Here is a 72089-nt window from a genome sequence, read left to right as displayed (position 1 = left end):
TATGAAATTACTTTCTTCAGGCTGAAGTACTTAACTTGAAAGGATATTTGCAACCGACTTTCTTTCACAATGATCCAGTAAGCTAAAAGGTGTTTTCTTTTTAATATTTTTTGGGCACATACTCGTGGATAGACAGATTGAACCTAATATCTCTTACAGACCCAACAAATATAGGATTCAAAAACTTAGATATGCTAAATGTTGACCTAACAAAAAACTTCAAATATTTCACCCACATACCTCCCAATCCTGATCCACCTCACTTTGCAATGCCAATGATTTGGGTCACTTAAGCAGTGGTGAGGCCACATACAATTGAAATATTATTGAACACTGTGTAAGTTTCATTATAAGTTTATGATTTTAAGTTTTTACCTGTTGAATCAGGAAACAGATTCATAAGTTAAATTAAAGGTTACTAATTAACATGTAGGAAATTCTTAGAGACTGGATATGTTAAGTTCAACACAAAAATAATCAATTGACATGTAGCCAAAAAGAAAATTAATAAGTTATGACAAATAAAAAATTAAAAATAAAAGGAACTAAAGATTGTTAGATGAATCTATTATATTACTTGTTAGACTTGTTAGATTGTTACTATCACAGCAACTATAAAGCTTTGGAATTTCTTTTTTTTTTTTTTTCTAATGGTGCTTAGCATACCTGATGTGAAGATCAAACTAGTAAAGAGAAGGGCATTTGCACAACCAAACTGCAGAAGAACCATTAAGAAAATAGAAGCATGTAATGCAAATACTTCTCTAATGTTATGCCTTCCAAATACAAATGCAGAACAGAACAGAATATTATTTAAGAAAGTCTATACCTTATTGTGTGTACCCCCATCACTTGCTTCAGTAAATGCATCCTTGAACTCCCATTCATCATCATCATCATCATCATCATCTTCATCACCGACCTCCCCATAACTTCCACTTACAACCATAGCATCCAAATTTGAGTTAAATCCACTAAAACTAGAATTTGAAGTTTTTGAGGTGGATCCAAATTCACCATAATCAAAACCCCGACCACTAAAACTCAAACGCGATGCAGTTATATCGGAACTCAAACCGCCTGTGTTCGAACCAATCAATGAATCGTCACTCTTGATCCGCTCACTGCGTTCACTTAAGTTTGTTACATCAACACTCGTATTTGAACTAAACCCAGTTTGATCCGAAAGCAATTTAGAACTTGATTCAACTGCTTGGTATTTCGATCCCGACCCAGTTAAGTTCCAATCAAAATTACGCACTGTACCAAAATCATTCCTCACGGGCAATAAACCCGAATTCGAACCCAACTCACTGATACCTAAATCGGAGCTCCGATTAACATACTCACTAGCATGCAAAGGGGGTTTTCCAGATTGAAACTGTGGATTCTGATTGTATAAATTAGCAATTATATCGTTTAAACCAATACTCGAATCAGTATTCGATCCATTGCTCAATTTCTTAGTTTCTTCATTAACAACTTGAGTTTCGATATGAACAGATTTGTCTTCCTCGTCAGGTTTCTCCTCATCCTCATCCTCTCCAAATAACGAAAGCGGCAAAGCGCCTCGGGGTTTCACCCACTGAGCAGTCTTAGGCAAATCGGTTTGGGTGATCGCCGGTTCACTCAACGGAGTTGATTGGACCGGCTGCTGAGATCCAGGGTTGGAGAAGACGCCAAGCGGATGGAATGGTGTGGTTTGAGAGGGTCCATTGGAGTGATCCGATCCTCGCGAGAAATCGACAAAATCACCCCATTCATCGTCGTCTTCAATGGTGGGTTGTGGGTCATGAATTGGGATATTGGGAAGGAAAGATGCGAAAGTGAAATCTCCGAAAGTGTCATCGTCGTCTTCGGCCATTATGGAATGATGACCGCGAAAGAGCGTTCAGATTGTGTCGTCCTCCCTCTCTCCGCCGTACCGTTCAGATTTAAACCGCCTTTCGTCATGACGAGGAGGGCAACTTTTTGAATTTTGATCAGGATGGGATTGGAATTACAATTACTCACGATGTGTCTATTCAAGCAATACAACTTTTTCCACGTCAAATCTGAGGTGTGCCTCGTTAATTTTTCATTACAAAATACTATGGAAAAAGTGTTAAATTGAATAGTGCAATTGGATTCTATAAGTGAAAAAAGTTTAATTTAGGTCTCCTAAACCGGTAAAATTATTCAATTAAGTCTAAATTGACTTGTTTATCGGGTTACTAGGACTATGTGGTCTAATGGTACTCGGGTTGGACTTCCATTTGGAAGATTATGAGTTTGAGCCTCAGTGGAGGCGTTAGCCTTCAAAAAAAAAAAGACTTGTTTATCGGGTTAAATACATACGGTGTTGACACGTGTCCTTATTTTATTTTTTTTATTGAACATATTATTTATTATAAATTAATTAAAATAATAATAATAATTAAAAAGAATTTAAAAAAAAAAAAAAAAACAGTCGTGGCCGGACGGAAGACGGCCATGCTTCTAGATCTGGACGAGGGCTACGGCCTTCGTCGCCGCCCTCGTTCCTGACGGAGGGGACTATGGCTGTCTTCCTTAGACGGTCGTGGCTGGACGCCCATGGCGGTTCTAGCCTTCGTCGCCGCCCTCGTTCCCGACGGAGGGGACTGTGGCTGTCTTCCTTAGACGGTCGTGGCTGGACGCCCATGGCTGTTCGGTGTGGACAGTCAGTGACTGTTTTTTTTTTAAATAATTTTTATTATTATTATTGTTGTTGTTATTATTATTATTATTATTATTATTATTATTATTATTTTAATTAATTTATAATAGATAATATTTTTAATAAAAAAATAAAATAAAATAAAATAAGGACACATGTCAACACCGTATGCATTTAACCTAATAAACAAGTCATTTTGGACTTAATTGAACAATTTTACCTGTTTAGAAGACCTGAATAGAGCTTTTTTCACTTAAAGGACCCAATTGCGCTATCCACTCGACTTAGGGGGACAATTTGAAACTTTTTCCAAAATACTACATGTACTCTCCTCCACTACTCCCAACTTTTACTCTCACACTTAAAATATTGATGTAGACACTTTTACAGAGGCCTACATGAAGAAAATAACATATCAGAGCCCGCCACATCAGAAAGTAAATTTGAAGAAATAAGATTTGAGAGTACATGTAGTAGAACTCTTTTTCATTTTGTGATTGAGAATCAAAGATAAATACTCCATAGAATGTTTGGGATATCATTATCTATAATACTTTCTCACTTTGAAAAGTGGATCTCACTTTCATACCATCACATTTGTAAATACTTCACTATTTTCTCTATACCTTGTAATACTCTCTGATTTTTAAAAGTGATGACCCTTTCATATTATATTATTATATTATAATTATAAATATAATAATAAAATAAAAAATAAAAATTTAAAAAATAAAAGCCAAAAAATTGCCATGTGTGGTCGCCTTTTACAAGCTTGCAAGTCGCATTAGTTTACAAAATGAAACAATAAATAAATAAATAAATGCACATTATCGTGAAAGAGGCCAAATTACCAGCTAAAAATAGCTGGAAATAACAATTTACCCTCTAATTTAAAAAATACTAAAGATTTTAATTTTTTCCACTTGCAGTTGCATTATGTATGTATATATATATATATATATGTATGTGTGTTGGATCAAATGAGAACAATTTCTTAGGAGAAAACTAAGAACTAATATTAATCGTTGATCATTTATACTCTGGTGGTTAATATTTATGCACAGATTTCACGCCAATTTTGGGAAGTAAGGATACTTTTGTATTTTTACAAATTTGTTTCCTAACCGCCATCTGATTCGAGCTCATTTTGCATTTGGAGACTTTATTATTTCTCTTCTTTAATTTTCTTTTTTTTTTTTTTTAATTTTTATTCCTAAATTCTATGTGAATCGCAAGTTTCATTCCTAAATTCTATGCGAATTGCAAGTATTTTTCCTAAATTTTTGTGAATCGCTAGTTTTCTTCTTAAATTCTACATGATTCTGTGATTTCATTGTGATTGCTTTGTCGGACTTTGTATTTTGCGATTGCATTGGGCGATTATTGCAATCAATGCGATTGTATTGTGATTTTGGATTGATTACCTATGATCATTGCTATCACTGCTATTGCGTTTTGATTTTCGGAGTCGTTAGCTGCGATTTTGATTTGGACAATGGGTCAAGGTATGTTTCCGAGCTTAGTCTTGATTTTCATGTGGTTTATGGTTTTCATGTTTTGTTTGTGTTTATAGAATATATGTTTTATGTATATATATTAAATGTGCTTATTGTATTATTTTTCAATGGATAAATTTATTTTTCATTGCAATATTATACTATGTAGTATGCATTTTTTTTTTTTTTTTTGTAATAATTGTTCATTCTGTTGAAGTAAATAAGGTGGTTTTCCTATAGAGTTTTTGTTGTATTGTGATTTGTGGTTTTCAAATTATATTATGTAGTATGCATTTTGCTTGTCTTATTTGCGCATATTCTTGAAGGTAATTGTGCAATTTTATTCTTGTAATTGTGCATCCATTGCCGATTAACAGTTTACTTTTCCTTATATTTTGTAAGTGTAAAATGTTACACATTTAAAACCCACTTAAGTTGGCTTAAATTAGTTGTCAAAATGGTCCAGTGTCTGTGTCAGGTTGAGTCTGGATCAGCGCCTACTCCAGTCCAGTGTCAGCGCCAGGATGCAGTCCAGGATCAGCTCCAGGAAGTAATCCAGAAGAAGTGAAACTCATTCAAACATTTATTTTGGTCAAGACCCTACTTCCATGGCTTTTTAATTCAGGAGATGCAGCTTAATTTGAGGAATTGAAGACTGCATTTTTTCAGACCAAAGAGGTTTCATATCATCACTATAAAATGCTACTTTGTTAAGCATTAAAGTTGAAGATTCAAGGATTAAAATTATACATATCATTCCTCAAATCCTCCACTGGTTTTTCTATCAATATATTCGTGTGTTGAAGGTTTCTCAACTGGTTTAAGTTGTGATGAAGATAGCCTGCAGGTCAAGCCCATGGTGATGCTGGAGTAGTCACTGGATCGGAGTAGTGTAGCTTATGCTTTAGTGTGTAATGTACTCCCCCTTGTACTCCTTGTTGATCATCGAGTGGATTGGGCTTACGTGAGTGGCCTCGCAGACGTAGGAGTGAGGCTCCGAACTGCGTGAACATTTCCTGGTGCACGGTTCCATTTATTGCTTTTACTTTTAATTTCTTTATTCTGTCTGGAGTAGATCCTGGAGCTAGTCCAACTTAATAATTGAATTAAAATTTAGTAGAAACCTTTAGGTTATATCTCGCATTCAAGATCCACGAGCCTTTTTCATATTTGTTGAATTTATTTTCCAGTGTGGCATTGTACTCCTTTGGTGTTACCAGGTGATTATGATAAGGATGACACTTACCGTCTAGATATATCTCCTATTATGACACATTATTATGTGCCACATTGTGATGATTCACTTAAACTTGTTGTGGGTAAGAGTTTTGTTGATCTGGAATCTGGTGTAGCATTTTATAAAAATTATGCTTCTCACGTTGGTTTTGATATTTGACATAGTACTGTGAAAAAGAGTAAACATTGTGTGATAGTTTGGAAATATGTTGTTTGTAATCGGGAGGGCTCTAAGCATGTTATTCTTCAAAAAGATTATTTAGGAATAGATGAGGAAATGTTTGTGCAGTGTACTGCCCCTAAGAAAAGGAGGGTCTCAAATAGGGTGGGTTGTAAAGCTCGCATCATTTTTAGATATTTTGAATTTGGTTGTTATGTGATCAAAGCATTTGAGAAACGTCACACCCATCTAATGGCATCAATATATCTCGGCAGTTTATGAAAGTGAATAGGAATATTGATGTTTCTCATTAGATGTTTGTTGCTAATTATGCTAGAGCAAATACTGGACTGGAGAAATCTTATAGGTTGTATAAGGAGATTGTGGGTTCGTATTCAAACATTGATGCAACTAGTGTGGATTTCAAAAACAATAAAAGGGGTCTCAAGGTTTATGTTTTGGGTGTTGATGCTCAGATGGTTGTGGATACTCTCTTCAAAAAAAAAAAAAAAAAAAAAGGAGATCTTTTCAGCATTTTTTTATTATGATGTGGATGAACGTGATCAATCGAGCATGTTATTCTAGGCTAACCATATTTCTAAGAAGATTTTTGAAGTCTTTGGTGATGTTGTGTCATTTGATGCAACTTATCAAACAAACCGGTAAATGTATTTAATCTCAGTATTCTATTTATGTTTTACTGTATATCTTCTTACATGTCTAAATATGCATATTTAGTTTGGCGTATTTGCATTATTAGTTGTGTGTTTTTGCATTATATCTAATTCGAAAGGGTTATGTGTTTAGTTCTGTTTTAGCACGCACCTTTTGTAACAACTCAAAATTTTATTCCTCCTATAAAGGGAATAACTCATTTTCGGGAATGCTATTCGCAGGAATGAAAAGACAAAACAAACAATGGAATAGGTCTATTTCCGGAAATGGCATTTTATTCCCGACTTATTTCATGAACCAAACACGTTGTAATAGTAACCGCCTATAGTGATGTGGTAGAAGCTAAAATAGTATTTGGTAACAACCACTGGACTTTGATGCTAATATCAATAATGTCAATGACCTCAACGGATCTGAGATTGCCTTTCAAATTTCAGAGAAAGCAATGTCCATTAATAAAAGTCAAGGACATATATATGTTATCTCATGTAGGGTTTCTCTTGAAAAAAAAAAAGTGTTTGTATATGGTCAATGCATACATTTTTGCTTCCAGAGTTAGCAACCCGAACGGTTTAAAGATTTTGATTTGCAATGAAAGTGAAATCTTCAATAATCTGTAATTAAGTTTTTACATGCCTTACTTTACATAGCATTTTTGGTTTCATTGATTTTTAATTAACAACTTCTTCTTTTAGTATCAAATATTCTTTTATTTTTACATGTAAACTTCCATAATCAAATATCATTTATGAGTATCCTTCATTCTACCTACCGAAACCTTTTGTGGCAAAAATGACCATTTTTAAATACGACTAAAAATGTTGCGTACAAAAAAGCCTTTAACAATTTGTAATAAAACTTCAAAGTTTATCGTTTCAAAATTATTAGGTTTGCTGTTTGCATACTTTATATTTTTTTCACTTATTATATTATATTGTACATTCTATATACTATATACTATATTATTATTATTATAATAATAATAATAATAATAATAATAATAATAATAATAATAATAATAATAATAATAATAACAACAACAATTTATTTTTAAATAATAATAATAATAATAATAATAATAATAATAATAATAATAATAATAGAATGGAAAAATACAAAAGTATCTATAATTCACTTATAATGTTAGGAGTAAAAAAGGAAAAATGAAAAATGATCCCTAATTCACTTAACTATACAATTATTAAAAACAAAATCTTTTTTGTGTTTTCGTGACCAAACGCATCTACCCAAATAATTAGTAATTAATAATTAATTAATTAATAATAATAAAAAAATTTAAACATACAAAAGGATCTATAACTTATAATGTTAGAAATAAAAAAGAAAAAATAAAAAATGATCCCTAATTCACTTAATCTATACTATTATTAAAAACAAAATCGTCCTTTGTATTTTTCCCGCCCAAACTCTTTCACCCAAACAATTAATAATTAATAATTAATTAATTAAAGAATCTATACTATTATTAAAAACAAAATCCTCCTTTGTGTTTTTCTGTCCTAACTCTTCCACCCAAACAATTAATAATTAAATAATAATAATAATAATAATAATAATAATAATAATAATAATAATAATAATAATAATAATAAAATTGAAAAATACAAAAAAAGGATCTATAATTTACTTATAATGTTAGGAGTAGAAAAGGAAAAATGGAAAATGATTCTTAATATTACTGCATCTAATATTTTAAATGACTAATTGACTAAAAATAAATCTGATATTACTAATTAACTGAAAATATAAAATGATCACTAATTGACTGATATTCTACCATTATATATTTTTACCTGAGTCACCCATCCTGGTGGACTGAAGGTGTTAGCTCTAGACGAAGATGAACAAGATTGTGTTGCTACTACCAATGTTGTCTACAACAAGGTTTCAATAGGTGATATTATATTTTTTAAAATTGCAATAGGTGATATTATATTTTTTTTTTAAATTGCAAAATTGCTATATGTCTAGACAAAAATATACTTTTCATACAAATGAATTAGGATATCAATTCATTCTTATAACTAAGGGGGTGTATTCAATCATGACTTTTGTGGAGTTTTAAAGACTTTTAAAATGATAGATTTTAATAAACTTTGATTGACTTTCATAGAGTCGTTCAAAACTTTTTAAAACTTTATAAGACTCTATAAAAGTCTATATAAAAAACATTCATAGACTTTTATCAACTTTTTATTTTAAAAAGTCTACAAAAGTCATTGAAATTCTAAATTGAATATATCATTACAAACTTTCAATGATTTTGATTCTTATCATTTACAATTTTCTTACAAAACATTTATAATATATCATAAAATTCTTCTTATTATATAGTTCTTCACCCACATCAACATTCTCAACATTATTATTTTTATCCATAGTATGCTGAGACTTATATGCTAATTACTTATATATATATTCTCAACATCATTACTGTTTGCAACTCCAAATTGTTGTTACGAACAGTAATTCGCTATTTGTAGTAACCTGTTGTTAAAATATATATATATATATATATATATATATTAATTACGAATATAAACATAAAAATAATAAAAATCAAAATATATAAGTATTTATATGAATATTATGAAACATATACTAAAATTTGACGATGAAAAATTTGCTTTGTTCATGTATTTAGGGAGAATTAGAGAAAGTTAGTGATACAAAATTCATAGAAAAAAATAAAAACCAATATAAACAAGCAATAATGAAGTAAAAATAATATTATTTCGAATTTTTAGATGAATATTCTAAAGTTTATGAGAGAGAGAAAAATTGGTAGAGTTAATTAGGTATGAGAAAAATATAGGATAATGAAGAAAAAAATAATTTTATTGAATTTAGATAGGTTTATAGAGTTTAAATAGGGAGAAAAAATAGAGTTTAAATAGAGAGAGAAAACATTCAAAGTTGTTAGAAAGAAAATTTGAAATCTCGGGGTTGATGGTCGGATTTCAACTATTTATATTTGAGAAGGAAAAGTCTACAAAAGTCTACAAAAGTCTTAAAATTAAAAAGTCTACAAAAGTTCATAACTTTTTGAATATCACATGACTTTTAAAGACTCTTTAAAAGTCTTAATCGAATACCACACGACTTTTAAAGACTCTTTAAAAATCTTGATTGAATACCGCCTGACTTTTAAAGACTCTCTAAAAGTTTGAATTGAATACCTCCAGACTTTTAAAGTTCATAAAAGTCTTTAAAACTCTATGAAAGTCATGATTGAATACACCCCCCTAAGTTGCTATAGAACAAGCACATTTTCCTAATTTATAGAAATACTGAACAATGATAAACAAAATCTCCAAAGTTACAGTACCGCATGCGTACATCTACACATTAGCTATTAATTAGAGCAATTATTTACTCAAATTCAAGCAATGATAACATAAAAACACATAAATGATGTAAAACATACATTCAATTGCACTAAATAATATTTGATGTACTAATTTAAATAATTATATATCGATCCAAATATTCTTAATATATTACAACAAATGCATTTCGTGCATCGCACGGGCGCAAATACTAGTTTTAAGAAATTTCAAAATAGCCATTTTCACTCCATTAAAAATTTTTGTGATCATTTGGTGTTTGAATAAATTATTTTGAACACATTTTAAATTAATTCAACACCAAAACTTATTTTTAATCCGAAATCCTAAATTTTCGGGTACCTCGCGTACCAAGTTTTAAATTGAGAAACCAATCTGAGTGAGACCGGGAAAATTCTGAGAAGCCTTAAACAAGTGTTCATCAAGAAAACTTTTTGAGAAAATTCCTTTTCAACCCCAAAGTATTTTAAATAGCAATTCTAGCATTGGTCCATGGAGCATGGTGGACCACTAGACATCCAAAATTTCTTTCCTGATTCATCTTCTAGCCTATAGAAATTACATTTTTGCCATCAACCAATCATTGAAGATTATCCTAGGGTTTTGATCCATATAAATAGAATAGTAACCTCATTGTCTAACCTGATCCCATTTCTTTGCCTCTCTTTGAGCTCTCTGTGGAAGGAGAAAACAAAAGGCAGTAAGTTTCCTTAGCCTTCCATTCATCTTCCTTCTTATTATTTTCATCTCTTTGCGTTGAATCCCTGAGGTTCCTCCCTTATGTGTTGTTTGTATGGTTTGTTTGAGGAGTTTATGAAGTGAAGGAGGAGCTAGCTAAGTAGAGAGGAAGATGGGATCCATACAAGAAGAAGAGGCAACAAAGGTATAACCCATGGACTCCCTCTTTGATCTTTGGCTCTGTGAAGCCTAATATTTTGAGTAGAAATTGTGAATTTTTTGTTGTGTTTGAGCTAGGAAGTGATCTAGTATTTGTCTATGATGTGTTGATCATGTTTTTGATGTTTTGGATGTTTTGGACTTGCTTGAATGTATTTTGCAGATGAAAAGAATGATCTGGTGCACACACAGTGTGCAGCAGAAGAATGTGACGGCCCTAGCCGCGGGCCATTAGGGAGGCCACCGGCTAGTGCCGTGGCCAACCGGGCCTAGGGCATGGCCCTAGGAGAGGGCCGTTGCCTAGGCCCGACTTTGTTACAACCTTAGGGGGCGGCTCATGAGGAGCCCCGCCCCTGGTCCCTGAGTATGTTCTGAGTAGGTTCTGTGCAGTGGCCAGGCCCTTATGGCTCAGCTACGTGTCGTTTCAGACCAGGTGTCACGGGCCCTTGTGGCTCGGTACCTCGGGGCCGTCTCGACGCATGTTTTGGCTTTGATTTTGTTGAATTTGGATTAAAAATGGGCATGTTATGATGGATTTAGTGATGATTTTGCTACACAGTATGTGTTTTGAAGTTCAATGTGAAAGAGAAATGTCTTGCCTTGTTGCCTAATGTTATTTTGTGTTGAGTAGAGAAGCATGGCCACTTTAAAAATATGACTTATTAGAAAAGCATGACTAGAATTTGTTGTTTGATCAATGGGAATTGAAGTATATTTTGATGATAGAAATATATAGAATTTGACATGTTGCAAACCGAGCATGATATTGTATTCTTGAGAATTTTATGATTTATATACATGGATTTGAAGCATGTTGTAGAGTATTTTGCGTCTCAAGTATATCATGTTTTTAAAAGTGCATAAGTGGCCACCGTGAGCCTAAGTATTACTTTCAAAATCCATAAGCATGTGATATATCATTATTTGATGCATTGAGAAGTTGTTGAGTTGTTGCATGCATGAGATTGATGCATGAGAGATATATTTATGTATTATCTATATCGGTGTGGTTTTGGAGGACCCCGTTTGGACTATGTCCTCTCGGATGATTTTATGGACATTGCGGTCCCAGTATATGTACCGCGGTGTATTCCCACGTTACGAGGTTGGAAACTGCTCGCCAGGCTTGGAATGCTGGTCAGGGGGTGTGCACGCTAATAGTTCGATACCTGATTCCACAGAGTTTGAGCATAGAACCAAGAGAGTGGTTCGGTGGACGAGCAGAGTATTAGGTCGGCTAGACGCCGTGCCTGGATAGGTTCATTCACACTATGGTGAAGTTCCTACCTCGTCCATTAAAAGATAAAGAGTGAGTCATTGCGACTCTAAGAAAGAAAGAAGTGAGTCATTGCGACTCTAAGAAAAGAAAGAAAGAAAGCAAGTCATTTATGACTCAATGAGACCTCCACAGAAAGTATTCTATTTTACAAACGAGTGTATGAGTATATTTATAGTATTGCACGAGATTGCATTTGAGTACATTTATAGTATTGCACGAGATTGCATTTGAGTAGAGTATTGCATGAGATTGCATAATGAGAATGATGAATCAATTTTGTATATCGAGCATGATTGCTTGGTTACATTTTGAAGTCTTGTATATCCAGTTTGCATGATGAGAACTTGAAAGCATGACGATAGTTTTCGTATTGTTTAATAATATGAAATTGCTTGTAAGCATGAGTTCGTTGCGATGAGTTCGTTGTGAAATTTATGTGTTAGAATCTTTATGTTGTTAAGTCATTTGTATTGAAGCATGCCTGTTGATATTATAGGTTGCAAGCATATAGAAAGTCTGTGATGTAACTATTGTGACACCCCGTAATCCGAAATTCAATTAAGGGATTAATTAAGTAATTAATCTTAATCCAATTGATAATTTAATTCCTTAAATTTCTGAAAATTCAATAGTCGGGGACTAGTAATTGACTAGTCAACCCAAAGTCAAGAGTTGTACCTAAAGCTTTATGAATAGTTCCCTTGTTCCCTCCCTTACACATTTCATCTTAGTAAGGGTAAATAAGACATTTCCCTTGCAATAGTCTTTCTAGCTAACCTAAGAGACACATTTCATTTCTCACAAACACTCTCCAAAATCATAAGCTCTTCCTTCTCTCTAAAAAGCTAGTTAGCTTTCTCTCCAAGCTAAATCTAGGGCTATCAAGATCTTTCAAGTTTGTCCTCAAGATTCCACCTTTCCTACTATTAAGCATCTAGGAGGGTAAGATCTAAGCTCCTTTTGTGTTTTTAGTGTTTTCTAAGCTATCTTTTTCTAAAAGTAGAATCTTTATGATCTTTTGGTGTGTTCTTGAAGTGGGTGTGGAAGGTGAATCCTATTAGGAGCTTGGTGAAGTGTTAAGTGAAGGTTTTTGTCTACAAGAGGTAACCCATGCTCTACAAAATCTATTTTATTTACCTATATGATGATTTCTTGGATTCTACATGTGATTTTGCTATGAAATGTGAGTGTTTATGCATTGTCTTGTGAAAATGCATATGTAGAGCTTGTGTTTAGGGTTCTTGTATGCCATTGCTTGGCTATTCCTTTGATTCAAGTCATTTTGTTGTATTTGGTGAGATTTGGCATGTTTTGGACTTGAATTTGAGCTTGGTGTTGAAAATCCTCGAAGGGATGTTTTGGTACAGGGTAGTGTACTCGCGGGCAGAGCTCCACCCGCCGCCCCACCCGCGGGGTACATGACCGGTGGGTGTGGTACCCGCGGGCGGAACCACTGGTGGGGGTCTACCCGTGGGTCCACCCGCGGGGTACATATATGGTGTTGTTGGGGATTTGTTCCCCGTGATTCTTTTGACTCGGTATTTGGTCTTTTGACTTCCCGATATTCTTTTGTTGAACTATTTGAGAGTCTTCTTGATGTTTCGTATGTCTAGAACTATATGGTAGGAATCCATGTAGGATTTGGTGTCTTGAATAATGCTAAGTGTTTAACATTGTGATTCGTTGAACCATGATGAGTCTTGTGTGTTCTTCGGAACTATGTTTGGTTTACCCGTTTGATAAGCAGGCTAGTTCGATGTTTAAATGCTAGCGTGTGTGTTGTTTGTCCTTTCCTATTGTTGATGATGACTTGTGTTAATCATCGTTGTTGTTGGACTGTGATCCATTCCTTGATTGAGTATGGTTTCATATCTTCATTGTGATCCGTTGATTGATTCCTGTTGGGGTGTGGTGTGTGTGGCTGTACCTGGATTGCACGATTAATGGTATGGGACATTAGTCACCAAGGTACGACAGTGGTCCTCGTGGTGGCCATGACGCGATTAAGGAGTTTGTGGCCTTTGTGTAAGGTTCACGTATTTCTTGGGTGGCATGTGTTGCCGTATGGGTGATCGGTACCTCGTGTACTATGAATCGGTGGTCTTGTTGATGGTTGTTGGTGGGGGACGACGATCCCAGGAGGGAAAAGGTTGGACTTGGATGTACAGGGGTCCTGGAGGTAATGGTTGGAACTAGACATAAGGTTGGGGGTAGCCATAAGGTTGGAACCCGGCATAAGGAAGGCATATCAATTCGTGATGGGTGATGTCACGAAGGCTCGTGTAGCCGTTGTTGTGTATTTCTCTATTTGTGACGTGTGTAGTCGCAAAGGCAAGGTGTTGCCGATGGTTGTGTCTTTATTCTCTTGTGTTATGGATGTCGGGTGTTAATCTACTGTGTGATGGTAGATTATGCCTTGAGCCGTTCTTATGAGTTGTTATTGCTTCTTGGTGTCTTGGGATGTGTTCCCTTATCTTTATTGTGAGTGCAAGAGTCTTGTGTTGACTTCTACTCTTGGATTTGAACTTATATAATCTATATCCCGTTTCGCAAATGATTTTGTATATATATATATATATATATATATATATATATATATATATATATATATATATATATATATATATATATATATATATATATAAACTATCTACATATGATATTTCACATGTATTGGTGGGTTACCAGCATCATTCGCTGACCGGGCGTCGTCCCTTATTTTATGTGTTTCTTTCAGGTGCTGAGTAGACGAGAGCGTGGTCTAGAACCTGTTAGTTTAGATCCCTTTATTTTGAGACGTTGTGGCCTGTGTGCCAATGTTAGACATTAGTACTCCTGTTTCTGAATGAATTTAGATTGTGGATTTATGCAGATGTTTCGCCTGTGCGTTCACCTTTGGGTGGGCGTGGCATAGCACCCTTTATTTCCTATTCATATATTCCCTGTTTAGTCTTCCGCTGTGTATGATGTTATGACTAGTTATCTGCATGTCTAAGGCTTAATTTAGCATGGAAATTAGGGGGTGTTACAACTATAGTTGCCTATGAGATGAGATTGTTGATTATGAATGTTATCAAATATTTTCCAAAGTATATTCTATAGTACTTTACAGGGTTGAGTGTGGTTATACTTAGCTTCATGCTAACGGGTGTTTTCCTATTTGTCTATGTGTTGTTTGAAAAACCCTTTTTAGGTGGACCCATCGTTGAGAAGTGATTGAGTTAGACTAGTCTAGTAGTTATAGAAGTCTAACTCTTATTACTTTTATTATGATCTTATTGGTCAGATTATAGACTTATGTTGTTGATGATTTTGGATGATGTAGACTTCGGGGTGTCTTTTTTCCCCCTTATGACTTTCGGTTAATTTTATGGATATTAGTTATTTAATCTTTGTTTTTAGTTCTACCCTTAGCCTGTGCAATCACCACGGAGTGGTGGTTGTGGCGGTGACATTTCCACTAGTTTTTTTATTAAGTCTTTTATCCGCTACTTAGTTTATGTTAATTGTGGTTTAGAACTGTAATTAAGATTTAGAAAAAGTAGGGCGTTACACCTTTTATTTGTCTATGTTTGCACATTTAGCCGTTATTATATGCATGTTTATACGTCTAAGTTTGTAGTAGATTTTTTGGAGAAGGGTTAACACATAATTGTTTAGGATTTACTACCTAATTTTTAAAATTTTTAAATTGTCCATATTTGCACATTCAGTTCATGATATTTGCATAATTACTTGCAATAGGATGCAAAAGAGCTTGTGGTAAATGGTCCGGTTTTAAGATTAACGTGTTTATGTTTAATTATGTGTACTTTTATTAACTTTTATGTTCATTAACTTTTATTATATGTGAAGTCTTTGCATGGTGTTTTGTAGGTATAATCTAGTTTTTACACCATTTAGTAGGGTAGACAACCACAAGAGGTGTGTGGCGTTTGCTGCTGGCTTATTGTTGAGGAAAGATGTAGAGTCATATGTTTGGTTGTTTGAAAACTTCAAGAAGGCTATGGGTGAGGAACCAACAATTATTGTTACTGATCAAGATCCAACAATGAAGATTGCGATTTCTAATGTTTTTAACAAAGCACGACATCACTTTTGCATGTGGCATATCATGTGCAAAGTTGGTGATAAGGTTGGGTCTCCTCTGAGTAAAACGATGTGTTTAAGAAGAAGTTTAACTCTGTTGCGTGGAGCTATTTTTCAGAGCATGTTGAATTTGAGTGTCAATAGAATGCGGTTATGGAGGAATTTAGACTGGTTAACAATAATTGGTTTGTTCATATGTTTGAGATACGTAGTTTTTGGATCCCTGCCTATTTTAGGGATGTTTTTGTGAATGGATTAGTTATAACTACATCTTAGTCAGAATGTGAAAATAGTGTATTTGGTAATTTTACAATTCCTCAATCAAGTTTGGTCTAATTTTTTTTTTATGCATTTCAATAAAGCTATTAGTTCACAATGTCATGGTAATGCTAAACTTAACAGTGGTTGTGAAGGTAAATTTCCAGCATCCATCATTGAAGACACCATTGTTGTTGGAGAAACATGCTTCATGTGTTGATATTCTTAATATTTTTTGTGAGGTTCAAGATGAGATTTGTGCAGCTTGCTTTACTTGCCAAGTTTTAACTGTTCGAGATGATGATGGAATGATGTATTATGATATTTGAGATAGAGATTGAAATTATGCCGTGAACCTTAAACTAGCTGAACCTAAACTTCTACTTGATTTTTAAACTTATATTAGATTTTGATCGATTAATTTTTGTTATTTAATGATAGTAAATAACAGAAAATAAAAGCAGTAAGTAAATCAAGTACACAACGATTTGTTACGCAGTTCGAAGCGCTTCTCCTACGTCTGCGGGGCATCCCACGTCAGCCCAATCCACTATTGATGTTCACCAAGGAGTTTTACAATAGAACGGTACATTAAACCCTTAGAGTCTTAACTACCATACTACAAACAACCTTCCTAACATCCAACCTGGACCGTGACGTGCATCCCTTGATAATCTTGAACAGTACTTCACCTGAGTCAGGCTCAGTCAGTAGCTCAGCAGAGTAATAATATAATAGCTTCTTAATACGTAAGTAGTAATCACTTGTCAGAATAATAACTCTCAAAAAGGCAACTTTCCACAATGAGTAACCTTTCCTTTTATAGTGTTAATCCCTTGATCAAACATCCACGTGAATAGCTTCATTCTTTGCTTGATTCATTTTCAGCCACTCATTTAATTTAGATTCCCATGCTTGAACCATTCATAGCTGACTTCCTCTTCATTGATTGTGAACCACAAAAAAAATCTCTTATGATAAATAACCATGGTCCAAGAGTTTTTTTTGTTTAAACCTAAGACTATGACTTATATATAAAAATAAATTAGCCAATCATAGGTTTAATGTGTACAAAACTATGTACACTTATAATCTCCCCCTTTGGCTATTTATTTGGAAAAAACTCTAACATCTTATACTTTGGGCAAACAAGAAAGATACAATAATTTTATTAAAAAGCCCTTAGTATATGTGCCATACAATAACCTAAGGTAAGAAAAAAAATATTGCCAAAAAACTCTTGTAGACCATGTTCCATGAACTCATAGTATTAATTTTCAGAGAATACGTGTGCTGTATATGAACCCCGAAAAACTTCAATATTCGGATAGAATAGTTGATCACCAATAGAAAGATTAGCTAAATAAAAGCTGATCATCCAATAACAATAGATTTACTGTTTAGATAATAAAAACCAGTAACGGATAATAATAGCCATAAACTGAAGAGATATATTTAAGTCAGAGATTACCAAAAGAAGTGTAACATAATAGAGTAGTAGACAAGCCATACTAAAAAAAAATTCCATATGTCGCAGTCATCATGCTTTCCTACTACTCCCCCTTTCTTGTATCTTCCCTTATTTCATATTCCAAAATATTTAGCCAAAATAAAACTCCCATTTCTCATAAAACTCCCCCTTTCTTCAAAAACTCCTCCTTTCCATTACTCCCCCTTTTTTGCCAAATAAGTGACAAAAAGGATCGGTGAACATCAAATCAGTGGATTATATTAGACTAGTGAGTTGACGGGGTGCCCGACCTTCTTTCCCGTAAAATAGCAAGAAACTTATCCAACATTCATCCATATTTATCAATAGTAATTACCATACACCAAGAAGGTAGTGTTGTCATATTCATTCCATGTTCGCAATAGTAGAAAAAATCATTCAGAGATTCTTTATAAAAAGCTATCACACCACCAATAACACGAGAGTCTGAATAACATGATAATCCAAAGGATATGATATCCCAAATAATATGGTAACTTGGATAACCTAATAATATGAAGATTTTCAGCCAAAAAGATAATCCAATATCCAATAATATCCACTAAAGCCAATAAGAGAAACCATATAAAGAGAATCCAATAACTAATACCAGATAACTTTTGCTTGACGATGAAATAGAGAGAACAGCTCCATAATAGTTCCTTTTTGCTTTTTACGAAATCTTTTGCCACATGAACCTGCACAAGTGAAAATAGAAAAGAGAAACACAGAGCAAGGTACATACAATCTTGAAAACGACTTAGCAAATAACAAAGAAGCACAAAAATTCAAGAAATTTTCAATTTTGGTCAAACAAGACAAGAAGATGATTCAGGCACAGAATCACAACAGATATCATGAAGGCACACAATCAAACAAAAACACAGACTATGACCGGACCAAACAAATAACACAGAGAAATAAACACATTAATCAAAATTGCACCAAATTTATCATTCAAGCAAACATATTTTAACACAGGAAACACCAACAAAAAGGCATAATCAAAGAATTATCAAAAACACCAACACAACGTAGATATGGCATTTAGTGAACACACAGAAACAACCAATAACAAAACATAAAGAATAACCCAAGCAAATTAAATGAACACTTAAAAAAAACAAACACGTAAAGAGAAATAATCTGAAAGATTAAAAGTACCTAATGATTTAATGAATCCAGTGATACACGTATATATATAAACTAGAATGGATAATTCATGTTCAAAAAGATATTCGCACAATAATATCAAAACAAACATCATCTTTAGGGAATTCAAGATAAAGAGAAGTTGGATAGATTAGAAACTAATAAGACCTGAACACTTGACTTTTAAAACGTGGATTCAAGATAGCTTTTATGACTTCTTAGCCTTAAGACTTAATCTGCACACGAGAGAAAGAAAAAAAAATTAGTAACACTAAGTAATATTTATTTGTGAATTAGTGTACCTGAAATTTTATTAACACGGGCAAAAGGAATTTAATTAGCTGGATTGCTGACGCCTTAATTTTTTATGCCACAACTCAGACTCATTTATGTTGGACCTGCAACAGAGGATATCATTTGTTAGAATATAGCAGCTGTTTGTTGATCGCTTACCTTCCATAACACATTGCTTTTCATTATCTATAACACTGCAGTTGTCTTTGGTGAAGCTAACATTCCAGTTTTGGTCGCAGAGTTGGCTAATGCTTATGAGGTTGGCATGGAGTCCGTTTACTAGTAGCACCTTTTTCAACTTCGGCAGACCTGCAACATTTAGAGTACCTACGCCGGTTATTTGCCCTTTGACACCATCTCCAAAGGTTACTTCACCGTTGCTTGCGTGAATGTTGCATAGATATTTTGCGTTCCCAGTCATGTGGCGTGAGCAGCCACTATCGAAGTACCATTTGTCATCCCTACCTGCACTTTTAGTATGAAAGGATACAAAGCTAATATAATCAGATTTTTTTACCCATATCTGTTTGACAAATGGAGTGATAAACCTATGACTGTGTTTTTCCACCCTTTGGTCTTTGTAGAAATAATAGCACTCAGGTCTGATGTGTCCACGTAACCTGCAATAGTGACACACATGGTTATAAACCTTATATTGAAACTTTTGACGTATTGTACCTCGTGGTTGTTTTGCTGAGCCTGAAATAGGAACTGATTCACGATAGTCTTTAGCTTTGCTTGACTCAGGAGCAATTTCTGAATGTGATGCCTTGACAAATGTAGTTTTGTCTTTGCTGGTTTCTCCAGTGAATCCAATACCAAATCTTGCAGAGGATTGCCGCCCTGAATCAAGGATTTCGTCAAGAGTTGATGTGGTATCCATCATTTGGATTCTCTTTATATATGTGTTTAGTTCCAGCGTCAGTCTCTTGATTTCCTGTTGCAGTTTTTCTTCTCGGTCAGTGTAGTTTTTAATTAAGGCATCCCTATCTGCAACTTGACCTTTGAACACATTTACAGCATTTTGCAAAACTCTAACTTCACTAGACACTACACGATATGTTTTAAGTAATGCTTCTCATTTTGGATACAGTTTATTAAACTCTACTTCATAAGATATATCTGGTATGTCAAGATCTTCTGCCGAGTTGTAATCACCACCTTCTGTATCAGATGCATCTACAGGTTCAGAGCATATCATACTCTTGGCTGCAAAGGCTACAAAATTGCCAAACATTTCTTCTGCGTCAGATTCAGCATTTTCTGATTCAGGTTCATCATCACTCCAAGTTGTGGCTGTCATGGACTTCTTTCGTCGAAGATACGTTGGACATTCAGCTTGAACATGACCGAAGCCCTCACATTCATAACACCTTATTCCTTTGTTGTTTGACTTTTCTTTGGGGCGAGCTGGTCGTGATAGTATTTTTTGAATTTGACACGCCACTTTTTGTGCCAGTTTTTGGCACGTTGGTGCTTGTCCCCTTTTTATGTTTGTTGTTTTGTGTATTCTTCTGAGATACCTATTTCAAAAAATTAGAAAATTGTTTAGTTAAAAATGCTACTGAATCATCATTTGATGCAGTGTCGTCCTGTTCTTCAGCTACAAACGCAACCGTCTTTTGCTTTTTAGTGTGATCAGTAAGGATTTCCATTTCGTAGGTTCGAAGGTTGCCCGTTAATTGAGCTACAGATTTGTCCTCCCAGCCGTCATGCTCTTGAATGGCAGTTACCTTCATCCTAAACCTCGGAGGCAAGGATCGTAAGACCTTTTTGACAAGTTTCTGTTGGGAGAAGGGTTTTCCAAGAATAGTTGCTCGATTTGCTAATTCTTGTAAGCGTCCATGAAAACTTGCAATGTCTTCATCCTCATTCGTACGTAGTTCTTCAAACTCAGTTTTTACCAGCTGGAGTTTTGACTGTTTGACTGAACTCGTACCTTCATATGTGGTTTCGAGGATTTCCCAAGCAGTTTTTGCACAATCAATACCTGTAACCAACGAAAATTGATTTTCATGCATTAAGGAATAGATTGTGTCAAGAGCCTTATCGTTATATCCAGCAGTGGTAATTTCAGCTTGAGTTCGCTCGGTTTCAAGTTTGATTACTGGTGGATCACCGTCATTTTCACCAGGTTTTGTAGGTGGAGTCCAACCAGTCAGAACTGCCCGCCAAACTTGATCTCCTTGAGCTTTAAGATGAGTTCTCGTTCGAGCCTTCCAGTATGCATAGTTATCACCTGTAAGCTGGGGAAGGGGCCTGAACCTTTCCATTCTGAAACACTTAGCAACAAATGAGATTGAACAAAGTAATAGCAAAAAGAACAGAATGAACCGCTGAACGTAAAAGGAACACGTAAAAGCCAGATCGAAAGACTAGTAACTTAAGTCTCCAAGCTCTGATGCCAATTGAAATTATGCCGTGAACCTTAAACTAGCTGAACCTGAACTTCTACTTGATTTTTAAACTTATATTAGATTTTGATCGATTAATTTTTGTTATTTAATGATAGTAAATAACAGAAAATAAAAGCAGTAAGTAAATCAAGTACACAACGATTTGTTACGCAGTTCGGAGCGCTTCTCCTACGTCTGCGGGGCATCCCACGTCAGCCCAATCCACTATTGATGTTCACCAAGGAGTTTTACAATAGAACGGTACATTAAACCCTTACAGTCTTAACTACCATACTACAAACAACCTTCCTAACATCCAACCTGGACCGTGACGTGCATCCCTTGATAATCTTGAACAGTACTTCACCTGAGTCAGGCTCAGTCAGTAGCTCAGCAGAGTAATAATATAATAGCTTCTTAATACGTAAGTAGTAATCACTTGTCAGAATAATAACTCTCAAAAAAACAACTTTCCACAATGAGTAACCTTTCCTTTTATAGTGTTAATCCCTTGATCAAACATCCACGTGAATAGCTTCATTCTTTGCTTGATTCATTTTTAGCCACTCATTTAATTTAGATTCCCATGCTTGAACCATTCATAGCTGACTTCCTCTTCATTGATTGTGAACCACAAAAAAAATCTTTTATGATAAATAACCATGGTCCAAGAGTTTTTTTTTTGTTTAAACCTAAGACTATGACTTATATATAAAAATAAATTAGCCAATCATAGGTTTAATGTGTACAAAACTATGTACACTTACAGAGATAATTGTGTTCTTAGGTTTATAATGTGGTTGAGGAGTGTTATTTGACAATGCAAAATGTTTGAAAGTTTGGTGGTTGTGTAGACATATTATTTTAGTTTTCAAAGATAATTTGGATTCCATTTCTTTGAGATATATAGCTTGGAGATGGAGGATTGATGCATCTTAGACACGTTTTTTTTTTTTTTTTTTTTTATGTTGATTATTTTGTTGTTGATCAATATGAAGGTATGGAAGAAAAGAAATTGTTGTTGAAGGGCTTATGGTCAGATTTTCATTGTTGTGATAGTGTTACTGAATATGATATGGATACTTTAGCAGAGTTTGTACGTGTAATTAAAGACCACAAGTTGTTGCTTCATTCTTATCAAGGTAACACTGTTTCTAGAAATGACAAGGCAGCAGTACTTGAATCGTTTTGTGGGTCATCTGCACCTTCTGAAGTTAGTGTTTTTCCTCCAAGGCAGGCCAACAATAAGAGCATTGGTAGACGGATAAAATCAAGCAAGGAGATAGCTATGGATGTGAGTAAAAAATAAAAAAGGTTATGCCAGACATGCAAACTGTACACACATCATGATAGCAGGAACTGTCCGTAGGGTGTCTCCAATGTCCGTCTTGAATCGAATTATTTAACTTTTTGTTCTAAGCTTACAATTAAATCCTTAGACCGCTACTATGTTGGTGCAATTGCCAGGCCTATAAATTTCTTATTAGATCTATTTGTAGTTGTGAGGTCTGCTTCATTCGTAGAGATAGAAATCACGCAGCTCATTTGCTTGCCAAAGCTGATGGGGTGTGGTCGTCCCATTCTAAGTGGTTCGATGTACCTTCGGCCTTTTTGAACAATTTGCTTTCTTAATATATCTTTTTCGGCTGCTTTCAAAAAAAATGAAAATGCAATAAGTTGATATTAATAAGTTACTCAAAGTAGTTTTTTCATTTTTACTTTATTGGCATCAAAAGTTAAAGCAAAAGTTGTTTACCAAACACTCAAATTAGTTGTTTGACTATTCAATCAAGCTAAACTTTGCTTAATAAACCATTTTTCAAACACTCCATAATCTGCTATAATTTACTATAATAAAGCCACAACTTTGCCTGCATGGGTAGCTCAATTGGTCACAAAGGTGAAATTTGTCACAAGAGACCAAGGATTGAGTCTCACCCGCGGTAGTGTTCATGTTTGTTCTCTTTGTTTTCTGTTTTTTGTTTTTGTTTTGTTTTATTTTGTTTTGTTTTGTTTTTTTTTTTTTTTTTTTTTTTTTTTTTTTTTTTTGCAATTTTAGGAGGGGATGCATGGTAGACCGTTGAGCTATGCATTAGGGTGTTAGATGTGGTGCAACATAGGATTGTGGGTTGTTCATTGATTAGAGGGCGTCACTGGGGGATATTTGTAAGGGTGGTGCATCATAAAATGTGGGGATGTGCATTGGTGTGCTTAGGGACGTTGGTATGTGCATTGACTGTCCAGTGCACGGTCAATTTTGTGGGATTTAGGGGTTAGGGTTTACGGGTTTAGGGTTTTAATGTGTGTACTTACAAAATGTTGTACACCTTTATGCACTTCTAAAGTAAAGTTGTGTATTGCTAGTAAAAGTGTGCATTTCTATGGAATAAGGGGTGTATTACTTATTTACTTTGTTGCGAGATGGTATGTGAGTGGTTGTTCGTTGAGGTGGTGGCTGCAGTTTGTATATGTAGTATTTGTGCATCAGTGTTACAGTGTTAGTGCATCGCTATTGTAGTTGTGCTGCATTCTGGTGTTAGTTGTGGTAAATTATTCTGTCGTTAAGGTTTGTTAGTCGTGAAGTTTTGTTTTTGGACTTTTGGACATGTGTGTTAATATTAGTGATTAAAAATAGTTATTTGTTTGCATCTATATTGTTAGAGAAGAAACATGTTTGGAAAGCATAATGTGAAAGGAATGTTTGTCGGTTTGGTAGTGATTGGATGCTTCTAGATGGACTAATTTGCCCTTAGCCATATATTCACTGGTAATAATATACTTAATTTTAGCAGATGGACGTGTAGCATCTCTTGATTTTAATGGTTCATATTAGACCATAGTTTACACCTAATGCATTGTTCTCATGAGAGTTAGACCGTGTATATATATATATATATATATATATATATATATCAAAGTTTCATATTTAATGCATGGATAATGATTTTTCATTTTTTTTAATTTTTTTCTTCCAAATCTTTAATTTGATTATTTAAATGTAGTGAAATGGGTAATATTTATACTAAAGTATTTGAACCCAATAATAAGATAACAAAAGTACACAAGCAAATCTACTATACTAATAAAAGTCCAAGAGAGTTAGGCCTATAATGGGTAGAAAAATGACGGTCAAATTTTTTAATCAAATGAATGACTCGGATTGATCAGATTTTAATTTTTCCTTAAGATTTCCTAATTTATCCTTAATGAATATGATTATCCGTTAACTTTTCCGTTAAATATTATCTTTTTTCATTAATTTCTGTTAGTTCACCGTTAACTTACTCATTGATTTCAATAAGAAAGATCTTAGGTTTGAACCTCATCTCAATCAAAGTTGGCATAATTAGTACTCTATTTTACTCTTATTAAATTAAATAATAATTTAGTAGCTACAACAAAAAATAATACATATGCATTTCTTTAATTTAGAATTATGTGTCTACAATGTTTTTATTCAAAAAAAAAAATTATTCATTATCAATAAATTAAATAAGTGAAATAATTTCATTAGTTATATTGTATTTATTTTTTCTCCAAAATAAAAATTATTTACATTCAAATTCATCAATTGATTATATTCGCTACATTGTCCCTACAATGTCTTTATTAAAAAAATTATTCATTATCAATAAATTAATTAAGAGAAATAATTTTATTAGTTATATTGTCTTTATATTTCTCCAATGTAAAAATTCTTTACATTCAAATTCATCAATTGATTATATTCACTACATTTTATATTATCTTTTTTTGTGCATTATTTTTTAATTAAATATCAAAGTTATAATACAAAATAATGCTATATATTTATTTACCAAGTATTTTATTAATATCATGAAAAAATTAAAAAAAAATATAATTAATAAAGATAATCATATTAACTACTTGAGTGAATTGTTGACAAAGAGAGTATTCAAATCACACAACAAATTGAAGTGAGAACTACCTCGCAACGTCCATGTTTGACAATCAGCAGTTAGCGATTAACGTTAACAGATTATATTAGCGAATTTGACCAGCGAATTATATCAACGGTTAGTAAAAATATATTTGAAAAAATTAGCTGTTTAGATTAACATGTAAAATGACCTAAGGATATATATATATATATATATATATATATATATATATATATATATATTAATAATTGTTTTTAAAAAATAGAAAAATAAAAAAATAGAATTAAGCCAATAATATTAACTACTTGGGGAATTTATTGACAAAAAGAGTATTCAAATCACACAACAAATTGAAGTGGGAAACTATTTCACAATGTCTTTGTTTGGCAATCAGCAGTTAGCTCTTCAATATTAGTATATAGGGAAAAGTGTCAAATAGACCCATCTAATTCTCCGTAGTGCTCAATTCACCCCTTCATCTAAAATAAAGTCTAATTAGGCACATTAACTTTCTAAAATTGTTCAATTAAGCTTTTTAGCAGGTTACCATCCGGTTGCCAATGAACCTGATTGACGTGGAAAATAAATATAATGACATGGAAATAAATTGAACAATCCACCTGCTATTACAAACGACGAACAAGTCTCTGATCGTCATCTAAGATCTAGACCTTTATTCGGTCGGGAAATCAACGGATCCGATCTTGCCGAAGATTCTCAACTTCATGGCGTCATCCTCACCCGCGCGGAAGATGGAGGAAACAACATCAAAAACGTCCTAAGGGAGGGGGAGGTTGCGAGAAAGGAAATTGAGGGCGCAAATCAACATAAGAATATCTGTTTGCTATGATTTTAGTTCAAAAAAAAAGTAGATTATATCTACTGTCTACTTATCTGATCTAAGCAATGAAATCACAGTTTCATTATCCCTATCTTCAATCATAAATCCAACTACTATGTACTCTTCAATCAAGCTTAAACACAGCTTGCCATCTTCAATCAGCCCTCAGCCTAAAAATCTTATCATGGCTTCACCTCCAGCCTCAACTAAAGTAGCTCATAATTTCTTCCCCAGATTTCGCGTCTACGAGGACGGCCACATCGAGAGGTTTCACAACTATGTTTCTGTCCCTCCGACCGACAACCCAGAAACCGGCGTTCAATCCAAAGATGTCGTCATTATAACAGAGAATAATGTCTGGGTCCGAATTTACCTTCCCAATGTCACCGACGGTGCTCAGAAATTCCCCGTTATAGTCTACATCCACGGCGGCGCCTTCACCCTCGTGTTCGCCTCCTCCGCTTCCTACGACAGGTTTCTCCACTCCGTGATGGCCAAAGCCAACGTCGTAACCGTTTCAGTCGAGTACAGTTGAGTCTTCACCTCCTCCGTCGGCGTCAGTGGCTAAAACGTCGTCCTCATCTTCTACCTCCACCACCTGGAAATAATCGCCCGCCTTCCCGTATCCCATTCTAAGACTCGATGAATGCCGTCACCGGCGTCGTTCCCATTAGCGAAGCTCCACGACTCCGCCAACTAGTTAGGGATTTGAGATTAGGTGGATTTTGATTTGTATTTGGGAAAATATTGAAGATTTAGCTTCAGTAGATTTTGGGATATCCACGTATTATGAAATTACAACATATTAAATTAATTTACCATGCCACATCATCTTGACTGGCTCCCAAGTCATCACAATCGGAGAAAAACCTGAAAAAATGCTATTTCAACAATTTTATAAAGTTAATGTGTCTAATTAGACTTTATTTTAGATGAAGGGGTGAATTGAGCACTACGGAGGTGTAGATGGGGCTATTTGACACGTCTCCCTAGTATATATTTAATATTTTATGCCCAAATTTTTATTTGCTCTCCCTTATGTCCCGTATTTGGTTTCAACCATACCTATACAATTATTTTATTAACAATTATAATCAATCTTGACTATATTATCTTGCATTTGTAAACTTAGAATTGCCTTTTTAAATACGCAAATTTAACATTCAATTATCTATGCATGAACAATTCTAATATAATCTTGCCTTGATATACTTTAAAGTACTTATTTTTTTTTTTAAAAAAAAAAACATTGGACATTATCTCAATCGCGCAATGCGCGTAAAAAACTAGTATTATAATATGTATCAAATTCGATAATAAACTGCAAAACTATTTAACAAAACCCCAACTTAATTTGTCTTCAAAAAAAAAACCCAACTTAACTAATTATTTATTTATTTATTTTTACTTTGGATGTATTTATTAACCATACGTTTTATTTGAATTCATTAATTGGAGTTTAAATATTGATTTTAAAGGGGTTCAACCTTTTGGAAGAATAATAAGTTAAATAAGAGTTAATTTCAGTGGAGGTCCTCTTGTCTTTGGTGACAATTCTAAATTTAGTCCTAGATTATCATTTTGTCATTTTACATTATAAACTATCATATTTTGGACACTTGTGGTCCTTCCGGTGACTTTTTCGGTAAGTCTCTATTTTAGGCAAGGGCATTTTCATCTTTTTAATTTTATAATTTTATAATTTTATGTGCAGTTCTTGTGCCGATTTTTTTCTTTTCCAATTGGCAACAATTGTTTTAATTTGATGATGGGGAATGAGGATGTGCAGTTGCCGCAGCCTAAACAACTTGGTTTTTTCATGGAGAGGAGCTCAAACTCGACTTCAGGTGTTCCTGAAGGTGCAATAAGGTTTTTAGAGCATCCACTATAGAGAAGAATGAGGACTTATTTCACAACTTTTGAGGTGCAAATGTCATGTTGGAGGAGTGAGGTGAAGAGAGAGAGTGTTTTTTTTCTTCAAATGTTGAGTTATTTCTCTTCCCAAGGAAGAGAAATAAATGTGAAGACAGCAGTTGTTGTGCGCGTTTCGCGCACAGCAACTGCCACGCCGGCGCGCGACCAAGGCCTTCACTTTTTTTTTTTTTTTTTTTCAAATCAGTTTTGGGTTTTTTTTTCTTTTTTTTTTTTCCTCCCCTTCTCACATTCTATTTTCTAATCACTCTTACATTCTTCCTCAAATCTCCCCAACTGATACAAATGTTCTTAGACAGAACTAAAATAAATTTTAAAAGTACTTTAAAAATGGAAACATAAGTATGATTAGTCCGTGCCAGTGGGTGGTCGTCATCATTGAATTAGTCCATGCCAGGAAACACAGCTGTCCAGCTTTTGGATTAGAGCATCTACATTAGTTGGGAAGAATGTGGGGATAATGTAAGAGTGATTAGGAAAGAGAAGGTGGGAGAAGAGGAAAAAAAATAAAATAAAACAAAACTGAATTAAAAAAAAAATATGTAAGTCAGGCGCGCCTGACGCGCCACCGGGCGCGTGCAGTGCACGCGCCCGGCTTATGGCCACGCTGTGCGCGAAACGCGCACAGCGTTTCTTTCTTTTATTTTTTCTTTTCCTTTAATTTCTGACATTATTTTGTAATTTGCAGGAGAATTATTTCATCTAATAACTCCATCCCAAACTTTGTTCTTCCCCAAAAAATGAAGACAATCCAGAGAATGCTCTCTGACAAAGCTTTGAAATGAAAGAATGTAAGGTTTCACCGCATACAAAAATTGGCACAAGAACTGCGTAGAAAATCAGAAAAAAAAAAAAAAAAAAAAAGAAGACAAATATGTCCTTGCTTAAAAAAGGGATTTGTCGAAAAAGTCACCAGAAGAATCATAAGTGTCCAAAATATGATAGTCCGGAATGTAAAATGACAAAAATAATAATTTGTGACTAAATTTAGAATTTGAAATTGACACAAAAGACAAGGGACATCCGCTAAAATTAACTCGTTAAATAACTTAAAATGAGTCATAATAATACATTTTAGTTTGCATAAGTTTAACTCACTGATTCAATAGATCATACTTGAAAGAAAATACGAAGGTTTGGAATTAGATTTAGACATCATTGTTAATCAATACTTAAAAACTAAAAAATTTCTTCTTAAAAAAAAAAACTAAAAAATTTCGAACATATATATATAGATAGATAGATAGATAGATAGATAGATAGATAGATAGATTTAGGATCATATGAGAACATGTGCTTAGGTAAGAACGTGAGGACATATCATGTGCATCCATCTAATATTTTTTAATGGTCTAGATTAGATTAAGTGTGTGCGAACGAGCATTAAATGTGTGCAAACGCGATTTAGTGTATTTGCACACATTTAATGCGCGTTCGCACACCCTTAATCTAATCTGGACCATTAAAAAATATTAGATAGATGCACATGATGTGTTTTCACGTTCTCACCTAAGCACATGTTCTCACTGGAACACTACCATATATATATATATATATATATATATATATATATATATATATATATATATATATATAGATTTTGAATCCGGTGCAACCCCCCTAGTTGGATGAGTTCGTGAACACACTCCCTAGTCGTTGATTTATTTTGATCAATGGTTCGGATGGTGTTGTGTTTATTCCCCATGTGTGCGTATTTCTCAAGGAAAGCTGGGGTGTTTTTGTCATTTGGCTTATGCTTTTATTATCTAATTGCTTTATTTCCGCCGTGTGGGTAGTGATTTATTAGTCTTCCCTTTTCGTTTTCTACGCTCTGCTCTCGGTGGAGTCTGTATTCCCGCGCATCTCATCTCCCTTGTCGATTCTTCTTCCTCTGTTCGAAGCCTCGCAGCGATTACCCGGCGTCAAAGTCTCCATGGTTGGGTCTAGCAGGATGCAGTCCAAGCAGATTAGGGGGATATCATCTTCGTCAGATACGGGTTCTATTTTTCTCCCTTTTTTGGTTTGTTTTGTGGGGGTTTTTTCCTGATTTTGGTTGGTTTGTTACTGAAGAGAAGGGGATTGGGTTGGGATTTAGGGTTTTCGATTACTTGTGCGTTTGAAGTTGATGATTTTGTGTTTTTTCTTGGGGGTTATCACAGGTTGGTTGTGTTCGTCGCTGTACGTAGGGTTTGGGGGGGGGGGGGGGGTGTGCGAGTATGACTGCGGGTGTTTGTTTGATTTCTGGGTTAGGGTTTGGAGGATTTGCAGTTTGGGGTTTTTTTTTTTTGTGCGTAGTGGTGACTCACTATGTGCATGTTGCGTTAATCTGGACTTTACATTACAGGGTTTTTAATTTGAGTGCCTGGTCTGTGCGTAGTGGTGCACTACCATGTGCGTGGTGGGGTTAATATGGTTTGGGCATTACATTTTTATTTTTATACACATTTGCTTTGGTAGTTGCTCATGGGGTTGATATTCTATGGTGTTTTGGTTTGGGGTTTGGGATTGTGCATCATGTGTGTTTTGTTTTCTGTTTTTTTACTTCACACATCACCGTGGTGGGTTTTATTTACATTGCATAGGTGAAGTTAAATTAAAGTTGTAAGGTTGAATTACTCTGTAAAAAATAAGTTTAATTCATATGTGTTGCATTAAATCTCTTCGTGTAGTTGTATTTACAATGTGAAGTTAAATTCAATTTGTAAGGTTGGTTTGCACAAAAAAAAAGATATGTTTAAGTGGTATGTATTGTCATTTTTATTTATAAAAGTCTATTGTGGGGGCTTAGAATGTTTGGTTACTTGGTCTGTGCGTAGGGGTGACTCACTAGGTGCATGTTGCGTTAATCTGGACGTGGCATTACAGGTTTACTTACAGCTTTATGGTATGTGTTCGATTGTAGGGTAGGGTTTTTTTTTTGCTCGGGTGTTTCATTTTTATTGTTATTTTTTGGGGTTTCCTTTTTTTTTTTTTTTTTTTTTGGGGGGTGGGGGGGGGGGGGGTGTCGTTGCTTGTGTGCTTTTTGACGGTGGCCGGACTGTGACAGTTTGAGTAGGCGAGGCGGGTGTAGCTACTTTTTATTTCCTAGTTCCCGAGGTGTATAGTCGCGTTTCAGCATACTCTGTGCGTGGTTGATTTATGGCATGTGCATTTTACTGTGTAACTACATACTGTTTGGTTGGGGATTTTGGAGGGTAGTTTTTTCATGTGCGTTTGTTACTGTTTGGTGGTGCATACTAATTCATATGTCCATATATTAAATTCTCCCTTTTACTACTCGTCTTTGTTAAGCAATAGTTGGATTCTAACATTGTAGACGGCTGATGAGATTTTTGCTGACCACGGCGTGTTTGCTATGTGTCACATGGAGTCGTATGTCAGACAGCCGTTCGCTTCATGGGACTGCGGGCTTCGGAGGGGTGATGCACGGGCCATGCTTGCACTACGCGTGCGCTTTTCGTACGAAATTCTACTATTTCTGGCTAACACACACCGTGTATCGAATATCAGTTGTGTTGTGGGTTCCGGGGGCATGCTCGTTGACACCTTATATGCTGCTTAAAATACTTTATGTTTGTATCTTCATTCTTATTACGATGACTTTTGATGTATTTCGTTTATTTTAGTTAATTTGAACCGTTTTTTTTTTTTAAATTCAACTCTGTGTAATGCAATTTCCCCTCTCGTCGTATTCATTTTTTAACAATTTGCTTGTGTTATTCTATTCCATGTTAATGTTCATATCTGCAGACGCACATGCTTCTCCAAGCATATGCACATACACGCACACACCTTCACACATAATCGGGTACGGTGCACAAACCTACCAACATACACGCACACACTAGTGTCTATAAAAAATACGTTTCATAGCAGACCAACCAAATAATACCTATACCGTCTAATTCATTCAAAATGAACTAACAATATCATTACACGCACATCCCTTTATAATAATTATTTTGGATACAAAATGAAAAACAAACAAATTTCAAACCCCCTTAATCTACAACATGCACATGCCAATTTAAACGCACGCACACACCAATAGTCTACCCATTACCCAATTGCTTTTGCATTATTCTTTTTAATAAAAATCAGAAACAAAAACCCCCCAATTGCTTCGTGTTGCCGTTACATATTAATTGTTCAAAACACATCAACAAAACACAATAACAAATGCGTTAAATGTTTCGTACGCACACGCGTAGGTCCACAATGCACAAACAGCATCACCTACCCGTGTTAGTTCTCGCCATCTTAAACCTCTGGACTGTTTGTGCGCTTCAACACTTTGTTCACGGTTTGACTGTTACACCTACTAACAACAATGGATTACTACTACTTTCCATTAATTTTGTGGTCTTTCATTATGTCAAAGATTCCAATCTACTTCTAACCAAAATTAGCACATTAATACAATTACTTTTAAACCCACCTATTTAAAATATGTCCTTATTTACATTATATTCCTCATTCAATCTCATCCATCCATTACAAATTAACAAATGGATGGAATGTCTACGCACATACTATTTGCTGTCTACGCATCATCCCGCCATCCTATCGGTCAAACAAATAACCCTGTACGCACCCACCTGAACACGAACACGCTACGCACGTCAATGGACTACTACTTCGTCCAACAACCACACCCCCACCGGGGGAAAAAAACCCATTCTTCAGTATATGCACAGACGTTGACATGTGAATGCACTTACCGGTACTGCTACTAGCCATTTGAGAAATGTGCTCCGGTGTTGTTCCTGCCCTCCCACCGCTTCATTTTTTCCTTTAGCATTGTCCACGCCACGTTCACTTCTTCAAGCTTTGTAATAATTGAAACTATTAATTTCCATCCACAAATCCCTAAAATAATGCTTCACATTCCAATAATATTATGTCCATAAATAAATTAGAATTACAATTACTAATATAACCTTTACATTGGTAAATGTCCTTAATTACTATCCTAATTTATTATAATCTCAACCATTGATGGAAATTGAATCAATGGATATTAGGAGGCCTCATGGTCTCATCTATTAGAGTGGGTGCACCGGATTCGAAGCCTATATATATATATATATATATATATATATATATATATATATATATATATATATATATATATATATATATATATATATATATATATATATATATAGAGAGAGAGAGAGAGAGAGAGAGAGAGAGAGAATTAGGAGGAGAGAGGCCCAACTGAGATTAGTTTAAACAAAGAGTTATGGACCAAACAACACCCGAAAAAAGGTTCTATTACATGTACTCCCAAATCGTACTTTATGATGTGATGAGTTTTGATAAACTATTTTTTTATGTGAGTCTCAATACAAGCAATCATTATTGTGTGGACCATGGTCCACACCAGCTGTGTAGGCTTACATTCAATATAAAAATAATGTGCTTTTAGTATATTAAAAATGTACATTGTATTTAGGGGATATAGATTATTTGTGTACTGAGTATACATTATATTATATAATGTACATTCAGTACATAGATAATATACATTTAATATATTAAAAATGTACTTTTTGTTATGGACTACACAATGTGGTGTAAACTATTTGTCAACATTAATATTTTATGTATGAAAGTAAAAGTCGAGAGAGTACTTAGGGGTCGTTTACTTCATTCTTCTGTTTTTCCATTTCCAGTTTTCCATTTTTCTATTTCTCCAGTTTTCCTTCTCCATTTCTCCATTTCTCCAGTTTTCCTTCTCCATTTCTCCATTTCTCCAGTTTTTTTAATTTTCATTCGCTATTTCTCCATTTTTTCATTTTTCTAATAATAATAATAATAATAATAATAATAATAATACACCAATAAAAACCTTACACTAAATAATTTACAACCGATTACAAAGCAACATACCCAATAATAACATGTATACAAATACAAAAGTGATTTTTTTTTTAAGTAATAAGCATATATTTTTTATAAAAATAAATATTATTATTTGTAAATATATAAGAAATCTATATTCAAATTTTATAATTACAGCTAAAAATACAAAAGTGAAGAAATTATTGCAATAAAAATTATAGAAAAAGTAATAATAATAATAATAATAATAATAATAATAATAATAATAATAATAAGAAAGAATTCGAAAAAAAAGTGGGGAAAAACGAAGGGAAGAAAGAAAGGGGAATAATAATAATAATAATACTAATAATAATAATAATAATAATAATAATAATAATAATTAAAAAAGAAGAAAGAATTCGAAAGAAAAAAAAAAGAGGGGAAAAACGAAGGGAAGAAAAAAAGGGGGAATAATAATAATAATAATAATAATAATAATAATAATAATAATAAAAGAATTTGAAAAAAAAAAAGAAAGGAGGGGAAAAACGAATGTAAGAAAGAAATAATAATAATAATAATAATAATAATAATAATAATAATAATTAAAAAAGAAGAAAGAATTCGAAAGAAAAAAAAAAAACAGAGGGGAAAAAACGAAGGGAAGAAAGAAAGGGGGGAAACAGAAGAAAGAAAGAAGCTGTGAACTGTGAAGAATAAAATAGGCGCAGGCAGGAATCGATCACAGGACCTCGCGCACAAATGCCACTGTTCACCCGTGCGTTCCATTCCTCCATTTGGAGAATGGTTATTTTGCTTTCTCCAAATTTGTATTAGAAGTGGAAGAATGGAGATGAGATTGGATTTGGAAGAATAAATTTAGTAAACAAGTTTTCCAATTTCCATTTTTCCACTTCTTCAATTCTCCAATTTTTTGGAAAATTCTCTATTTTTCCAAGTTGGTAAACGACCCCTTAATATTTTCTAATGAAGAAACATATACAACGTACAAACTCTGAGTAACTCATTAGTCATTATTGCTGTCCGACTCATTATGAGGGGCATAACTGCTGTCGGACTCAGTGAGTAACTCATTTTCCCAAAGTCAGTGTACCATTGTGAGTTCAAAGTATTTCTCTGTCAATTTTTTGCGATTCGATTGCCCTACTTGATCCAGGTATCAACTGGAAACTGGTTTCTTCTCTTAAATTCTTATTTTCAGCATTCTACTCACAGGTTTTCAATTTTGGTATTGCGTTATGGGGCTCACTCGAATGATCTTGTGAATTCTTGAATTCCAATGATGCTTTTAACGCACGATAACGAATTTCATGTTTCAAATTGTGAAATTATATGCATGAATTTCAGTTCTATTGAATTTTATTGTTCTTTTAATTTGCATTTTAGGTTTATTTTGAATTTCAGGTTTCTTTTTCAAACCTTAAATTGAATCTTAACAGGGAAGAGATAATAATTTAGTTATTACCAGTATTTTGAAGCATTGAAGTTTTTAACTTAGCAGTTCTTTTATGGTTTTCGACATTTTGTTTACTGAGATCTTGTTCTTTGTGCCTCACACCTGTTCTGTTTATGTTTGTTTTTCTTTTTAGAACCTTGCTGCCAGTCTGTTGATTAATTGGCACAATTTTTTTTTATTATATCTGCCAGTCTATTAATAGCAGGTCACTAATTGGTTTTAATGGTTCCAAGCTATTTATTTCTTACTTATCATCAGATCTGGCCTGAGACAATCTGGGAGCATCCCTTATTTACCATATTTTTCATATGGAACTCCCGAATTCAACCCAGAATCATGAAGTCAAGCCGCCTAAGAATATATTCATTCTATCGGGCCAAAGCAACATGGCTGGTCGTGGTGGAGTAGACAAGAACAAGAAATGGGATGGCGTAGTTCCTCCTGAATGTAGCCCCGACTCATCCAAAATCTTCCGTCTTAGTGCACAGCTCTGCTGGGAGGTGGCTTGTGAACCACTGCATCATGACATTGATGCCAAGAAGACCTGTGGTGTTGGACCAGGAATGTCGTTTTCAAATGCGGTAAAGGACAGTGTGGGTGTTTTTGGCCTTGTTCCCTGTGCGGTAGGTGGAACTGCGATAAAGGAGTGGGCACGCGGGGAACATTTGTATGAGAACATGGTGAAGAGAGCGAAATCTGCCATTCGTGATGGCGGTTGCGAGATCAAGGCATTGCTGTGGTACCAGGGTGAGAGTGATACATCATCAAAACATGATGCCGAGAGTTACAGAGCTAATATGGAAACACTAATACACAACATCCGCAACGATTTGGATTTGCCAACTCTGCCAATTATTCAGGTCAGTTCACCTATTATAGTGTCAATGTAAATGCCATTTTCATCAATTTTACTGGGCATTACTTTGTACTATTTGTCTATTTATATTTTGAGTTAATACCAGCTGGGGTCCTCCGAGTATAGTAGCATCCCCACGTTTAGTCCTAAACTTTCAATTTAATCACCTATGGTCCTTCAACTTTTAAATTTAATCAGTCGTGGTTCTTCCCTTAGTTTATGTAAGGGCATAGTTAGTACCAGGGCTGGTTAAAATTTTGAAAGTTGAAGGACCATGGGTGGTTAAATTTGAAAGTCCAAGGACTACGGGTGGTTAAATTGAAAGTTTAGGACTAAATGTGGCGGTGCCACTATATTTGGACTACCCAGCTGGTTTTAACTCATATTTTAAGGTAATATTCCTAGTTATAGTCAAAGATTCAAAACAATGAAAATTCTCATGCTTGGTATGATTCTTTCACTTTGTAACTTACTGTACATCAAAATAAAGTCACTTATCAAATTTTATCGTTTCCTGCCTTTGTGAATTAGAGAATTAATAATTTAAAAGCGTGAGGATATTCCAAAGGAGTTAAGAAAGGAAATGATAAATTCATTCATGCATTAATGGCATGGTACCGTTCGACCTCAAGCTCTTAACTGCTATTACTTGTTCTGATATGCAAACTCTTGTCTAAGGCTCTGTGATGTCCCATTCATCATTGTAGTTAATTGGAGTTTTCTTGTACAAATGAGACATAAGCTATCATGTTATGAATCAGAAAACTAACCTAGGACACAAGTTTTACCTCTTGCCCTTTATGAATTGATGGGAGGTGGAACAAAAGTTTTTTTTTGTGAAGAAAATGACACGCAATCTGCCCGTGCAGTGCACAGGCCAGCTGGGCGCGTGCACTGGGTCCTCGTTATTTTTTTTTGGTCAGAATTGTTTTTCTTTTTTTCTTTTTCTCTCTCTCTCTCTCTCATCTCTCCTAGTTGGCCTGAAAATACCAACACTAATGATATTGTGTTATTTGGTGAATACCATTAAGGTTGCTATTGCATCAGGGGATAAAAAATACATTGAGGAAGTAAGAAAAGCGCAAAAGGAAATTGACCTTCCAAATGTCGTGTGCATTGATGCCTGGGGATTGGAGCTCAAGGAAGATAATCTCCATTTGACCACAGAAGCCCAGGTTCAACTTGGCCAAATGCTTGCAGAAGCATATCTTACCCGGTTTGCGTCAAACGTTCCTTCTACTGCTCTTTAAGCCATGGAGTGTTCTTATTAGCTTTGGAGTCTCTGAATGTGAATGTGTGAAAAACATTCTAGCACTTATTCTACTGTTCAGAACAAGGGAGAAATCATTGTTTGGATATGCATTTGTGATAGAATAGCTCTGATCCGATCCTCTCACGATGATCTTTTGGACTATAATTCATCATTTTAACAATATTTGTTGATGGTGGTGACTAGATCTTTATTTGTTGTTTGATCCTCTGTATCAACTATTGCTTTTAATTTGTTAGTTGATGTTTTTCCTTCTCAACTTCATCTTTAGAATACATTCGGAGTAATATATTCTCTCATTATTTATAGGAATAGTATGATATATGGAATAGTATGATATATGAGCATGGTTGAAAAAATTGCTAGGCGCTTGGGGGCGCCTAGGCGGCAATTATACGCCCGTGTATTTTTTATTGTATTTTTTCTTTTTTTTTTTTTTTAAAAAAAATTTAAACATTTTTTTAGTTTTTTAAAACTTGATAATTATAAACTATTTAATATTAAAATACTAACTTAAAAAACATTTAGAGTTTGAACAATTTAAGATTATTTCGTTCAAAACTATCGTTTTGAGTGAAATAATCCATTTAAAAAATGAAACATATTGCCCAACTCATATTAACCACAATCAATGAACGATACATGTGATAACGATGCAGAATTACACACTACAGAGTCTGACATATTTATTTAGCTACATAGTGCACAAAATTTTCCGATGAGTTGAGAGTGATGATGTCCAATCTGAAAAGCTCCCTTTCAATTGTGACTTCCTACTGACGTCCCGTCAGTTGGGTTTGAAATTCAATGCCCTAGTTTTTGAATCAACAAGAATGATGGATGGTGTATTAGGGCCCATGGCCCATGACTTGGCACAAGAAGGAATGAGTAATTAGCAATACTAATGCTATGCATCCGTTTGCACCATGCATATGTTGTGCATCCGTTTGCACCATGCATGGTGCATACGGATGCCAACACGATGTCGTTTTATTAAAAAATGCGCGTCTCCCCTTTAAAAAAAATTCAGGTTCGATTCCCAGCAACAACATTATATTGTTCATTCATTCTGGAATTTTAGTTTATAGATTATGGAATTATAGTTCATTGATTATGGAATTATAGTTCATCAATTATGGAATTGTAGTTCATCGATTCTGAAATTTTAGTTTATAGATTATGAAATTTTAGTTCATTCATTCTGGAATTTTTAGTTCATAGATTAGATTATGGAATTATAGTTCATCGATTATGGAATTATAGTTTATCGATTATGGAATTTTAGTTCATATGTTGTTGCTGGGAATCGAACCTGATTTTTTTTTTATAAGGGGAGACGCGCGTTTTATTAAAACGACGTCATTTTTGCATCCGTATACACCATGCATGGTGCATACGGATGCACAACATAATTTGCCCATTAGGGTCTATTCGTAGTACAATAAGGATTGAGCTTATTATTAATATAATAAAGATTGAATTTGCTATTTATAATGTAATAAGGATTGAACTAATTATCTATAATGTAGTAGGATTGGGCTCCCTATTTTCAATGTAATCTCCCAATATGAGATAGTCTATGATTTTTATTCCTAACTTGTAGGGCTCTTAGCCCAGAATATGTATAAAAAATAGTTATTTTGTGCATCCGTAGGGTCTATTCGTAGTACAATAAGGATTTGAGCTTATTATTAATATAATAAAGATTGAATTTGCTATTCATAATGTAATAAAGATTGAGCTAATTATCCATAATGTAGTAGGATTGGGCTCCCTATTTTCAATGTAACCTCCCAATATGAGATAGTCTATGATTTTTATTCCTAACTTGTAGGGCTCTTAGCCCAGAATATGTATAAAAAATAGTTATTTTGTGCATCCGTATGCACCATAAAAATAGTTATTTTGTGCATCCGTATGCACCATTCATGGTGCATACGGATGCAAAAACAACGTCGTTTTATTAAAAACGCGCATTCCACTTTAAAAAAAAATTCAGTTTCGATTCCCCTCAACAGCATTATGTTGTTCATTCATTCTGGAATTTTAGTTAATAGATTCCGGAATTTTAGTTCATAGATTCTAAATTTTTAGTTCATCGACTATGGAATTTTAGTTCATCGATTCTGGAATTTTAGTTCATTGATTTTAGAATTTTAGTTCATTCATTCTGGAATTTTAGTTCATAGATTCTGGAATTTTAGTTCATTGATTCTGGATATATAGTTCAAATAATGCACAATATAATGTTGTTGCTGGGAATCGAAACTGATTTTTTTAAGTGAGACGCGCGCTTTTAATAAAACAACGTCGCTTTTGCATCCGTATGCACCATGCACAACATAATTTGTCATGTACAAATAGACTTCTCGTACATGCGGAGAGTAAACAATTCTCAGTAATACAAAATATTTACTCTGTCTAAATTCTTTCTATATTTCTCATATACTCGTTATTTAATGGTAATGTTGGCCAACCATTGACAGCCTAAAAGTTATAAAACCAGTATTGGCATCGTCCATGAGGACATATACAAAAAATCACGTTCGTTCCTCAAACCTAAATTACAAATCCCGAAACCCTAGTCATGGTGATCACCCCCCGACAAACCCAATCTGGTCAGTCGACTCACGGCATGTAGTTGACTAGACTCCCATGCGTTGTCCCGTTGCTCAGCACTAACGGCAGAGAGAAACCGCGAAGAACCCAAGAGACATACGATCAACCATACAACCACCTATTTGGTCGATAAGCCCCCATCGGTTGACCCCAAAAGACCCTGCCTGAGGGTGGTAGAAGCTGTAAAACGCCTCCTGAAGGCCTTAAGATGCAACCTTGCGCCAGAAGCGATGGTCCCCCTACTAGCAGACCCCACCGGTCGCCAAAAACTCCGAGAATAGTCAAACATGACCGGCTTTCGGAGAGAACGCGAAGACCAGGTTCGTTGGTGAATCGATAAAATCGACCAACCTGATCAATCGTGGACCGTTTGGGTCCTCGTTGCTACATTGTTGTCCTTATTATTGGATATTTGTGAATAAATCAATACACAAAAAATATATAAAATATATATTTGTCCCGAAAAATGAAATTTAATTTATAGAAAATTAATTCCAACCAATTTTGGTAGAAACCACCCCATATATATTAACCAAATAGGGATTTATTTTAACAAAATTATCCCACCACAACTAGTGCGAAACTAGTACACGGGACTTAATTTCCACGAAATTAATCCCACCACAACTAGTACGAAAATCCGAAAGGTTAACGAATTGGGACTGAAAATCACACCCGAGTGATCCGCAAGCACTGAAACGGTGCAGCACGAAAGGAGCTCACTAAAGAACACGAAAGGAGCTCCAATTCTCCAATGCTCAAATTAAGCTACCAAAGCTTAATTACTCAACTTTCGTGTAGCACGAAAGGAGCTCCACTCCCAATTCTCCAAAATAAGCTTTTTCAAAGCTTACGACTTCGTAATGTGCTAGCGGCACATTACTTGAATTAAGCTTCCGTGTTTTAAGCTCAAAGCTTAACAAAAAGCACATCTCGTGCTTAACGATTCATTAGCATAAAATGCTAATTAACTAATTGCTTAATTATCCTTTCGTCATTTGGACTTCTCTCAAATAGGTTCACCTTGAGAATCAATTTCTCATTCACCTATTACCCATTTTGAGCGTACATTATATCTAATTCTTTGTCTCACTACGAAGAACCCGAATCCACCTTGACCCGACCCAAATCGGAAGTAGATCCCACATATATTTGTACCACAAAATAATCACTCAAAATGTCCTTTTTTAGCTAAAAATTCCAACAATCCCCACATGAATGAAAATTGATTTTCGGGACGAAGAAAAATCGACACGAACGTGCTCAACGGTCGATCCCTACATAGCATAGGTAGGTGTTTCCCTTTAAACCTTGCCTTGTGAAGATATGTTACTCTACTGGCTGTATGGTAGAACTTGATGTCTTTGAACCAACTGCCGTTTGTGTAGACGATGACATATCCCACACAGGAACCTTCCAACCTTTGTTCTGTTCTCATGGGTGTGCCCGTTTTGGTAATGGGTCACTTTCCTGGTTTAGCGAGAGTTTCTAAAGAATTGAGTTCATCAATTCTACTTTGAAGCGACCCCACTTCTCTCTAACATAGGTGATTCTTTATCGAGTATCCCGCATACTCACACATGTCAACCGACATTCGAATCATTAAAGCATCAACATGCTTGCCTCGTGCGGGAGCCACTGTTCTAACGAGGAATGGTAGTGAGTCCGAGACTCCCACAGTTACATGCTTCGTTCCATAATTTAGTTGTCCCATTGAATCTAGGTGCCAGCTAGGTTGGGTGTCCACTATAGAACTTTTATTCCATGGGCTTCAAACCAATTCCTCATGTCAATTTCTCCACAACCATTTGCTTACCCTCGGGTTAGCGAGTTAGCGGCCACTACGTTATCTTTTGACGTCAATAGAGATAACCCCTGTTGTGAGAAATTGTTTAATGGTATTATGTTTACGACTTATAAGTCTAGACTTACCATAACTCTGTACTCTTCCAATTTTGGCTTGACTATCGCCACGCACACAAATTGGAGGTACGAGTTTACCTCTAGGAACATTCCCGAAAAAGGGCATGACCATTCAGCCTATCGCTCGCGACATGAGTCTAAGGCTCTCAACTTAGATCCCGTCATGGATCTTAGCTATCACAAATCGTTTCAAGAATTTCCTTACAACCAACTGCACTGTCCTACGTAAACACGTAGCCTTCAATGGACTTAGCGTCCTTTGATATCGTTTTAACGTGCTATACTTTCCAAATACAGCTAGATATCCCATGTAATGCAGTCCAAAGTCACGAACATACCTTAAGTATCTCATAACTTCCACTATTGCCTTCTAGTGCGTATCACTAGGGTTACTCGTATGTATACCGAGTTTGTTAACCGCAAGGCAATATCCGGCCTAGTACAACCCATCAGATACAATTAAACCACCACTAATCTTAATGTATTCTCCGTGAGAAATACAATCTCCGTAATTATTTGCTAGTTGTACGTTAGTATCTAACGATGTCCAAGCCACTTAATTGTCATCCTTTGCAAGGATTCAATCAACACAATGAGATTGGCTAACCACAGACCATCCGGTCTTCTCACGATTTTTATCCCGAGGATTAAATCCGCCAAATCCATGTCATTTCATGTCAAATCTTAAATTCAACATGTTCCTGGTAGATTTGATCATTCGACCGTTACTACCCACGGTGAGTTTATCGTGTATAAACAAATAGTGATATCACCATCTATCGTAAGCCTTACGTAGACACAGTTGACACTTTCGTTTATATTAAACTCGTTGGTTATTATTGCATGATCAAACTTCATGTGCCATTGCTTAGGCAATTGTTTCAAACCATACAATGATTTCACCAGTTACATGCTTTCTTTCTATAGGGCGGAACCACAAAACCCTCAGGTCGTTCCATGTCTATTAAGAAAGCGATTTTCCACATCCATTTGATGAACTTCCAAGTCTCGCTAAGCAGCTATGACAAGTATCATTCTAATGGATTTTATTCTCACCACGAGAGAATACATATCGAAGTAACCATGGCATTCGCGTTACATGTAATCTTCAATTACAAGCCCGGCCTTGTACTTCAATGAAACCAACCGGTTTTATCTTCCGACTAGTGATCCACATAGGATCCAGAGGTTTTACAACCTGGAGGAAGATCAACCAGTTTCAAGTATGATTCTTTAAGATAGAATCTACTTCACCTCGGTAGCCTCTCTCGTGTTGGTCCATCTGTAGAAGTCACCACTTCTATATGCGTTCGAGGCTCGTTTTCTAACAAACTTGTCAGAAAATCTGGTCCATTTTCTAGTAAACAAGTTAGAATATGCGCATCACATTCTAACATGTACGTCAGAAAATATGGACCAAAGGATTTTTCAAACCTAGCTCTCTTGCTACGTCTAGCTTCGAGCTCGGGTTCTCTTTCATACCCTCCAACCACAACTACGTTGAACGTTCATTTCAACGTGCTAGGTTCATTCATTGAACCTTCGCAGAAATACATTCTCAAAGAGTGATGAATTTCTTGATTCAATTTATCGTGTTCTTATGTACGTCCAGAACATAGGACTCGTGTACTAAGAACAAAAAAAAAACGCATTTGGCAAGACACCCCCACATTTAAGGTATTAATAGGAAAGCTTCCTACGTACCCACAACCCATAAGAAGCCTTATCGAGTTTCATGCGGGTAACCTTATTTAAAAGGTACTTGCTTGTCCAAAAATATAGCCTCACCACACATACCTTGAGGTAGGTCCGAACTTATCAACGTCTTGATATTCATGTTCGGCAACACCGTTCAATTGAGGTGAATACCGTGCCGTACACTCAAGTACGATACCAACGCTTACGCAGAAATCACCAATAGGTGTTTCATATTCACCACATCGATCCTTTCTAACCACCTTAATTCCACGATTAAGTTGGTTTTCCACTTTATTCTTATAAATAATAAATTTATCAACGACATTGTTTTGCTCTCAAGAAAAATTCACTTAGCACTATCTAGTGTTATCGTTGATACTCCGAGAAGTACACCTAAGATGTCACCCGAAGGTACCCGAAAGGTTACGTACCTCCACTTCTCGAAAACTCGCCTATGACCGAAATATACGTTTACTTCTCGATCACATGGCCTAGAGGTGCTTCTAGCACTTCTCAGACCCGAGATGTGCGCTTCACTTTTCGGTGGTTTTGCCACATCACAAATATCATATTTGTGCTTATCATTAAATTTGGAATGTGGTCCATGCTAATTAATCTACGTATAGATTCAAAATTACCATGACCTTGTCTACCGTGCCACAAACACGAAGACCCAACCAAGCAAGACCAATTAATAATATTTTATTAATAACGGTTATTACACCGAGCTTACAGCCCAATTAGTAACTAACCCTTGCCTTCATTTCAAATTTAGACAAAACCTTGTCTTAAACCACAATAGTGACAACTTTATAAATCATTACACCATTACTCGCAAGTTAGGTGGTTCGAGATTTATTTTGTTGTCTCAACACTTCCGTCATTTGTCACAAATTAATTTCATAATAGTACAATTTGGTATCTTTAATCAAGTTAATTTTCACATGATTAACAAAATTATATCAATTAAATTTTCGAACTAGTTGAATCAAGCTTATATAATCGTATTAAGAATATTATTTAAAATATTCAATACACTTGAGCGTTGACGCTCACGATTATATAGCAATTCCAATTTTGACAAATTGACTATACTTGAAATTTAGAACAGAAGTCCTTTACGAGATTTCAACATGCAACACGTTTGTTACATACCATTATAGTCGTTAAGTCATTCAAGCATTTCCCGTTGAATTGCTTCTTGAAGTCCTTTCTACCCAAAGGCAACAAATGGATACCAGATTCCACTTGAAAGGCTTCACTCACGATCATTCCTTCGTCAACTTGACTTAAGACGATCCCGGAATCCACCATCTTGTATTCAAGTAATCAGCTAACGACAAACATTTTTGCCTTAGCGTCATCACTATTATACTTCAGGTCCAAAGATTTCCACAATAAGTCACACAAACCATTAAAAACATGGTTTAGGCTTAGGAAAACCAAATATTTCCAAATACTTACTATGCTAACGTTTGAGGCGTTAGACTCATGCTCCTTTCCACTAGGAACCATCTCGGTCAAGAATCATGACATGCCGAGAACAACTAGGCTGAACAACACTTTAAGTTGCCATCCTTCAAAATTCAACTTCTTGAATTTCCTTGGTATTTCGACCAATCCACAAGGTACCGTCCCATGTACCTTCATCGTAGGGAAACACCATTTGATGCCACCACCGGTTTCCGAACCAAAGTTCACCGGGGTTTCGAAAAGTGCAACTACGTTGCCGATCCGACCATTTGAATGTGCAACACGAGGAACATTCACAGTTCCACCACTCGTGGAAATTCACCAAAAATTAATCAGTTTTAAGATTGATGGATATTGGTGAATAAATCGATACACAAAATATATATAAAATATATATTTGTCCCGAAAAATGAAATTTAATTTATAGAAAATTAATTCCAACCAATTTTGGTACGAAACCAAAATTACACACACACACACACACACACACACAGATATATATATATATATATATATATATATATATATATATATATATATATATATATATATATATATATATATATATATATATATATATATATATATATATATATTAACCAAATAGGGATTTATTTTATCAAAATTATCCCACCACAACTAGTGCGAAACTAGTACACGAGACTTAATTTTCACGAAATTAATCCCACCACAACTAGTACGAAATTAGTACAAGGATTTAATCTTTCTGAGATTAATCCCACCACTTGGTCCAAAACCAAGAACAAAATAAAAGCAAAAACGGGTTTCTAACCTGAGGTTTTAACCCAACGAGAAGAAGAAGCAGAAGAAGCCCGAGTCGTGTGTACACACACTCTCCTTAAAACCGATTCGCCACCTCCCGAGGGTGCTAGGATCGTTGTGGCGTCAGTCTCCCAGGATAAAACGGACTACGACTTTGGCGTTCGAGCACTCCAACCCAAAGCCCGGCGAACTAGAACACAAGTTGAGCACTTCGATGTTTTACGGAAGATGTTGGCTTAAATTTCCCTTTGTAAACGAGACGAGAGATGAGAGAAAACAAAAAAAAAAAAAAAGTTTTCTTTGAGTTTCAAAAACGGAGTGAAAATCCATTCTGCCAACATACACAACTATTTGTAAGGGAAAGGGAATTAAAACATTATAATGGCCATTAATCCAATCATAAATCCAATTTAATAATTGGATAATAATGTTTGAAACGGTTGTACTTATTATTGAAATAATATCAACGGTCACAAACTTAATATCCAATTAATTCGTACTGACCATAACGACTCGTTTCATAATATCTGAGTGACCGAGAACTCAATACAAACCCGAAAGGTTAACGAATTGGGACCGGAAACCACACCCGAGTGATCCGCAAGCACCGAAACAGTGCAGCACGAAAGGAGCTTACTAAAGAACACGAAAGGAGCTCCAATTCTCCAATGCTCAAATTAAGCTACCAAAGCTTAATTACTCAACTTTCGTATAGCACGAAAGGAGCTCCACTCCTAATTCTCCAAAATAAGCTTTTTCAAAGCTTATCACTTCGTAATGTGCTAGCTGCACATTACTTGAATTAAGCTTTCGTGTTTTAAGCTCAAAGCTTAACAAAAAGCACATCTCGTGCTTAACGATTCATTAGCATAAAATGCTATTAACTACTTGCTTAATTATCCTTTCGTCATTTGGACTTCTCTCAAATAGGTTCACCTTGAGAATCAATTTCTCATTCACCTATTATCCATTTTGAGCGTACATTATATCTAATTCTTTGTCTCACTACGAAGAACCCGAATCCACTTTGACCCGACCCAAATCGGAAGTAGATCCCACATATATTTGTACCACAAAATAATCACTCAAAATGCCATTTTTAGCTAAAAATTCCAACACTTATTATTTCTAGCCCACTATTTAGGGCTACAACTTATATTATATTATTTATTATTTGAGCCACCATTTTGGGTCAATATCTCGAGGTTTGTATGCATACACTTTGGACGCAACGCTCTGGGTAATAATACTACTATTTTCCTACTCCTGTTCTTATTTCTATACCCGGTTTATGATAGACTTGGTCTCGACAAAACCATCAAATATTAACAATATTGTTTTTGATTTTGGTTCGTCATTTAAGATGAATCTTGATCCACGATATAATTTTCCAAATTATAAAGACCCAATTTTGGGAGCCAATAATGCTTCTTTTTTTTTTTTTTTTTTTTTTTTTTTTTACCTAAATCACTTTGTGAAATAAATATAAATTAAAGTCATAGGTGCAGATCAAAGTTTACTGTTCAAAATATTAGATGTCATTATGTGAAATGTTTTCCAAAAAAAAAAAAAAAAAAAGACTTACTGTAATTAGAATCTGCTAAAGACAAAATTAGAGGATCCCAGAAAATCAAGGCCGACCATGAGGTGTAATCCAATAGTAAAAGAAAGATTGGCAATTCAAATTTCTAAGGTGAAACAAATATAAAGATATAATCAGCTTGATTAGCGAGTGATCGTGTACTTTATTTTTTAAGAGAGATCAAAATTTAACTTTACACATACTTGAGCTGTTTTGATATAAATAGAAATTAATTTAAGTGTGATATAAATTTTAATATGTACCTCATAATTAGAGTTTACTCAGACCAAAGCGTAATCAAACATGGCAAAGATATAATTAAATTCGCCCTATTATCTAAGCTGGATTGCCATCATTATTCGATCAATTCAATACAATTTAATTTTACAGTTATTATCAGTCAAAAAGTTAAAGTATCCCCACTGTATAATGATTTGTCAACATTCAATTCAATTCAATTAAAATTAAATATATCGAGTATTTTCTTTCAAATTTTGTATCAATTATTATGACTTCAAATAAATAATTAATTCAAAATAAAATTAGTTATTTTACAAATAATCTGATGTAATAATTATTATAAGATACAATAATTTTTTGAGAAGTCTTGGATTTGACTCTTCACCGACCTTTAATTTGTTCAACAATCTCTTTAGATACTTGGACTTGAGCATTTAGTGGCCTCTGACAAATACCTGTTGGGTAAATTAACAGTAATGAATACCTGGAATGGATATTTGCGACGTGTTGTTGCTTCGGGACAGAAAACCGGCAGCGTTCTGTGTCGTGTTTGGCAACACTATCTTAAAGATATTTAACGACCAGGGTATCGTTATATCTTCGACTGACAGCACAGAAACAAATAAATAGATGAATCTTAGAACTTGGGGACTAGAAAGTTTTGTGTTGGAGTGGAAATCATATTCAACCATTAGGCAGTGTAAATGCATTGCTTATATACTACTGTCTAGCTTTCTTACACAACAGATTAGCTTAATTATTTTTTTATTTTTTAAAACAATTATTATTATTGTTATTACTATTATTATTATTATTATTATTATTATTATTATTATTATTATTATTATTATTATTATTATTATTATTATTATTATTATTATTATTATTATTATTATTATTAAATATATGTATACCCTTAGGTCATTTTACATGTTAATCTAAACAGCTAATTTTTTCAAATATCTTTTTACCAACCGTTGATATAATTCTCTGGTTAAATCTGCTAATATAATCCGCTAACGTTAACTGCTTATTGTTAAACAAGGACATTGCAAGATAAATCTCACTTCATTTTGTTGTGTGATTTGAATACTCTCTTTGTCAACAAATCCCTCAAGTAGTTAATATGATTGACTTTATTAATTATATATTTTTTTTAATTTTTTCATGGTATTAATAAAAAAAAAACTTGGTAAATAAATATATAGCATTATTTTGTATTATAACTTTGATATTTAATTAAAAAAAAATAGTGCACAAAAAAGATAATAGATAATGTAGTGAATATAACCAATTGATGAATTTGAATGTAAAAAAAAAAAAAATTACATTGGAGAAAAATATAGACAATATATCTAATAAAATTATTTCTCCTAATTAATTTATTGATAATGAATAATTTTTTTTAATAAAGATGATGTAGCGAATATAATCAATTGGTGAATTTGAATGTAAAGAATTTTTATATTGGAGAAAAATAAGGACAAAATAACTAATAAAATTATTTCTCTTATTTAATTTATTGATAATGAATAAAAAAATTTTAATAAAAACATTGTAGACACATAATTTTAAATTAAAGTAATGCATATGTATTATTTTTTGTTGTAGCTACTGAATAATTATTATTTAATAATTTAATAAGAGTAAAATAGAGTACTAATTATGCCAACTTTGATTGGGATGGGGTTCGAACTTAAGACTTTCTTATTGAAATCAATGAGTAAGTTAACGGTGAATTAATAGAAATTAACGGAAAAGATAATATTTAACGGAAAAGTTAACGGATAATCATATTCATTAAGGATAAATTAGGAAATCTTAAGGATAAGAGTAAAATAGAGTACTAATTATGCCAACTTTGATTGAGATGGGGTTCGAACCTAAGACTTTCTTATTGAAATCAATGAGTAAGTTAACGGTGAACTAATAGAAATTAACGGAAAAGATAATATTTAACGAAAAAGTTAACGGATAATCATATTCATTAAGGATAAATTAGGAAATCTTAAGGAGAAATTAAAATCGAATCAATCTGAGCCATTCATTTGATTAAAAGATTTGACCGTCATTTTTCTACACATTATAGGCATAACTCTCTGGGCTCTTATTAGTATAGTAGATAGTAGATATATATTTTTAATCCGGTGCACCCCTTAGTTATATTGCTTATAATGCTCAATTAATGTACTTAGGATGCCATCTTGACTATCCCGTACACACGTGGGAATACATTGAATGCATATCTTTGTAACCGTTCACTTAGTCAAAATTGTCAAAATTATCAAAATTCTTCCCACAAAATTATCAAAATTCTTAGTTGGTTTACATGTAATATTTACTTGGGGAAGAAACAGTTGTTAGATAGATACATTAATTGTTGTTTTCTTTTTATTTATAAATTTTTAATATATTTTGTGTGTGTGGGGGGCTATATAAATAAGCAAATATGGGTAACGATGCCTACGGTGAAAACATTTTTCCTCTCTACTTAATTTAGTATAGTGTTTAGTGTTGTTGGAAAACAGAATTGAAGAAAATGACGAATCAAATTCTATTGAAGGTGCTATATGTAGTATGCTTGATCTTGTGTATGTGCTTCACAAGGTACTGCGATGCTCGTATTCTTAAACAAGAAAACGGCGAGTCAAATGAGAAGATACTAGATTTCTCACCATTTCCATCCTCAAATATTCCTTTTGGAGGTTTTCCTTTTCCTGGTTTCCCTAATCCCTCAAGTTCAGACTTTGGACCTCTAAATGTTCCTGGTTTTCCTTTTCCAGGTTTTCCTATCCCTGGATTCCCTATTCCCCCCAGCTCCGGCTCTGTTGATTCAAATTTTGGTTTTCCTTTACCAGGTTTTCCTATCCCCGATTTCCCTAATCCCCCAAGCTCAGGTTCTGATGCTCCAAATCTTCCTGGTTTTCCTTTTCCTGCTCTGCCCCCTTTTCTAAGACCTGGTTCCGGAAGTCCAATTATTCCTGGTTTCCCATTTCCAGGATCGGGATTTGGGATTCCCAATATTCCTAATTTCCCATTTCCAGGACCGAGATTTGAGATTCCCAATATTCCTAATTTCCCATTTCCAGGATTTTCGTTTCCACCATTTGTTCCTGGGGAACCTGTAGAAGGTCCAGCACCAAGTCCCAGCGACGCGCTTGCGAGTGATGAGTCCTAGCTTCCTTAGCTTTCCTATACAAATATATATGGTGCCTCTTGGCATGCATGCTTTGCTGAATGTTCTGTACTGTCTTATTTTCACTATTGTATGGGAAAGGAAATTAAAGCTCCATTTATATCTACATATATAATTCACATGTTATTTGTCTTCAATTTTTATTTGTGCTTCCTTCTCGGTAACAACAATGCTTCAACTTAATCTTCAGCGATTATAATTATTCCATGTAATGAACATCTAATCTAAAAACATAATAGCCAAACACCTTATGGTCAGTTGGTATTTCGGTGGCTCTCCTTTAGAGAAGGTTACAGGATCGACTCTTTGAGCTACAACAGATTGAGAAAGTATATTGAACAAATATTACCTTGTAAAAGAGTCGATATTACTAAAAAATCTAAAAACATAATAAGTCTCAATCAATGTTATACCCTTATTTATGTCCATTTTTTGTATGCTAAGAAAACTATACATTTTTCTTAAAATGTTATACACTTTAATTTTATTGGAAAACAATTATCTCTACTACATTCTTAATAGACAAAACTATCCTTACACTATTATAACTCTGTTAGTATTTAATTCTAACGTTGATGACTCTATTATTATTGACATACACATATACCTATCATATCAGTTTCCTATTCTTTAATTATTATTTAATTTAAATCATTATATAATTAATTTAATTGTAGAATATATTTTAGTTAAATTTCTATTAATGGTAAATAATATATGTTTTTTGTATTTAATACATATATTATTTGTGTTTATATTACCAATATATGTGAGTACTAACTTAGTATTATAAATATTATAATTATTTATGTATATATATATATATATATATATATATATATATATATATATATATATATTGTAAAAGCATAGTATAAAAATTATCAAAATTGTTTACATTATTATTAAACAAAATATAATTTTTTTAATAATTTTCAAATACGACGATTAAAATTCATTATCTTAAGAAACTGTAAAATATAATTTAAACTAAAATTTTAATTACTTTTATTTATCAGTATTTTAATATTAAGCATAAATATTGGCACATTATGCATACAATACTTGTTATATTATTATAAAGTTGAATCATATTTATTCATTGCAATGTATAATACAATATTTTTGGGATCATGTTTCTTTAAAAGGGTTTTATTCGTTCCATCAAAATTAAAATATTTATATTATAATCGTGATTGGAGATTTGTGCAATTTTTTTTTTTACTCAGAATTTTTATCATTGGACACAGTGATTAATTTCTTCGCTGAATTGTAGGCAAATTTGGTTGGAGATTTGTACAAATTTTAATAGAATAAAGCTAGTCATCACAAGAGAAAATGCATGCGAAGTATTGTAGACAGAGTGTAAAGGAATGAACTTCAATGTTATTGATATGAAGTTACTAGGTATAAATAGTATACAAGAGAGAGCTAATAGCTAAGAAGTTACAATAGTTAATCTAACATAGCTATTCTAAAGGAGAACAACATATTGATAAACAACATCAACCACACATATCCTTAACACGCCCCCGCAAGATTGAGGATCCGTCGGAGACTCCGATCTTGGAGAGAAAATGAAGAAACAGGTGACGGCCCAACGGCTTAGTGAGAAGATCTGCTAGCTGAGCCGAAGTAGGAATGTGGCGAACAACCAACGCACCACTTGTAACCAATTCCCGTACAAAAAAGTAGTCCAACGCTAACTGTTTCATGCGTGAGTGAAAAATTGGGTTTTTGCAGACGTAAGTGGTGCTGAGATTATCACAGAAAAGAACGAGCGGTTGCGCTAGAGTTAAGTGTAGCTCCTGAAGCAAATTCTTAATCCAGAGAACCTCCGCTGCTGCATTGGGCAAGGCTCGGTACTCAGCCTTTGTCGAGGATCGTGAAACAGACTTCTGCCGTGTGGACTTTTAAGAGATAAGGTTGGTGCCCAAATATACCAAGTAGGCCGTAGTAGAGCGCCCAGCAGTGCTGATCCCACCCCAGTCAGAGTCGGTATAGACACGTAGCGATAATGGCTGACCAACACGAAGAAACAAACCGAGGCAAACAGTCCCTTTAGGATAACGAAGCAGGCGTTTCGCAGCTTGCCAGTGCAACTCCGAAGGCGCATGCATGAACTGCGAGAGTCGATTGACCGCAAAGGCCACATCCGGGCGGGTGATCACAAAGTACTGCATAAGGCCCAGCAAACGAAGAAACTGAGTAGCATCCGTCGCAGAACCAGGGGACTGGAGTGGCACGTGTTTGTCTGAAACAACAAGTGGTGTTGAAACATCCTTTGCACCATCAATTTTGAACTGTGTGAGTATATCAGTTATGTACTGGCTTTGTGAAAGGAACATACCACCAGCCGTAGAGGTGACCTCGACACCTAAGAAATGATGAAGTGTACTGAGATCCTTTAGAGCAAACCGGGCTGACAGAGTCTTCACAAACTGATCTAGCCATGGAACATTATTGCCTGTCAGCAAAATGTCATTTACATAGACTAAGAAATAAACAATTACATCATGAGACGAATAAATGAACAATGAAGCATCAGCTCGAGACTTGGTGAACCCGCAGCGCTGCAAAAATAGCGAGAGCTCCTGGTACCAGGCCCGCGGGGCTTGTTTAAGGCCATACAAAGCCTTGGTTAACCTGCAAACATGAGAAGGGTAAAGCGGATCAACATATCCCGATGGCTGCTCCATGTAAACTTCCTCATGAAGCGTGTCATGCAGAAAGGCGTTGTTAATGTCTAACTGGAGCACACACCAGCGGTGACTAAACGCAATAGTCAGGACCAACCGGATAGTGACTGGTTTCATAACCGGACTGTAAGTTTCGAAATAGTCTCGACCCGCTGTGTGCAGAAACCCTTTGGCCATAAGACGTGCCTTGTACCGATCAACGGAGCCATCCGATTTGCGCTTGACACGGTAGACCCATTTGCAACCGATCGGAACCCCTGCTCCACGCGATACCAGTTTCCACGTGTTGTTACGGTGCAAAGCTTCGAATTCTTCGTCCATAACTTTCCTCCACCTAGCATCCTTGCGGGCTTGGGCGATGGTAAACGGCTCTATAGTTGGAGGCTAGGGGTGGGCTTTGATGAGATTGATAACGTAATCACAATACCTGGGATTAGGTCGGCGAGGCCTGGTAGAGCGCCGCAACCCAGGTTGACAATCGGAGGACGACACAGGTTCGGAAAACGCAGGTTCGGAGGCTGTGAGTGGCTGAGAAGACGCAGGTTCAGAGGTCGGTGATGGTAGACGCAGGTTCAGAGGAACATCCGGCGACGAACTACTCGGAGGGGAGGACGAGGACTGAGACGCTATAGACACGGAGTCGGCGTTGGCCGCCGGACTTTGGTTGTCGGATTGCCCAGACACCGAGGAGCCTTGTGGGTGAAGATTTTCTGGAGAGACCGATACGGCTGGCGATGAAATAGAAGCAATTGGCGAAGAGAATGACAAACCTGAAGGCTTCGGCGCAATGGAAGGTGTTGACTGTTTGAACAGAATTTGTGAGTGAGTAGAAGAGTGATCCCTAGTAGGGCTATTTGACTCAACCTGCAACTCCCTGGGAGGAAACACGTGAGGAACAAAACGCACATGCCTAGATAAGTAGACCCGATTTGAGACAAAATCAAGACATTTATAAGCCAACTAGGTGTTCGAATATCCCAAGAATACACAAGGTGATGACCTTGGTTTGAGTTTCTTTGTATGATAGGGGCGTAACCAGGGGAAACACAGACAGCCAAACGGTTGCAATTTAGCATAATTTGGTGACTGTTTAAATAAAATATGGTAAGGAGATTTATTACCTAAGACCGGTGTGGGAAGTCGATTGATTAGATAAGCTGATGTTTGAAAGGCATGAGACCAATATGTAGTTAGCATAGAGGCAGTATGAAGTAGGGACATGCCTGTTTCGACGATATGCCTGTGTCACCGTTCAGCCATGCCATTGTGCTCAGGAGTAGGGGGGGGGGGAGTTGTAAAATGTGAAATACCATGACTATTGAACATTGGTATTAACTTAACAAACTCTCCCCCATTATCAGAATAGATTGAGACAATTGACAAACCAAGGAATTTTTCTACCAGCATTTTAAACTGGGGAAATATGACAAACACATCAGATTTGCGTTTTAGAGGATATAGCCAAATGTATCGTGAAAAATGATCAATGAAAATAACGTAATAACTAAATCCATCAATCGACTTGTCAGAAGTACCCCCATACATCAGTGTAGATTAGTTGTAGAGGCCTGCTGCTAACTAGAGTGCTCTTAGAAAAGGGTAACTTGTGACTCTAGTATACATTGCAGGACTGGCAATAAAATTTATTTAACGATGACATAGAAACGGGAACATTGCAATGTTGTAACACAAGATGTAACACCTTACTGGACGGATGCCCAAGACAATGGTACCACTGCAACATACGTGACAGATGCATGGAATTAACAGTGGGCTGACTCGAGAGGGGTCCGTAGTAGACACCATTAACGTTTGTTCCCTGCAGAAGTGGTATTCCTGTTTGAAGATCCTTCACGACAAAATATGAGTGAAAAAATTCAACCGACACGTGATTAGTTTTGCACAACTGAGACACAGACACTAAATTATTGTGCAATTGTGGGACACGGAGAACATTTTGGAGAGTGAGCGCGGAAGAGGAAGTGAGAACAACAGACTGGCCACCGTCACCCAGGCGTACCTCATCGGGACCTTTGTACTCCGAGAAGGTTTGTAGAGGAGTCATATCTGGAGTGGCATGGTGCGAAGCCCCACTGTCAAACATCCACGGCGAGGTCGACATAACCGCGGAGTTAGCTGTTGGTGACTGACTGGACGACGTTGCCTGCACAGGAAACACATTATTGTCCTTTAGGAAACGTGCCAATTTGCGACAGACACGAGTCTCATGGCCTGCAAAAGAACAGAACTGGCACACAACACTGGAGTGGTTGGTGCCATTTTGCGACCAAGTATGCATGTTACGTCCATTCAAATTGTTGTTGTTGTTGCGGAACCTCCGGTTGGTTGTAGACCAATGAGTGTTCCGGGAAGCCATGAAACTATGTTGGGTGGCATTCGCTGTGGCCAATAGGGACTGCCGAACATCATCCGTTTCTCTCAAGTGACGTTCATAATCCGTGAGAACGTTGGCCAATTCGCCCAAAGAGATGGGCTTGTCGCGAACACGAATAGCAGAAACAATAAGACTGTATTCGTCTCCTAGTTGTGTTAGGACATACACAACCATGTCGTCATCCGAAACGGGACACTGAGCCAATGCAAGATCGTCGGATATGGACTGCATGTCATTTAGGAAGGCAGTAACCGACCGATCACCTTTCGGGTTTCTGGTGAGCTTGGTCTTGAGGGAAATAATCCGTCCTCGAGAGGCACTAGCAAAGTTGGCAACAAGCCGTTGCCAAGCATCACACGCTGTTGAAGCAGAAGAAACAAGGGGTTGGATTGTGTCCGAACAACTCCCTAGTAAGGCATTAGTAATGATCTGATCCTTCCGGTACCAAGTTAAGTGTGCAGGGTTTTGGGTGGTTTGGGCGGTGTTGCTAAACATGGCTGGCTTTTTAACCGAGCCATCGATGTAGCCAAAGAGATTGAATCCGATTAATGTGGATTGGATTTGGCACTGCCAAACAGGGAAATTGACAGGGGTGAGCTTGATTGGAAAATTGGAGGGAGCATTGAGCTGGATAACATCAGTAGTGATCACAACCGATTGAGAAGCCATGAACTCACAAGATGGCGTAAAAAAAATAATCTCTTAGGAGAGTAAGGCTCTTGATACCATGTAAAGGAATGAACTTCTATGTTATTGATATGAAGCTACTAGGTATAAATAGTATAGAAGAGAGAGCTAATAGCTAAGAAGTTACAACAGTTAATCTAACATAGCTATTCTAAAGGAGAACAACATATTGATAAACAACATCAAACACACATATCCTTAACATAGAGTACATGCATTTAACCTTTTGGAGGAGTGCCCTATTTTAATTTGGTAGTTATCATGACAATTCAAAGGGGTTTTCTCTCGTAATTCGATATCAATGTATTTATTTATTATATACCAATATAGAGTATTGACAAAGAACTCCAATCGGGAGATCATTCCGTTGTTCTTAGAAGAGGATTACTGTCTCCCCATATCAAGGTATGTATGCAAACTTAATATTCATTTCGATAAGTTAATTATTAAAGAGTGAGTATCAATAACATTATCAAGTATTAAATGTACTTGTTAGAAATGCTAAATTTTTGCAGCATGAACATTTTCCTTATCAATTAATTGTAATTCATATTTTTTGCAGCATGAACATTTTCCTTATCAAGTATGTTTAACATGTTAAATAGGAATTTCCTTATCTACAATAAATGGCTCTGGTATAAAGTGAATCCATTTGGTAAACGTGACAAGACTCTTAAAGAATAGTAACTTAAATTCATCTTTTGTCATTCAAATGTTCTATTTGTTCCACATGATAAATGGTTTTATGTTGTTGATAGGGCGAAGGCTAATTCTTTAGTTATTGAAAGATTGATTGTTGAAAAAAGCACATAACAATGTTGTAAGTGAATTGGCAAGCCCTCTTGATAAACAAATATCACCAATTTCAAATTTAAAGAAGCTAAGTCATTTGATCAGGTTTCCAACTAATGTCACGCCCTTTAATTGTTTACATTTTCTTTTTAATTTCTTTTACTCAATTTTATTTTGTTATTTTTCTGCATATGTTAAAAAATCAAGTCAAAAGTAGTATGGGTTAAATCAAAGATCACACTCATAGACAACGGAAATCCTACCTAATAGTCATGGTTGCAGTAGGCGCTAGGCGCTAGTCGGGCGCCCGGACAACGCCTAGCGCCTAGGCGGCCTAAGCGGTGCCTAGGCAGAATTTAGGCAGCGCTAGGCGGGCGCAAAAAAAGTGGCAGACTTGCAGTTTGACAATTTTAATGAGGCTGTTTTCAACATTCAATCAAATAACACATCCAAATAAATGAAATAATGATAATTCATAAGTCATAACATCAAAACAATATTAAAAATTAAAAATACTCAAATACTTCAATCATCCAAAGATTCAAAGTATAAAACTAGTCTACGGGTGTATATATGTCATATTATATATATATATATATATATATATATATATATATATATATATATATATATATATATGCATGTATATATGTACACACACACACACACTGTTGCGAATACATGAGCCATCCATGATTGAATTGTTAATAAATTATGGTGGTATTATAATTTTAAATTAATTAGTTTTTAAGAAATTATTATATTAATTATTTAGTTAGTTAATTTGGAATTTAAATATACCCTTTATTGTTAGTTAGTATTAAATTAGATTTAGGACTTTTTTATCTTAGATTTCTTTATTATTTGTTATTCATGTTTATCATGATTAGTTTGTTTCTAGTTTGTTAGAATTTCTAGTTATCTTGGAAAGTGTCCAACGAATCTAGGATACTACAACTATAAATACAGTTGTCTTATATGAATAAAAACAGAGTTGAGAATTTTTGAATTAGAAAACTGAGTGTTTTCTGGAACTCGGAATGAGTTCGGCTGTGAGTTGGTTATGGCAAACCTGGCTTATCAAGTGTAAAACCCCACTTGTGGCTTCATTCTTATCCTACGTATCACCTCATAACCCGGTGTGGTTGAGGACTTATAAAAATCCAAAAATTATCCTTTTTCCCAACCTAAACCAAACCTTCAATTCAAATTCACCAAACCGAATAAATCATCCAACAATATTTTTTGTAATTGGAGTGTGAAGAGAAGATCGGGCCAACCAGGTTCGCATCATTTTGTATCAGAGCCTAGGTTTTTCTCACGCTCCAAGAAGTTATAATCCATCTTGAAACATTATTTTGAGTAGAAAAAATACAGTCTGTCAAAAATTCGCAGTTTTGCACAGTCAACTTTGAAAATACGAAACAAATAGTTTCTTGTGTTTTTTTTTTTTGTCTGAATTTTTTTCTGCATTTCATAATCTTGTTGAACTTGAAATCTGGAAAAAATTGAGTGAAAATTCGTTACCACCTGTTCCCAGAAAAATTATCAAAGTTTCGTCAAGTTCTTCTGAAATTCGCAGTTTTGCGTGATCGACTTTGAAAAATTAGAAAAAAATAGTTTCTTTCATTGTTTTGCTCTGAAATTTTTTGTGCCTGTCGTAATCCTGTTAAACTTGATATCTGGAAATTTTGGTCTCGAAATTCAATACCAATATTTCCAGAAAATTCAACAAGTTGGGTTAGTTTCTGGTTTTTTTTTTTTTCGTTAATTGTTGTTTCTGATGTGATTTAAATTTCTGGATACTTTGCATCAAATTTCTTATGTATTCCTGTTGAATTGAAGTGAGTTGTGCAAAAAAAAAAAAACAAAAAACAAAAAACAAAAAAAAGTACAAAAAAGTGACAATATTGAAAGATTTGTTTACATTGCATGCACGAGAAGATTGCAGGAAAAACAACCCCATCGACGACAACCCATATTTTCAAGAACGCTCAATAGAAAATATTCGATTTGTAGCGAACTTCAACAGCACTTGGATCATAGATTCGAGGTCGAATCTCTCTAATGAGGGAGGGAATAATGTTGTGAATACATGAGTCATCCATGATTGAGTTGTTAATAAATTATGGTGGTATTATAATTTTAAATTAATTAGTTTTTAGGAAATTATTATATTAATTATTTAGTTAGTTAATTTGGAATTTAAATATATTGTTTATTGTTAGTTAGTATTAAATTAAATTTAAGACTTTTTTTATCTTAGGTTTCTTTATTATTTGTTATTCATGTTTATCATGATTAGTTTGTTTGTAGTTTGTTAGAATTTCTAGTTATTTTGGGAAGTGTCCAACGAAATTAGGATTCTACAACTATAAATACAGTTGTCTTATATGAATAAAAATAGAGTTGAGAATTTTTGAATTAGAAAATTGAGTGTTTTCTGGAACTCGGAATGAGTTCGGCTGTGAGTTGGTCATGGCAAACCTAACTTATCAAGTGTAAAACCCCACTTGTGGCGTCATTCTTATCCTATGTATCACCTTATAACCCGGTATGGTCGAGGACTTATATAAATAAAAAAAAAAATTAGCCCTTTTCCCAACCTAAATCAAACCTTCAATTCAAATTCACCAACCGAATAAACCATCCTACAATATTTTTTGTAATTGGAGTGTGAAGAGAAGATCGGGCCAACCAGGTTCTCACACACACACACACACACACACACACACACACACACACACACACACACACATATATATATATATATATATATATATATATATATATATATATATATATATATATATATATATATATATATATATAATGAAAAAAATTGACAAGGCCGAGCTGATCGGGTTAACTCGATCGAAATGGACGAGTTAAATCGGCTAAGTTAGACACTAGGCGGCCAAGTCGGCCGAGTTAGGCACTAGGCGGCCGTACGGGGAAGGTGATTGGCACTCGGATTGAGTCACAATGCCTCTATTACCTTGGTGATCTTGTTGCCTGTGCTTCCACAGATTCTCACATGCTTCTCCATAGTCGTTTGGGTCACCCTAGTCTCTCCAAACTTCAACGGAAGTTCCAGGTCTGTCTATAGAGTGATTAGATTGTGAGTCGTGTCACCTTGGAAAGTAATCACGTAAGTCCTTTCCATGGAGAGACAACAATCGGGCTGTGTCTCTTTTTTATTTAGTTCATACTAATGTTTGGGGTCCATGTCGTGTCAATTCTGCTTTTGGGTTTCGTTACTTTGTTAATTTTACGAATGATTATTCTAGGTGTACTTGGGTGTTCCTTATAAAAGATCGTTCTAAGTTATTCCAGATTTTCCAAAATTTTTGTGTTGAAATACAAACTTAATTTGGTAAACCCATTTGTATTCTACGTAGTGACAATTGTAACACCCCGAAATTTCATAACATTTTAAAACTTATAAAATAAAGGTGAAATCTCGTTAAATCCCAAAACATAATACAAGAGTACGGGGTGCTATGCCACACCTGAGCTAGAGAACTCAGGTGCACAGACTAACTAACTAATATCTTCAATAATGTAAACGCATAAACATGGCACACAGGCTGAAAGGAAAACTATCTACTTCTACGCTCCAAGTTCTAGCGCGCTCCAGTGACTTACTCTTCTGTGCCTGAAAGCCAAATATATCTGTTCAGCGAGAGATGCTGGTAACCCACTCCAACGCGTTGAAATATAATACATATATATATATATATATATATATATATATATATATATATATATATATATATATATATATATATATATATATATATATATATATATATATATATATATATATATATAGGCTCCGGATCCCATGAGATCCCTATTATAAATGAGATCATGAGACCTCATCCTATCCATCAATTCATTCTAAAAGGATGGTTGTGATTGAATGACAAATATATAGCAAGTAAGGATATTTTTATAGTAGAAGGACAATAATGTAATTGTAGTAGAGTGGTTAATTTTGGATAGAATTAATTTGGAATCTTTAGAATTATATTAGGGTATATAATAATGGTAATAAGTTGTAATAATATTGTTGTAGTGTTGCATCAACATTACCGTGCGCAGAGGAGGGTGCATGCCAAATCAGTTTTAAGCTTGTGAATGGATAGAGGTATGTGTTCAAGGACTTTTTTTTTTTTTTTTTTTTTTTTTGTGTGTGATTTTCGACTACAGGTGTGTGCATTAGTTAGTGAAGGCGTGTGCAACACCATAGACCGGGTACGTTGCGTGTAAGTTAAAAATTTGTTCTGTAATGTGAAGTGCACGCAGGTAGGTTTTTGATCTAATAAGAAAAATATTTTTCTAAACCATTAGGGAACATGGTAGTCGCTGGTGTGTGCATGTAATTGCTTTGGCGTGTGCAAATTGTAGAATGGGGACCTGTCAATTACGATCCGTTTAGTGTGTGGATGGTGCATTTATACGGATCTATATGTATTTTTTTTTTCATGAAAGTGTTACTAAGAAATAGTATGAGCTGTCTGTTTCAATTTATTAAATTTCAATTTTAATATAGGGTGGTGTGTGCATGTAATTGCTATAGCGTGTGCGAAATGTGGAATGGGAACTTGACAATTTTGAGCCCGTTATTTTATATCAACATTTATTGTTAGGGGTGGGGGTGGATGCCTGTTGTTTCTCTGTTTTGAAAGAAAATTACTGGTAGAGTAGTATTTGTTTGTTTTGTTTTGTGGACCACAGTTTTTGAATACGGTGGTGTGTGCGTATATGTGCAGTAGCATGTGCAACGTGTGTTGATGGTGCATTTAAACACATCTATATGTATATATTTATTTCATGAAAGTGTTAATAAGAAATATTATTAGGTGTCTGTTTTAATATTCCAAATTTAGATAGTTTACAATGAAAATGATAGCAAAATTAATTTTTCTATGTTTGAATTCATCTGTTTTAGCGCTATATATATAAGGTGGTGTGTGCGTTGATGTTCAGATGCTTGTGCATTTTGCTGTAACATGGAAGTTGCATACACATGTCACTGTAGACTTCGTTTATTTATAAACAAAAATCATGAACCAAAAAAGAAATTATACATTCGCAAAGTGAAAGTTTATTACATTTGGTCTACATTACTAAAATCAGTGCATTCAGTACATTTAATAAAGGACATCAAAAAGATGAAAAATTAATCAATGTAAAAAATAAAGTTCAATAAATAATATATTAAAAAATATATAAGGAAATATCTTACTCTCACAATAAAAGCAATATTTTAAAGATCTGTAACAAAAATATAAGACACAAACACATCTATAATGTGAACAATGCACCCACAACACAATACACACGCACCCACCCAAGAAAAACAAAAATCCTAAGAAACCCCAATTTCTCAAAAAGGAAAAAAAAAAAAAAAAAAACCTAAGAATATATAAAAGTTTAAGAATATATGAAAATGCCTCACACAGACCAAAATCTACGGAGGCTCACCATATGCACACACCTAATCCACCAATGCACCGACCAAAACACACACATGCACCCACAAAAATTAAAAGTCATATTTGAAAAACTACTAAAAGTTGGCAAAGAAGTAATAACTAAGGACTTTTCTGATTCCATATAAAACAAATCATTACCTTGAATCAAATGTAAAACTATTTTAGTTTTACTTTTACAGGACAAACATTAACTTGAATCTATGTTATTGTACAGGATGCAGTGCAGTGGTTACCATGGGACAGGATAAACTAGAGGGTCAATCACATCATCAGTCCAAAACTAGAGTAGAATATTGCAGAGCTACAAGGTATTTGGCTTCTGAATTTATTTTTGATCATTGCTGCATTCAAGTACTCCCAAAATACTTAACAGTTAAACAATCCTTGGTTCTTGGAGAAGGCTAAGAGGTCATTACATATCTAATCTAATGGTCCAAAACTTCCCCACACATTGGCTCTTATTTAGACGACAAAACATTACCTTGAATCAAATGTTATTGTAAAATGCACCCACCACACAACACACACGCACCCACCCAAGATAAACAAAATCCTAAGAAAATCCAATTTCTCAAAAGGTAACACAGGAAAAAAAAAAACCTACGAATATAGAAGTGTCAATGTAGCTAAAATATTACATTTAATCATTAATTTATTCACTGGATGAGTATGAAAGGCATTAGCTGCCACCCCTTGCATTCCCAAAGCATTATGATTCCCTCCTTCATCTTCATCAGAATCCAAAGTAAAAGCATAGCAAGCACCCATTTCCATCTGTTGCACCTCTGCACCAATCAGTCTATACTTTCTACTTTCCTGCCTAATCTCATTCTTCTTACAAACTATACAGAAAATTACAAAAATAATGGCCACAAGCAGGGCAAGATGGTAATTGAATTGAAGCTGAAGAGAAGGAGATACTATGTGTGTGGGAAATAAATATTCACTGGTGAGTATGAAAGCCATTAGCTGCCCCTAGCATTCCCAAAACAGAATTATTCCCTCCTTCATCTTCATCGGATGTGCCCCTGGTCATTATACCCCCCCCCCCCCCCCCCCCACACCGGAAAGAATCAACAACAATACAGCAAAAAGCAAAAAAAAAAAAAAAAACACACACACACAAACACAACAGGTCCTCACCGGGACCCTACCCACCCCCCCCCCACCAATCACCACCACGCAAGACCCCCTCCCCCCCCCCCCTCAAAACACAGCCATGCAATGAACCCACAGTCCCGAAAACACGCAAAAAAAAAAAAAAAAAAAAAAAAAAAAAAAAAAAAAAAAAAACCAACATTGCACTAGACGAAATAACCTGCGAAAAAGCACCGAAAAAAACCCTAAAACCCGCCACCCCCACCCCCAAAACAGGAACTAGAACACTAAATAACCCTGCTGACATTGCTCTCCCCACCGTAAAAATGTAAAATCAGTACAAAACACACAAATAAACGAAGCAAACCTAATTGACCAAACGGCGACGGAATACCTGGAATGGAACCGGAAGACCCACCCTTCTGACGCTCGGACCGCTTGTTGGTAAAACCCGCCATGACTTCTGCTTGGACGGCACGGGCTGAGCGTAACAGAGACGGGGCTTCTCGTAGAGTGAACGGCCGGCGAAAAAAGGAACCGCAGAAGAAACTAATGGAGACGGAGAAGATAACAAAGTCACACAAGGAAAAGGAGTTGAAGAGACCGCAATAACTCTGCAAAAATCTTGATACGTGATTTGAGACTATAATTAGCCCTGCATACGCCTAAAAAATCTGCATGCTAATTAATATACCGTAATAAATATATCAACAAAAAGACACCAATGCCCCTAATTCTAAAAAAACCAGCGCACATGGCCTTATACATCATTAAATCTGGAGCGTTAAAAAATACAAATAAACAAACAAGATTGAGCCTCACGATCTCACCTGTCAATAGGGACCTCACTGGATCCAAAATCTATATATATATATAGATATACGAAAAGTCATTTCGAAGCATGAAGATATATCCAAAGAGACTCTAGCTTTCAAATCAGGGAACCGACTCGAAAAATAGGGGTACACACAGTCTACAGTCATAACCAAGCATATACAATTCTCACATAGGAAACAGTCATAGATAAGCACAACCAATAATCACAATTCAGCATTACTAGCAAGAGCCCTATGGTCACGTTTCCATGACAGTCATATCATCAATCCTTCTTATCTCATCACATAGCACACTTTGTTGGCGCCACAGGACCAATCGCATGCCCATACATGAGGGTCAGCGCATATAGCTCTAACACGGCCCTGCAGCACCCTGCCCCGTCTCACAATACGGAGGGGTCGATCGCAACCGACCGATGAGCCGCAGCTCTATATAATATTTATATACCTGACCGGTCTTTACCAGCCTGGTTAACAGTTGGGATGGTTCTCAACCCATTCAACTGCCCGTATAGTGGACCTTTGTCCTATATAATATTTATATACCTGACTGGTCTCTACCAGCCTGGTTAACAGTTGGGATGGTTCTCAACCCATTCAACTGCCCGTATAGTGGACCTTAGTCCTATATAATATTTATATACCTGACCGGTCTCTACCAGCCTGGTTAACAGCCGGCATGGTTCTCAGCCCACCCGACTGCCCGTATAGCCCGATTGATCTCAACCAAATCGGGGTAACATGCACACATAACACATAGCAAGCACATGCAACCCACGTTAACACATTGGGAAGGGGGAGAAAACGTATACCAAAACCTATGCGTGATCCTTCACATACTAAGAATATTCCTAAGGGGTTCATACTTCTTTCACCTAGGTCAACGGGATACCAATTCAACTAGCATGCAATATATAAGACTCATATGACCTACGAACGGTACCCGAAAATCAAACTAGACATAGGCACGATAGACGGAGTCCATTGGGACGCCACGGGGGTCGGGGGACATCAAACGGGGAAGCCGGGATCCCGAAGTGTGGGAATTTCCAGCGGGTAGCCGGTGGGTGGGGGTTCACCCGCCGGTATTTACTATTCCGGGCAGCTGCCCGCCCGCCGGCTGCCCGCTGCCGGAGCTCCCCTTTTTGGCCACGGGTAGGTGGCGGGTCCCCTGCCCCCACCTACCCGCCACTGACTCTTTTTCACCAAAAACGCCCCGGGAACCTTTGTGGAACCCGAAACCATGCTTAGACACTTTCAAACGCAATTGATAGCACACGTAGATAATTAATGGATCAAAATCAAGAAACATACGGCACATAACCTATCATGCTTTTCTAAACATAATCAACACCCAATCATGCGAATTCCCACCCAATATACCCAGGATAATACCATACGAATTCCACGATATAACCTAGGGTTCTAATTAAATTTTAAATCAATAAGAACACAATTCATCAAGATTCGGTAGGAATATCATATAAATACCAAGAACACCATATAATCATTAAGAACATCAAGAACACCATAATTATCAAGAACGTCATATAATCATCAAGAACACCATAATTATCAAGAACCTCTCATCATCAAGATCACCCATGGAATCATCCCACCAATCATCAACAATAATATCACAAATCATCAATACACAATAATATGGGGAAATCCTAAGAGGGGAATCATAACTATGAAAATAGGTTTTGTTGAGACATGGGTTACCTCTTAGCCTTAATTAATTCCTTGGCTATGAAGGGTCTTTCTTTAAGCTTTCTTACTTTCTTGATTTCTTCTAAGGGAATTCTTGGAGCTCTTTGGGTGGTGAGACGTTATTGTGGTGGGGGGGGGGGTTCTTGGTGCCTCTTAAGTCCCCTATTTATATATTTAGGAGTCCTAATTAGGAACTAATATTATAGGCTTGCTAAATCTATTCCTTTTGGGACTGAGGATTGGGTTTAGGGATAAGGGCCCGTGGACTATGGTGGGCCTTTCCTAATTAATTATTGTGATTTAATTCTTTCTTTTGGGTAATTGATTAAATGATTTAATTGATTTTAGGGATCGTAACACGGGGTGTTACACTCTCCCCCCCTTAACAGGAAGCTTCGTCCCCGAAGCTTGGTCCTTGTCGAGTGACTTCTTCCTAGTTACCTGGTGCGAATAGTTCGGGGTAGCATTCCCTCATCGTGTCCTTGAGTTCCCATGTTGCTTCCTCGGTCCCATGGTTGGTCCAGAGAACTTTCACCATTTCTATGGCTCGACGTCGTGTGGTTCTCGTCTTGGTGTCCAGGATTCTCACGGGTTTTTCTTCGTATACTAGTGACTCGTCGAGGTCCACGACCTCGGGTTGAAGCACGTGGCTCGGGTCGTGCACGTATTTCTTTAGCTGGGATATGTGGAATACGTTGTGTACTCGTTCTAGTTCAATGGGTAGCGCGAGGCGATAGGCTAGGTTCCCAACTCTTTCTATGATCTCGTAGGGGCCGATGAATCGTGGGCTGAGCTTCCCTTTTCTTCCGAATCTCATCACCCCTCGTGTGGGCGAGATTCTCAACCAAACCTTGTCCCCTGTGTTGAACTCGGCTTGTTTCCTCTTTAGGTCGGCATAGGACTTCTGGCGGTCCTAGGCAGCCTTCATCCTTTCCCAGATGTGCTTGATCTTGGTGATGGTATCTTGTAGGTGTTGGGGCCCTAGTGCTATTGGGTCGACCATGTCTTCCCAACATAAGGGGGTTCTACACTTTTGTCCGTATAGAGCTTCGTAGGGCGCCATACGAATGCTTGCGTGGTAGCTGTTGTTGTATGAGAATTCGATAAGGTCTAGGTGTTCCTCCCATGTCCCTTGAAAGTCTAACACACAGGCTCTTAGCATGTCTTCGAGAGTCTGAATGGTTCTCTCGGTCTGGCCGTCCGTGGTGGGGTAGAAGGCGGTGCTTAGTTTTAGTTGTGTCCCCAAGGCTAGTTGCAGGGATTTCCAGAATTGTGAGAGGAACCTGGAGTCTCTGTCGGATACGATGTTTCGGGGGACTCCGTGGTACTTCACTACTCGACTCAAGTAGGCTTGGGCTAGTTGCGTCATTGTCCACGTTTCCTTCATGGCGATGAATCGCGCAGTTTTGGTTAGTCGGTCCACTATGACCCAAATCTTATCCTTGCCGGTCTTCGTTGGGGGTAATCCTCCGACGAAGTCCATGGATATGGAATCCCACTTTCCTCGTGGTATCTCAAGGGGTTGTACGAGTCCCTTGGGTTTGCATCGTTCGGCCTTCACCCTTTGGCAATTCAGGCACCTGGCCACGAAATCCGTGATCTCCTTTTTCATGTTGGGCCACCAAAACGACCTTTTTATGTCTTGGTATAGTTTGTCACCTCCTGGGTGAACTGAGTATAGGGAGTTGTGTCATTCCTCCAAGATTTGTTGTTTTAAGTGGGGGCGCGTTGAGGGCACGCACCACCTTCCTTGGTAACGGAGACTGTCGTCTTCGTGTATTTTGAAGGGCCATTCCTTCCCCTGGGTCAGGTCGCGGCGGATCTTATCTAGTTCCAGATCCTGCTGTTGTCCTATTTTGATTTCTTCGAAGAGTGTAGGTATGACTCGTGCGTTGAGCAAGTGGGCGTCGGGGTAGATTTGATCTTGCTTTATTATTTCCAAATTCAGTCTTTGGAAATCCCTGTACAGCTGGTCCGGTAGGATCCAGGTGGTGTTGAGGGCGTGGTTAGTCTTCCTGCTTAGGGCATCCGCCACAACGTTAGCTTTTTTCTCATGGTATTGGATGTCCAGGTCGTAGTCCTTTATGAGTTCTAACCACCTTCGTTGTCTCATGTTTATGTCCTTCTGGGAGAAGATGTATTTTAGGCTCTTATGGTCCGTGTAAAACTTGCATTGCACCCCATATAAGTAATGCCTCCAAATTTTTAGCGCGAACACGATAGCGGCTAGTTCGAGGTCGTGGGTGGGGTAGTTTTCTTCGTGGGTTTTGAGCTGCCTGGATGCATAGGCTATTACTCGGCCTTTTTGCATTAGCACGCACCCCAGCCCCTTTTTGGATGCGTCACTGAAGACTTCGAATCCTTCCTCCCCGGAGGGGATGGCGAGTACGGGTGCCGTGGTTAGCTTATCCTTCAATTCTTGAAAGGCCGTGATGCAGTCGTTGTCCCATCGGAAGGGGTTTCCTTTTTCATGAGTTTGTTGAGGGGTTGGGCTATCCTGGTGAAGTCGGGTACAAACCTTCTGTAGTAGCCTGCCAAGCCTAGGAAGCTTCGGACTTCTGTGAGTGAGCTCGGTGTGGTCCATTCCTTAACGGCACGGATTTTGGCGGGGTCTACCTTAATTCCTTCCTTGGCTATCACGTGGCCCAGGAAGGCCACACTGTCTTTCCAGAATTCGCATTTAGAGAACTTGGCGTATAGTTGGTGCTTCCTTAGAGTTTGCAGGGTTATGTGGAGGTGTCTTTCATGTTCTTCCTTATTTCGGGAGTAGACTAGGATGTCGTCGATGAATACAATGACGAAGTCATCCAAGTGGGGTCGGAATACTCGGTTCATGAGGTCCATGAATATGGCAGGTGCGTTGGTGAGTCCGAAGGGCATTACTGTGAATTCATAGTAGCCGTAACGTGTCCGGAAAGCTGTTTTCTGAATGTCCGGTTTGGCCACTTGTATTTGGTGATACCCGGATCTCAGATCGATTTTCGAAAATACCCCTGCCCCTTTAAGTTGGTCGAACAAGTCGTCGATTCGGGGAAGGGGGTACTTATTCTTTATTGTGACTTGGTTAAGTTCCCTGTAGTCGATACACAGGCGCATGCTTCCATCCTTCTTTTTAACAAACAACACTGGCGCTCCCATGGGGAGGTGCTAGGGCGGATGTAGCCCTTGTCTAGCAATTCCTGTAGTTGCGTTTTCAGTTCCTTCATTTCTTTTGGTGCCAACCGGTAGGGTGGTTTAGAAATCGGGGCAGCGCCCGGTACGAGATCTATGGTGAACTCGACTTCTCTGGCTGGGGGTGCCCCGGGGATTTCGTCCGGGAAGACGTCGGCGAATTCGTTTACCACTGGAATGGTTTGTGGTTCGGGGATTTTGATGTTGAGGTCCTCGACCGTACATAGGTAGGCCTCGCTTCCCTTGTTTAGGTATTTCTTCATTTTCACCATGCTTACCAATTTGATCCCGGCTTCCTGGTGGGTCCCGCGGTATGACACTCTCTTACCGTTTGGTCCCCGTAGGACCACTTTTTGTTCTCCGCATAGAATTTGTACTTGGTATTTCCCTAGCCAATCCATGCCCAAAATCACCTGTACTCCATCCAGTTTGAATCGGATAAGGTCACTGGGAAAATCCACCCCTTGTATGGTAATCATTACATTTTCGTACATGCGGACGCATTTTAGGATTTCGCCGGAGGCCACCTTGACCTGAAGTCGGACCTTGGTGTTGGCGTTGAGGCTGAGCTGAGTGACAAACTCAGTTGCTATAAACGAGTTGGTAGCCCCCGAGTCAAATAATATAGTGGCGGGGGTGGCGTGTACCAGGAAGGTTCCGGAGACTATGTTGCTATCTCCAATCATGGCTTTGCTTAGAGTAAGGATTCTTCCTTGAGTGGTTGGTGCTGTGACCTGGTGAGGTGAGGCGGCCCTGGGGTTTTTAGGCCCGCGGGTGGAGTTCATGTGATTTCCTTCAGATTTCCTTTTGTACCCCAGGTGTGTCCCCCGGGGTTGGTTTGGCACTTGTTGTAGTTGGGATGCCTTGGCATAGGCCTCCCCGAGGGTTCCTAGCTCTTGTGTGGCCATGTCTTTTTGATATTCGGGGTCAAGGCCTGTTATGAACTTTTCGATCCTGATCCTCTCGGTGGGTACTAGCTCGGGGATGAGGCGAGCCAGTCGGTGGAATTGTTGGTAGTATTCTGTGATCGAGGTTGCACCTTGTCTTAGGTGGAGGAATTCTTCGTATATGGTGGCTCTTAGATGATTGGGATAGAATCGTTCTCGTAGTCGTGTCTTTAGAGATTCCCAGTTGAATCCATGGTTATGTTCACATGTGGGTCCCTCGTGGGCCCACCAGGTATCGGCCTCGTGCTTGAAGTAGAAGGAGGTTATTCTTACTTGGTGGTCCTCGGGGCATTTGGTTGTCCTGAATATCTTGTCGAAAGTCCCAATCCATTCCTCGAGGGTTGTGGGGTCTTCGTTCCTGAGAAGGTGGGTGGTTGATGTGCCGAGACTTGGTGGTGGATTTCCAAGTTCTCGTTTGTTGGTAAGGGTTGGGGAGTGGTAGTACTCAGTGCCTGGGCAATTTGGGCCAAGCGTTGCAGATTCTGTGTCAAGAATTCCTGAGTGGGGAGTTTCGGTGTTCCTGTCTGTCCCCTTTTCGGTGCCATCCTAGTGTTCATAAGTCGATGTTATTTTGTATTCTTACCTGGATGTAATAAGTGAAGGGGGGAGTTTCTTTAAGTTAGAGAGGGAGTAAGTGAGTGGGTTAAGTGTAGGTTTCACAATCTCACCGCGCGTCCTATGATTCCCAAACCTTATGTTCCTAAGTACCTAGAGTTTGAGCTTAATGTCCTAAAGTCTGGTCTTAAGAGTCTTATCCTAGGGTCAATCTTAGGCTCTGATACCAACTGTAACACCCCAAAATTTCATAACATTTTAAAACTTATAAAATAAAGGTGAAATCTCATTAAATCCCAAAACATAATACAAGAGTACGGGGTGCTATGCCACACCTGAGCTAGAGAACTCAGGTGCACAGGCTAACTAACTAATATCCTCAATAATATAAATGCATAAACATGGCACGCAGGCCGAAAGGGAAACTATCTACTTCTACGCTCCAAGTTCTAGCGCGCTCCAGTGACTTACTCTTCTGTGCCTGAAAGCCAAATATATCTGTTCAGCGAGAGATGCTGGTAACCCACTCCAACGCGTTGAAATACAATGCACACACACACACACACACACACACACACACACACACACACACACACACACACACA

General features: G+C 36.2%; 3 protein-coding genes and 1 long non-coding RNA gene across 7 annotated transcripts in view; 2 read left to right on the top strand and 2 right to left on the bottom strand.

Annotated features, from left to right (window-relative positions):
- Positions 1-1980, bottom strand: part of LOC109155422 — a 7882-nt gene extending 5902 nt beyond the window's left edge. Inside the window, exons 1-2 of one of the 3 annotated variants that reach the window (XM_019303126.1) lie at positions 1681-1980; positions 830-1614 (exon numbers count right to left, since the gene is read on the bottom strand). In XM_019303126.1, coding sequence (XP_019158671.1) covers positions 830-1614; positions 1681-1864 — 969 coding nt within the window. In that variant the 5' untranslated portion in view covers positions 1865-1980. Of the gene's footprint in view, positions 1-829 lie in introns of all 3 variants that reach the window. The other 2 variants (XM_019303125.1, XM_019303124.1) reach the window with 2 other exon arrangements.
- A 33075-nt stretch (positions 1981-35055) lies between these two features.
- Positions 35056-37776, top strand: LOC109155314 (probable carbohydrate esterase At4g34215). Its single transcript, XM_019302998.1, has 3 exons — positions 35056-35147; positions 35706-36307; positions 37335-37776. Exons 2-3 carry the CDS (start codon positions 35756-35758, stop codon positions 37551-37553), a joined length of 771 nt encoding a protein of 256 aa, XP_019158543.1. The 5' UTR covers positions 35056-35147; positions 35706-35755; the 3' UTR covers positions 37554-37776.
- A 15224-nt stretch (positions 37777-53000) lies between these two features.
- LOC109155328 (uncharacterized mitochondrial protein AtMg00810-like) lies at positions 53001-54107 on the bottom strand. Its single transcript, XM_019303015.1, has one exon. It carries the CDS (start codon positions 54105-54107, stop codon positions 53001-53003), a length of 1107 nt encoding a protein of 368 aa, XP_019158560.1.
- A 3403-nt stretch (positions 54108-57510) lies between these two features.
- LOC109155323 lies at positions 57511-57929 on the top strand. 2 transcript variants are annotated; one of them, XR_002049894.1, is made up of 3 exons: positions 57511-57523; positions 57627-57765; positions 57868-57929. It is a non-coding gene; the product is annotated as an uncharacterized LOC109155323 (long non-coding RNA). The 2 variants fall into 2 exon arrangements; XR_002049893.1 differs by having other exon boundaries at positions 57521-57551.
- Positions 57930-72089: the final 14160 nt, after the last annotated feature.

Source organism: Ipomoea nil, unplaced genomic scaffold (assembly GCF_001879475.1).
Source record: "Ipomoea nil cultivar Tokyo-kokei standard unplaced genomic scaffold, Asagao_1.1 scaffold2701, whole genome shotgun sequence".
In the NCBI taxonomy this organism is placed as follows: Eukaryota; Viridiplantae; Streptophyta; class Magnoliopsida; order Solanales; family Convolvulaceae; genus Ipomoea; species Ipomoea nil.
This window is presented reverse-complemented; position numbering and strand designations above follow the sequence as displayed.

What these genes read in the sequence shown, in the direction of transcription:
- LOC109155314 (XM_019302998.1), top strand. Translation starts at nt 35,756, where the DNA reads ATGGAACTCCCGAATTCAACCCAGAATCATGAAGTCAAGCCGCCTAAG. An exon ending in CAACTCTGCCAATTATTCAG is followed by an intron (nt 36,308 to 37,334) that starts GTCAGTTCACCT and finishes AATACCATTAAG; the next exon opens with GTTGCTATTGCATCAGGGGA.
- LOC109155328 (XM_019303015.1), bottom strand. Translation starts at nt 54,107, where the DNA reads ATGGACGAAGAATTCGAAGCTTTGCACCGTAACAACACGTGGAAACTG.